The 72,089-nt window shown below is 41.1% G+C and overlaps 1 pseudogene across 1 annotated transcript; it reads right to left on the reverse strand.

Moving 5' to 3' along the window:
• Positions 1-1,327: 1,327 nt before the first annotated feature.
• Positions 1,328-45,237, reverse strand: LOC120108439 (uncharacterized; annotated as a pseudogene). The gene is made up of 12 exons (XR_016398364.1): positions 44,935-45,237; positions 41,892-42,034; positions 39,782-39,896; positions 38,889-39,025; positions 36,825-36,920; positions 36,622-36,735; positions 27,212-27,280; positions 15,534-15,604; positions 15,339-15,432; positions 14,875-15,000; positions 14,673-14,762; positions 1,328-1,685 (listed from the first exon to the last, which is right to left on the reverse strand). The product of XR_016398364.1 is annotated as an uncharacterized LOC120108439 (transcript).
• Between the last annotated feature and the right edge of the window lie 26,852 nt (positions 45,238-72,089).

The following is a 72,089-nucleotide window of genomic DNA, read 5'->3' on the forward strand; positions in this document are numbered from 1 at the left end:
AGAGGAGAGAGAATTGCTTTTTTGAAGAAGCGTAAAAATAAGCTCTTGCTCATGAAGCCCTTTCAGGTGCAGATGAATAAATATGCCGTTTAGCCTTTGGACTACTTGGCCTACGACCGAAAGATCCTATCCAATAGGCTGAGGAAAAATAAATAGAAACCCTTATCTTATGAGTGTACCGATGCCGTCAGGAGGATCAACGAAAAGGTAAAGAAAACCACTTTGTTCAATTCAGTAAAGTTGACCGTCTTCCATGCGTAGCTGTGCCCGGCCGATGCATTCCATTATTGTTGCATTTAACTGGAAGAGACGGATGATGAGGATTCATCGACGTCTCGGAGGAACTGGGATTAGATGACAGGCTATGATCAGATTTTTTTTGCCTGCATCTTGGATTGAAGGGGAGAATTTGATATATCTGATCCATGCATAATATCATGAAAAATGGATACAAATTTTTGACTGCTACTTAGTATCGGCAATGGGTGTCTTACCATATATTAATGGCATAAACAATCCTTTGACGAGCTTTCTCGTTAACAAAGAAAAACATCTTTCAAAGAGGAAGAGACTTCACCAATGGCTGTAATGGATTGCAAATCCCCATTTGCAGTATGAATTTGTATATTGCCATTATAGTGTTTGACATTAGAATGATTCTTGGAGGAATGGGTCATATGGTTTGAGGCTGCAGAATCAAAGAGCCAAAGGTTTGAAGGAGATTTACCATCACCAGTAAGTCTAAGAGCTGAAAAAATAGAGAAGATCATTTGTTGAACCATTTCAGGTGTTAGAAAACCAGAGGCAGCAACTGTAGTTGAAGAAGTTTGTGAAGACATCGTTGCATTAGAGAGAGAATCCAAAGAATCAGAAGCTGGAGAACTAACAATAGCTTGAAATGCTCTTTGATTGCGATTTTGTGGTCGCATCAGACATGTTGTGATGATGTGCTCTTTCTCCTTGCAGTAATTGCAAAATTTCTTCTGACAGTGAGTTGCAATATGGCCAATTCCTTACAACTGCAACATTTAACATTCCTCATATCTCGACCTTTCGCTTCCCATTTGCTGCATAGGCAATATTTTGAGAACCTGTGGAAGCCTTCTGTTGTTCCATAACTGCCTGTGTAAAGCAGCGCTGTTCCCCTCACAAAAGCTCACTCAAACAAGTATCCAAAGATGGTGTAGGAGATTGGCTCATTAAGTTAGAGTGAACAATTTCAAAATCTGGATGCAATTTCATCAGAAACTGATCTCTCTTGCCTATTTCATTGACCTTTTGAATAGCAAACAATGACTCCATAGGAACTTTGGCATACACAATATCAGAGTATTCAGTCCACAAATTAATAAAACCATAGTAGTATTCTTGAATAGACAAGCTCTCTTGATTGTAGTTTGCAATATCAAATTCCAATTAAAACCTTCTAGCATCATTCTCTTGGTTATAAACCCGTTTCAAATAATCCCACATACCTTTGGCTGTTTTATAGGGGCAGTGATTCAAAATTATGTGGGATTCTGTAGTTCCCAAAATTCAACTCCTAATGCGTGCATCCTTCATCTCCCACTCTGCTACTTTAGCACTGCCAGTAAGTCTAGAATCAGACCCATCAAGGTGTCCCTGTAGTTCTTTGCCTTCGAAAAATGTTTGGAATTGAAATTCCCAAGTAAAATAATTCTTTCCTGAAAAATAGATGCAAGAAGACTTAGATTTTTCAAAAGACATGTTGAACAAAGAAAGATTATGCAACAAAATTATGCCACTCTGAAGCTCGAAGAAATTACAGAACCAATTCTATAATGTCGAGTACCAAGAAGACAAGAGAATCACGAAAAAAATGGCTAGGCTCTAATACCATGTCATTATATAGAAAAGAGATTAATTACAACAATTAAGACTCCTTAATCTAAACATGCAATAAATATAATATAGCCTAACTATGGAAAATACATTTTAAAATCAAATCTCTATTTACAGCAATATATACTGGAGATAGGCTAGCTGGCTTTGACACAGACTTCTTTCCAAATATTTAAAGTATCATTGGGCAAATCTAGATTAACTAGTTAGCTTGATTGGCTTGGCTTAGTTTTGAGCAGATTAGCAGGCATTTTTGACTTGATGGGCTCAGGAAGATCTTAATTTCTTGACCCAATACATGACAACTTCAAATGATGGAATTCCTCTAATTATCTAATATTGTATCCAAACAAGCATATTCTCTAGCCGTAGTTCTCGAATCTAAAGGTGTTATCGTTCTGTGGAAATCTCTACTATTTTATTAGGAGAGGCTTCTGTTGTGGTTGAAATATGGCCTGAGGTGATCACGCCGGAGGAAGCCGAGAAGACGCCGGCCGAGATGGAAAAAAGGGGAGAAAGGGAGCCATGTCCTGCGCTCCAGGGTACCTACACAAAGTCTTGGCTGGAGATTCCGGCAAAGGCCCTCCGATGACTAAGTTAGCAGAGTATTTTGAAAAAAAAAAGTTCCCGAGTGTTTTTGATATGGTTTATTTATAGTCCTCACAAGGGTACCTAGGTGGTTAAGGTATGGTCTATCCTCATCGTAAGAGGAGATGGTCTTGGTCAGGTGGTGTGTAGCCAAGGCTAGGGCTCACTTGGGGCACACGGTTTGGGCGGTCCTTGTGCATGGTATGGTGTTGGCCGGTGTGGCAAAGTATGGCTCTTGGCAAGTGTGGCAGGATATGGCTCTTGGCAGCAAGCCATGGTCCTTGGTTGACATGTCATGGCGTGGTCAGCAAGTCAGGATGTTCGGTCATATGTGCGAGCGTGGGCGCACGCGCGGGTCGTCGGGCAGGCTTGGAGGCCGCGACATGTGTTTGGTGAGGTCGGCTCGGCTTTTGGCGGGGGCTGAGGTCGGCTGGGCCTCTGGCCGAGGTCGGCTCGGCCTTCGGCGGGGTCCGAAATCGGGCTGGCTCTTAGTGGGACTGAAGCCTGCTCGACTCTGAGGTTTGCTCGGCAGGAATTGGATGGTTCCACGCTAGAGCAGGACGATCCATTTTGCCTCTCATTAGCTTTCAATCATTTTCCTTTCCATACTTATAAGATTCTGGATGAGATTTACTTTCTAAACTAACAAGTTGATACAAGCTGCTCCTATCTGCATGTTGCAATTTTCACAATCATTCAAGTACGGCTACTCTCCCGCCGCCCCCCCAATTCTCTCTTCCTATCTCTCTATGTTTGTGTCGCTTTTGTCATATTGGTTCTCTTTCCCTCTGCTATCTTTCTTGGTCTTTCTCTCTCTCTCTCTCTCTCCAGCGCCATAAGTGAGACCACTTACACTAGCCCATCCCTATGTCTCTTCCTTTACAAAACCTCCCTCAAGACATCACCTAAACCCCAAGCCCTAACCTGTCTTTCTTTTTATTAGACCAGGAGAGGTTAATCCCCACTTGCTATCTATTCCCACCCTACACCATCTAGACTAGAGCCTAGGTCCAAGCAAACTAAGTCCGAGCTCGCGGAATCATGGCTTTGCCAATACAAGGTTGATGCGAGAGCCAATGCCGCTTCGAATCGAACCCAATTACCATTCGAGCGATCGTTTAGCAGTCTAAGCGCCTAACAAAAAATTTCCCGGTTCTGAAAGTTAACAAATAAAGGCTAATCTGCTTAACTTGGTGCTGGCCTTTGACTTTATTGCAAGGTTGGGCCTAAAGTTTCAAATATCAAGTCAAATCGAGGGTTGGTTGGGTTCAAAAAAGAACTGTGCGCCTTGGACTGGGATGTGGCTCAATTAAAAAGAACCCAATTATCCAAGCCTAGAAATATAGAGTTCTAATTTGGCATTCATATCCAACCACAAAAGGATCTAGAGAATATAGGAAGATGAGCAACTCTTTAACATTTGGAGCCAGGTTCTAGATGAGCATATGAATTTGTATGCTCTTAAGAAATTGAGAAGCAATTATACACCTACATACATATTCTTTGAACTCAAATTCATGGAAAGAACCCTACTTTATAAGGCAGAGGTCGTTGACATCAATCACTGCATCATCGTCCCTTAAGTTAGTTAAGAAAATCTTGGGCTCTCATTTCGCTCTTATAGCATCTAGAATTGTGCTCGTATCCTAAAAGCCTCCACCTTCTGGTTTTTTTAATATGAACTTTGATGGTAGCATTGAGCAGGGTGGATGCAGTAGTGGTGCTGGGTTTGTCATCAGAGATCAGGAGGCCAGATTAGTGACGGCCAGGGTTCGGCGGATTTTCGATTAGTCCATCGTCGGTGCCGAGATCAGAGCCGCTTGGGTGGGAGTCTCCTATGCTAGGCAGGTGCTTGGTGCGGACAGTATTATCCTTGAGAGAGATTTAGCCACGGTGATCGAGTAGATCCAGGATCTAGATTGTGCTGCCAGTGGGATGCGGCTGCTTCACGACATCTGTAGTTTTTGGGTGAGTACGCCTCCCATCAGGCTATTTATGTTTACAGAGAAGTAAATAGTATTGCGGATTGGGTGGCATTCTATATGGCTCATCACTCCGGCTATTTTATCTGGAAGAACCACGTCTCTAGTCCATATTCCTTACAATTTTTTCTCCTTTCTGACTTTATAGGCTATACCATACTCGTTGTACGTAAGTCGCCGATGTACCAATATATATATATATATATATATATATATATATATATATATATATATATATATATATATATATATATATATATATATATATATATATATATATATATATATATATATATATATATATATATATATATATATATATTCATCAATTAATATGGGGAATCGTTCTTTTGCGCGAAGTATACAACCCCGGTCCCCCTCTCTCGCATATTTTGTGTGCTTAAAAAGCAAAATAGTTGAGTTGAACTGGAAAAAAAATAGACAACGGGCTTCCCATGATGAACCACTCATTCTCACCTTCCGCCACCCAGACCCAGCCACGGCCTCCGCTATCCATAAACCACGCCCACCTCGCCGCCCTCCTCCAACTCTGCCAAACCCCCCGCGAGCTGAACCAAATCCACGCCGCCTCCATCAAAACCGGCCTCTTCCCCCACTCTCCCGCCTTCTCCTCCCGCCTCCTCGCCCTCCACTCCCGCCCCGTCCTCGCCACCCTCGACGAAGCCCGCTCCGTCCTCGCCCGAATCCCCCACCCCACCGCCTTCTCCTGGAACGCCCTCATCAAGCGCTGCGTCGAAGAACACCACTCCCACACCACCCTTGCCCTCTTCTCCGACATGCTTCGCCGGTCCTCCGCCGCCCCCGACAACTTCACCCTCCCCTGCGTGATCAAAGGGTGCGCTCGGTTGAATGCCGTCCAAGAAGGGAAGCAGATCCATGGGTTGATTCTGAAGCTGGGTTTCGGCCCGGATGGCTTCGTTCAAAGTAGTTTGGTCAGCTTCTACTGTAAATGTGGCGACTTGGTCTCTGCCAGGGAGGTGTTCGATAGAATTTCGTGTAGAGATTTGGTTACTTGGAATTCGATGGTTGACGGGTACGCGAGGAATGGCCAGATTGAGGTGGCGAGGGGGTTGTTTGATGAAATGCCGGAAAGGGATTTGTTCTCATGGGCATCATTGATCAATGGGTACTCGAAATGCGGGGAAACTACAATTGCTCGAGAGATTTTTGAACAGATGCCCGAGAAGAATGTGGTCTCTTGCAATGCGATGATTGATGGGTACATGAAAAATGGGGACTTTGAATCTGCTAGAGAGTTGTTTGATCGGATGCCCATGAAGAATGTCATCACTTGGAACACGATGATCACAGGGTTTGATAAGAATGGGCGTTTTAAAGAAGCTCTTTCTGTTTATGAGAGGATGCTTGCAGCAGGACTTGTTCCGAATATGGTGACATTGGTTAGCGTCCTTTCAGCTGTCTCTGGGTTAGCTCTGCTCGAAAGGGGCCAGTCAGTTCATAGTTACATTAGGCAGAATGGATTTAGGGTAGATGGTGTTCTTGGAACTTGTCTTATAGATATGTATTCGAAGTGTGGCAGCATTGAGAGTGCTCTCTCCGTTTTCGAGGAGATTCACAGAAGGAAGTTGGGGCATTGGACTGCGATGATCATGGGCTTAGGAATGCATGGTATGGCTAATGATGCTATACAGTTATTCATGGAGATGCAGAGAGTTGGAATAAGACCCCATTCTATAGCATTTGTTGGAGTGCTGAGTGCCTGTAGTCATGCGGGAATGGTGGATGAAGGGCGTCAGTATTTTGATCTCATGAGCAAGGAATATGGTATAAAGCCAACAGTCGAACACCATGGTTCTCTGGTGGACCTCCTCTGTCGAGTTGGGCGTCTAAAAGAGGCGAGAGATGTGATAGATCAGATGCCCATGAGACCAAACGAGATAATTTGGATGAGTTTACTTAGCGGATGCAGGAAATATGGAAAAGTTGAGCTTGGTGAATTTGCTGCTAAGCGTGCGATTGAACTGGCACCTGAGGCTTCTGGGTGCTATGTCCTTCTCTCCAACATATATGCTTCTGCTGGCCTCTGGGACAGTGTCTCGAAGATGAGGGGTCTGATGAAGGAAAGAGGAGTTAGAAAGGATCCAGGTTCTAGCATGGTAGAACATGGAGGTGTGGTTCATGAGTTTGCTGTGGGGGATACTTCTCACCCCCAGACTGAAGCAATCTATAATAAACTGAATGAGATGGGTAAAAGATTGAAATGTGCAGGATACATTCCTGACACCTCACAAGTTCTGTTGTGTATAGAAGAGAGAGATAAAGAAGCAGAGTTGGCTCTCCATAGTGAGAGATTGGCAATTGCTTTTGGTCTTATAAATGCGGAACAAGGGTCGCCGATCCGAGTTGTAAAAAACTTGCGAGTTTGTAATGATTGCCATAATGTGACAAAGCTACTTTCGGGTTTTTATGAACGTGAAATAATTGTTAGGGACAATAGCCGCTTCCACCATTTCAAAAAGGGAACATGCTCATGCATGGATTACTCTTGATTTTTCTACTGCTATGACTGTATTTAATCCTACATAAGGTGCAAGTGACATTGGGCTATCTTTAATAAAAGTTGGAGAATTTTTTGCAACGAATGTTGTAGCACCGACATCTGCTATCATATAAAGATCACTTGCTTTGATAATATAAATCAGGTAAGTGATAGAAGAATGGCAAGATTCGCTGACCTTAAAAGTAAGAAAGCGGATGAGTCAAAGGACCACAAAATAATGTGGATGTACATTTTTTGCAGTTTGGGGGCAAAAAACAGATTAAATACATAGGAGAATTTGATGAATCAGGGATGGTCTTTTACTAATGGTTGTGTGCTGTATAGTAACACTTCAGAAACATCTGCTTTATTTTCTTCTATACTGTCCCTTCTCCAAGAGAATTTGGTGCTGCATTAGATCCTCTGCGTTTCTGCGGTCAACCTGCTAGCCTCGCTTTTCTTTGGACTAAATGAAAAAATCATGGAGTTAAAAGGTTTCTTCAACCAGCTAGGCATCACTTAGTTCAACTGTCACTTGAGCATTTGGAAGAAGCATAATGCTCATATTTTCCTAAAGAAACACTCTTCCTGCCTATGTTTTAAGATTGGCTATGAGGCTTCTCAAGGATTTATCTGCGCGCTCTGCAATGAGAAGCAGATGAACAAGCTAACTATCAAGGTTCATGCAGAACCAAAGCCAGATTCACTACAGAGTAGCAAAGAGAATACTCAATACATTCACGGCATGAAAGAGTTCGGCATATGCTACAAACCCAACTGACAGTGATTTGGCTGGATCAATGAACGACATAAAAAGCACTTCAGGCTCTATGCTTACGCTAGGATCTGAAATTTTCTCATGGGCATCGAAGAAACATGACACAGTGGCATAGTCATCAGCTGAAGCAGAATATGTTGCAACAGTAAGCTCGACTTTTCAAGCAATGTGGCTTAGAAGAATACTTGCAGACATCGGAGAGCTATAGAAAGAGCTTACTGAGATATTCGGCAGCAACAATCAGCAATCACAATGGCAAAAACTCATGTGTTTCACAACAGGATGGAGCATATTGCAATCAAATATCACTTCTTGCAAGGATCAACTACAAACAGGGAGATTGTGCTAAAATACTGCAAGACAAAGGAGCAGGTTGCGGACATCTTTACAAAAGCATCGAGACAGCTAAAATTCAAGATTTTATGGGACATGCTTGGAGTATCGAAAAAGTAAATTAAGGAGGGTTAAAATATTAATATACTTTTTGCAGGATAAAATAAACAAAAAAAGTAAAAAAAAATCAAAAATATATCTGGATCTTACTCAAATGATCTTGATATTTATAGTAGTCTCTAAAAACTTGATAAAAAATTATTATATCTAGAAAGCATCAAAACGTGGTGCTATGTTTGGAGTCCTGTACGTAAACTCGCATGGAGCTTCAGTTACAAGTGTGTGACCAATTTACTTGTTTGGATGCTTGCAACTTAAATTACAAAGTTAAGTTGGATGGCTGCAACTTAAATTGTAGAGTAAGTTGAGTTTTGCTTGTCCTGCAATTTAGGGTTGTCTTGCAGTAGGTTGACTTGTGGTTAAAATGGTCATAAGACAAGTTACAGCAGCTCGACTATATATTTTAATTATTTTTTTTTCCTATTCCATTTCAATTAAAATCTTAGCACCACACTCTATGTCATCGCGTCCCTCTTGTCTAGTGCCCCATTTTGACCTTGTCCCATTAGACCTCACTGGTTGCGCCTAGCCATCTCCGTAATCTCTTCTTTTCCTTTCCCTTTCCTCTCCTGCCCCATTCTTGAGTCCTTCCCTGCCACCATCCTTAATGCCTCCTTAGGTCTCCCACCTTTAGACGCCCTACAGCTACCTCATCTATCTTGACCTTTATTGCAACAACTTCCTTTTTACCCGCTCCTCATCTTCTCCTAGGTCTCCTTTTTACCCGCTCCTCAACTTCCTCTTGGTTGCCTTCATTTGCTGTGCTGCCCTCCTCCTTCACCCCATCTCCTCATTCGTCATCACTATCCACATGTTCCACCACTACAGTGTTATGCACTATATTTGGCTCCTTGCCCCCATCTCCTTCACCTTCTCCGCCTTTCTCAAGGCCTGCACCATTGCATGCTCCTTACCAATGGGCGTCTAGGTCCATACCTATGCCCTTGACACTGATAATTTTGATACCAACCTCTTCATTCAAAATACCCTTTATCTCTATGTACATCAAGTGCTTCGACGTGATGTCCACTTGCAAGGTGTTTGAAGGAATGTCTGTTAGCAATACCATATCTTGGGCTTTGTTGATCCTTGCCTATATCAAGACATAGGACATAGACTCCATTGAGGGGCTTTTCAAGAGGGCCCTAGTGAAGGACATAGTGCCATGGACTACCATGGTCATAAGGTGAGGTAAGGCCACACCCTCTCTCCTCTCCATCTTTTTCGTTTCATCTTTATTTTGCCCAAACTCTTCTCTAAATACAAGAAGTGAACTTTCTTCTAAGTCAACTAATGCAATTTAAGTTGTAAAGCTACTTGAGCTGCAGTGCAACTTTAATTATAAAGCTCCAACGAAGCATAGAAAAACTAGTTGACCAATATCCGCCAACTAGAATGTAGTTAAGTGCCCCAACCACCAATCAAATAAAATCTTTTTTTGTCTTCATATACCAGCTCTTTTTACCTTGAAAACTATTTTATCTTGGTCCAACTACTCTTATTAATTAAAGTAGACCTTTTTCTCTTTGTAAATATGAAAAAGGAATAGCGCATCGTAGAGCAAGGTGAAATGATGGATGAAGTTTTTCCAGCAATTACCAGACAAAGAAAGATGTACTCTCACCAACAAAAGAAAAAGGAAAGATGTGCAACATCTACTTTACTCCAGTCAATCTCTGTATTCCCAATCATGTCCTACTGGGAGGCAAAATTTCAAGATCACACATGCTATGATCACAAGTGCAAGATGGGTCATGTTTCACGGGCTCAGCCCAACTAAAACATAGAAGCAGCCCCAACAGTCACAGCCACGAGTCTTGCATTCTCTTGCTTGAACAATTCACAACCCCAAATAAAAAACTAGTATGGTTAATCCAACTGATGAAGACAAACACACAAACTTTAAAACTACACAAGGCAATTTCTTGATTCAAAATAATCATAAAATTTCATGTCATCAATTAAGATATCTTTAGTTTTATCTACATGAGTATAATGTTACAACAAGATCAAGCTCTTACGCTAAATCTTGGCCAAAATATATACAAAATATTTACCATATCTCAATTCACGAACAGGGGGCCTGAGAAGAAAACTGGCAAGAAGCTATTAGAGAAATAAGCTTATCATATTTTTAGCAACCTGAAGCCACATGTTGTTGCCTCATTGGTGTGAGTGACCTTGCAAGTGGAAGGGGCACATGTGCTCTCACTACAGTCCCATTCTCCATGTATTCCTTCAATAATTAATATATATATATTTAGGAAATTAAACATGAATATTTTCTTTCTTTTGAGATAATAACATCTTCCAGTTATTTTGTCACAAACATCTTATCCACTTGAAAGAGCCACACAAAGATGTAAGCAACAGGAATATCGAGATATTAAATTTGGATAGTGAAGAAGCATATACAGAAATCATTTTAAATGGATAATGAGATGGGAAGCAATGTACAAAAAAGTATTATGCATAAATCACGGCTTTTGATTATATAAAGATGTGTGCATACATTGGTGGCTCGTTGCAGTTCCAAGCGTAGGCTAATTTCTGACAGCATAACAACATGACCTATCTGTCATTATGATCTGGAAGGACTTCAAATGCCATTCTTCTCATAGGCAAATTAATACAGGAGTACTTGTCATCGGGGCTTTGCATAAAGAAAGTTTACTAAGTGAATCATGTACTACTACTGATCTTAAATTCACCTTTCCCCTTTTCCCAAAAGATCATGCCATTTGTACAGAAGGTAACTTTAAATATCTCCTCGGCCCTTCATTTTTTTTTTTTTGTTGCATCTTTTCCCTTTTTGGTGCACGATAGGTTTAAAGAAAATGTTCAGCGATTGTAAGAGAATGGGGAAGTGTAATACCAACAGGGAAGGAATTTGCTCACTAGTCTGGTAGGTGTAGAAAGGAGACAGATTACACTTAGATAATGGTAACTTTATTTCAGTGGCAAATCCGATGAAAGATTGTAACTGTAAAATAGCAGTGACAATCACACAACTTTTACTCCAGACTGGTGGCATATTTCTACCTTGTTGGTGGATCTTAAACCATTAGAAAAAGATATCAAAATATTCTGGAAAGAACTCAAAGAAGAGTATGGGAAAAAGAAGAAAAATCTAAGCAGACTAGTGGAGTAGCTGACGCACTATTTTTTTTTAATAAATACCAAAGAAAACGAGTTAGATGATGGATGGGGGGTGAGACAGAAATACAATGTTTAAACTGGAGTTTGGCTAGTTGGATCATACTTTAGTGTGGCATTTATCATATATTTTCTTCCTGACAACTGAATGAAGTAAATTATAGTGAAACAAGCCGTAGTTCCTCCCAGTATAGGCCCTTTTAATGCTTGGGTTAACATTGGGATGGTTTCATAGTTTCATAAGTTTGAACCTGTGGCATATTAAGTAATGACAACACCTGCCTATGAGATCTCCAAATCACTATTAAAATCATGACCATCAGCATGTCAGTTCGAGATCCAAGGGGTAGTCTCAAGGCCCTTAGCTATTGTTCTTGAGAAATGGTTGAATCAGGTCAATTCCTTGAAAGACATTTATAGGATTTCTCTCTACGACAATTTTCACTTCTGGATCTGGCTAGCTCAGTAGGTTCTGTTCTGTAGCATGTCTTTTTATTACCTAAAGCTGCCAAACTGAGAATCCTGCAACAATTCAAAGGGTCAATATCAAGTTGAGAGTTGGTAGTAAAATATTCTCGAACATCAATCATATGATGATCAATGAAACCAATTCGATATGAGGGTGGGAAAACAATGCATGATGGTGAAGGTGAAGGCTGAAAAGAAATACTGATGGTCTAAGATCAACCAAGAAAGGTAAGCACTTTTAGGAAGAGCCACGTGCCATTGGCACAGAATAAAAGAGTCATCCTAGAAAGTTTCAGTACCAAACCTTGGAGAAGAAACATAGTAATTTATTGAGAATCATCTTGCAAAAATTGTCTGCTTTCGGTTTACTAACTGGGTGAAGTACCAAATAGAAAGCTTGACAGAATAACTGAATTTTGAGTATGCTCTTTGAGTGCTAACAGGATGCAGGAGAGTTGTTGATCACATGGTACGGTTCCAAACTATAAGATCTTAGTCATAAAAAACTCTATTGTATGTTAACTCATAAAAGATTATGGTGTCCAACTTGATTGGTGAAAGAGGTTAGTATGGTAAACAATTAGAGAACACTATAGCATTTGGCTAGGATGTCTAAGCAATTTGATATTCTTATTGAAAAGGCTTGGTGAATTATGAACCAAACTATTAATCAATTAACATGTAGAAAGAATGTAATGCAAAAGCTTCCCAAAGGTTGCAGAAGGCCTTGAGTTCTAATACCGAGCAACACTAAGTACATTCTTAAAGCGAGAGGGACAGAAGAAGAGGAAAAGGAAACAAAGGGTCTTGGAAGGATACATGACTCCTCAACCATAATGGACCTACCAATAGCTTCATGTTTCCCATTCAAATTAATATATAAAAATACTCTTATAAAGCCTATCATGTTTCTACATAAAGATTTAAGGCATATAAAATCAAACCCTAGACAATTCTAAACCCTTACAATGCAAACAAACCAAATACTATATCTCTTTAAAGTAACCAAAAATTAAACCAAAATTAATGCCAAATTTGTAATCGGTCCCTTGAAAGGAGTCATATCCAGCTACTTCAAGCTGAAAGAAACAGTTTTGATGTGCCTAAAATAGATATCCAATCAACATTGAAAAGCTCAGAACTTGATCCAAAATTCAACTCAATCAATTCAAAGAGTAACCAAGTTCTTATTGAATCTTAAATTTCAAGACTAGTCCAAGTGCTTACTGAATCTTAAATTTTGGACTTAATAATGACATGTACACTCTAGCATGAGGGGGAGTGTCAAACACCTAATATAGTAATTTCTTCTGTTAGATGTACTATAGGGACATGTTTGTCATCATCTACCCTTGTTTAGTGGTCACCCTAATTTAATAACATAGAAAATTATCCAGTCAAATTTGTGACTGAACAACTCATCTCTTTTCTGTTTCCACCAGCCCTTCTAGTTCCTATGTTCCCTGTTCTTTCTCATACCTTTTTCTTATTGTCTAATAAAAGATCAGCTGGATTTCTCCTGTTGCAAGAGATGACAGCGATTTAAGAACACGACAGCAGGCTGTTCTCTCTGGAGATTGGATCTAGATCTAATAAAGTGCAATAGATCCAGATCAAGTAAGAAATTTTCTTGGCATGTACACGTGATTATCTTCATGACATCCTTGGCACATGCAATGTATGTGAGAGGTAGTGTGGGTGTTTGTGATCCTCCAATATGATTGAAGAGTTTTTTTTTTGTTTCCATAGTTCAACATAAAATTGATAAACACAAAGTTTGAGCATTGCACTTCTCTTGTTTCTCTCCCTTAAGAGTAAGAATTGAAGCATTGAACTGTAATGTATATTTATTTAACAGTGGTTCAGCTGTAACTAAGTTAAGCCTCAGGAACATGGAGACACTCAGAATCGCTAGCATTTTAAAAAGCAGCCTATGCAGCCACATATGCATATGCAGCCTCCCAAGTTCCCCGCATAGAGTCTAGGCTGCCTTGATATGCAGACAAGTTGCATAATGGGTGCCCAGGTGGCCCGCATAAGCCCAAGCCTTAGATATGTAGCACCTTCATTAGTGACTCCTTCATAAGTTTTTCTTATTTTCATTGATTTTTATTGATCTGTTTCCACATTTTTCTTTTTTTATTATTATGAATTTATCTATCTTTTAAATATTTATAGATATGAATTTCATAGATGCCTACCTAAGAATGCTTAAGCACCATGTGGTACCTTGTTTGCCAACATCCTACAACTGTTTTTCTGAAACTTTGCTCAGAATTTCAGCAATTTTATTAGCATAGATAACTTGAAAGGTGTTCAAATTTTTAACAGTTGTTTAAACAAATGAAGTGCATTGAGATCGCTTGCCACTTTTTATTCAACACCAAGATCCAACTACACCACTCACACTAAGTCAGCTAGGAAGCTTGTGGAATTCTTCCAAAAGAGAGATTTTTATAGCATCCACTAAGAAATGCTTAACAAATGATCCTTCATAAGTTTTGGACGGAGGGAAGGAAGTAGGAGAGTTACAAGACATGTTAACCTACATACCCTTGTATCTTAATTGGCATGCTTGTTTCCAATGTGTTTTAGAATAGACAGCCCATTTTTGTGTATATATTGCCTTCTAAGAACATCCCTGGCCTTGCTTCTCAAAACCTCATACTCTCTCTCTCCCCCCCTCTATCTGTCTCTGTGCGCGCTTCAAATGAACCGAGTCTATTAAAGTCACCAAGTCATCCATGATTTGCCAATCAACATCAAGCCACATACAGATATGTTTTCAGTTTAGGTATTTATAATGTTTTGTAATTTGTACCAAATTATTAGCAAGTTTATAGGTCATTAACATGATACTTACTGTTTCCTCCACCATTCCAACTTGATGTATGGTATTCAGGAGCATCCCTTTGTCATATGGAACAAAAGCTTCAACTGGTACCAATGAATCCTATGAAAATAATTCCGAATGAAACTCAATGACTAGAATTAAGCCCTCCATATTGAGACTAAATAGATTATACACAAATCTTAGAAAAATAAGCAATGGAAGCAACTTATACCTTAAGTTTTGTTTGAATTGCATTGCAGAATTGCTCTAGACCATCACCATTTATTGCTGATATGCAAACTACACCTTGTTTTTCAGCTTGAGTTTTTACTCTTTGTGGATCATCAGTCTTGTCAACCTGCAGCAAGCATCACACAGTTATAACTACGCAACTGGATTCATGTAGCCAGCATTTCTTATTAGTGCATCTGCCAGCATTTAAGGTGATATCTCGCAATAAAATTAGATAGAGAAAATACCAGAAATTTGCCTTACTACAAAAGGAACCATCAAGAGTGTGACAGTTGATAGTGGAAAAAATTATCATCCCATATATGTTCCTTTTAAGAAAATAAGGTATTAACTCATACTACTTACCAAAATATTCTGAATATAGAATAAGCAAATAGTTTATTGCTATACATAAACTAATAATATTCACAAATATGAGAAAGAAGAAATTTAATATAGTCCTACCTTATTCCACACAACCAACTTTGGAATTGACGCCACATCTAATTCTTGTAGAACCTTATCGACAGCATCCATCTGTTGCTGAGCTAATGGATGGCTGAACTTGGTAGAATCAAAAAGAAAAAATTCACCATGCTTAGTAACTGGATGTGAATGCAATATAAAGCGCGGTTATTCATTCATGTGACAAGATGTTACCTGATATCCACAACATGAACTAGAAGCGATGACTCAGATATTTCCTCTAATGTTGCTCTGAATGCGGCAACCTGTACCAGAATATTATTAGTAGCGAAACAATTGGACTTTTAATCTTCATGCTCTCTAAGAAACATTCAGTTATTAACCAAGAATAATGCAACTTTCTCATCCACGTATCAGCAGAACTTCATGGCATTCATAAGTTCAGGGCTGGCCCGAGCCCTAGGCGACCGAGGTCGCCTAGGGCCTCGGGCCAATGGAAGGCCTCCGGGAGGCTGACCAAAAGGAAGCAAAGGCCCCATAGAAAACGGGAACAGGAGCTGGCTTCGCGTCTTCCCCCTTGATGGAAGGGAGGTGGAGAGTTTCCTGGCCTGCAGAGGGTTTGGGAAGTTGGGGACAGTAGTTTTGTTTTGGGTGGAGAGAGAGAGAGGAGGGATTTGGTCGGCTTGATCCACGTCTGAAGCCACTCTTATCTTTCATCCCTTCTCTTTTTTGGTTTTGGTCTTGGTTTTCCTTCCCTCACATTACTCCTGATCCAGCTGGGCCATCAGGAAGAAAGATAGGGGGATTGGAGATGGACTTCTTGGAGGGTAGAGAAAGAAAAGGAGGGAGGGGAGGTTGAATGGCTGCTGTGCGGTGATGTTGCAGTGGCTGCTTCGGTACTCACTTGAAGGGGAGATGGTGGGATGGGACTTTTATTAATTAGATAGAGTGAATTTTCCATAATGCCCCTACTTTCTCTCATGGAGAGGCTCCTTTCTGGACAAATTCTTTCCTTTACCTTGACCATGAAGTGCCATGGGATAACCTTTTCCTACTCTGCTCTTGCTTGACATGGTAAACAGTATTGCGAAGCATTATCTCAGTTATTTAATCAGTTTTATGAGCCCTTCCTTAAGCATATTTACTTTTCCGTGCTTTCATTCAAAAATTATATTAAACTGAAAAAACTTTTTATCTTGCATACATGCATTTTTGTTGAAATAATGTACTTGATGGCTATCTATTTTCATATCTTTTTTCTAAGTATTTTATACTTATTAAAAAAAATTATTTTTTAAAAAAAAGGCCTCATTCACTGAATCCGCCTTAGGCCTCCAAATGTATTGGGCCGCCCCTGCATAAGTTCCAGAACATTAACTAAATGTAAGTTTAAAGTTATCTAAAATACATCAAAGCACTAAGAAACAAACTGTGTGGATTATATTAGATGAAGCATAAGTGAAGCACTGCTACCAGGAAACATGATTTCCTTAACTATGGAACTTCCTCCTCTGCTTTCTGTAAAATGGGGAAACATTAATAAAATTGTATGGATTATACACATCTAGACAATGGAAAAACCATCTTTGTTTTGGGACGCACTGGCTATTGCTCATCAAAATCTGGGAGGAACGGACAAAAATTTGACAATATTTTGGAATTTAAGGTATTTCAATTTGCTTTCCTTTCTGGGCCCTCTACTCCCAGATGCAGCAAAACAGCTAGTGCATCTCCCCTGGCCTAATCTCCTTCATACAGGAATTCTAGCAAACAGACTGGTGTTGGAAGGAGGAAATATCTGCTGACTAACTGCTTGAGGGAGACAGAAAACATCACAGTTGCTTGAAGCCATGGAGTCAAAATGACTAATGTGACGAGCAAATTGATGGTCAATACCATTCATTGTAAACTATGACATCTAAAATGTCTAAAAATACAGTTTCAATCAAGGTACGCTGAACCGGTACTGGTAGGCGTACCGGTCGCCTATTGGTCCGGTTCGAGATGGTTCATACCGAAACCGGTCTGGTACGAGCTAGTTTTTTTCTTTTTTCCTCTTCGGTTCTCGTCCGTGCATCCGCGCGCAGACGCGGGTAAAAAAAAAGGGCCACAGGGCGGGTAAAAAAAAGGGCAAAAGGCCATTCTATGGCATTTATGACCCGCGTGTTGCCCCGCGCGGATAAACTGGCCCACGCCTGCACAGGCACGCTGCCCTGTGCAAGCTGGAAAAATGCTCGCAGGGCGATTCCCAGCGCGGGGAATCGCGTCTGCGTGCCGTGGAAATGCGCCGCGTGCGGAAACGCACGGGGCAGAACCGCGCCCACGCGGGGTGCTATGCCTCGAGGGAGCTCGTGGCCCTTTCGGGCCACGCACTCTGCACCACAGTGCGCACGCTGTGGTTAAAAAAAAAAAAAAATCGATATCGGTGCGAACCGGCCTTTAAAGGCCAAATCGACCCAAACCATATGGTTCGGATAGTACCAACCGAACTGGTCAAAAAACGGAATGGTTCAAGCAATCTAGTCGATTCGGCTCCTCTCTTCCTCCTCTGAGCCTTTAAAGCCTCTTGAGCCCCCCATGCCCACCCTTCTGAGTCCTCTCTATTCCCCCTCCCCTCCCTTGATGCTCTCCAAGGTCCTCCCTTTCCCTCTCCCTCTCCCTCTCTCTCTTAAACAAAACCTTGCCATCGATCTTTGCCCGCGTTCACGCAGACCCATCCCCTGTCCCTACGGTCGCCCTCTACTATGACCTCTCACCCTATCCCCACGTCACCACCTCTCTCCACGTCTACGCCACCCTCGGCCTCCTCAGCACTACTTGGAGGGTCAACCAGCATCGGCACTTATGTAAGCCCCGATACTAGTTCGGCGAACCTTAGGTTGATCCCTGTAAGTCTGAGAGTCCCCTTATCAATAGCAGAACACTAACACTAGGACAAGACCTCCAACCAACCATAGAAGAAACCATTCAATACCTTGAGGGGTAAAGAGGAAGCTTCAATATTTCATCAGTCAAGTCAAATTTGGATCAAAACACAATTCATTGACATGCCTAGGAAAAGGATTAGAATCCCATGCCACATGGGCCATGCGTATGATGTAATTAATCAATGATTGGATGCGTTAATCTATGGTAGCAACGCAGTCATCATGACATATATGTTTGCAAAAGAATGACCTATACAATCATTGTGTTGGATCAATTATAACAACACATGCTATTGTCTAAAGGGTCTATCAAGTCTAAAAATCCCCAACATGACATGCATATAGAAGTGCTAAAATGATGAACACTTAAAAATATAATAAGGGAACGAGAGCCTATTCGAGTGCAAAACTAGGGTTCAGTACACTTGTTTAGCCAAGTGGAAACATATGAGACGGGTTATGTAATTACCCAGTATCTTAGCATCCTATTCAAGGTCAAAAAACTTGGTCTCTATTTCCATTTCAGCTAGGTTTGTGGAGTTTTTGTTTTGGCAACTTCAGCGATTTTGAAAGTTCCACTCCAAGTTTTTGAGTTTTGGTTAAAAAAAATAAGCCAAGAAATTTTACCACAAGATTACAAAGTGTTCTTGTATTATATAGGTTCTTTGTGTAGTTTTGACAATTTTACGCCCTAGTTAATATCAGGTATAAGTGAAATTATTAAATATGCTCGTATTTTATAATGTGAATATATATTATTTACTCTTTGAACTTGAATTGTTCAAAAATCAACTACATTTAGAAATTATGAAGCATTTTGGTGGCTCATGCATTCAAATATTTTCTTCAACTTTTCATAGAATTTATGAATATATTAAGCCTTTTAGCATGATTAAGCATCTCTAATATACTTGACATCAAGTGACTATGTTAGTCCTATGAAATGTCATGTTTCTAGTTGTTCTTTGTCCTTATAAAGTACTGTAATAACTAACAAGGGCCTTTCTGGAGGTCTTAGCTCATTGAGTATCATGTTTAATGCACATCTCTATTTTCAGTTCAAAAGAAAGATAGAAAAATCACCTAAATTTCACATCTTAATAGTCCATCAACTTAAATAAGTTAAAAATTATCATAATAATTGTTGAGAATAAAAGAAATCTAAAACTCAACTGGCTAAAAGCACCGAAATTAAACTAGAACAAAACAAGTTTGTTTCAGCTGAAACCGACTGAAATGTGAAATTAGGGGGCAGTTTTGGTTCCATGTCAACCAACTGGATCGGTTTCAAAATGAAACTTCAAAAGCTTGGTCTTATTTATGATTTATTGATAATTTGAACATACTTTACAGCATTAATCAATGTGTCCACATAGAATCCCTTGGAAATAAATTATTCCTACAGGATTAGTTTAGGAATACAAATCCAAGGGATTAGAGAGGGTGTCCTAGTGCACAAGCCTCCCACCATTATCTTGGGAGGATTAGATATATGCAACCAAGGTATGTTGAAACAACACGTACTAGTTTCAGCACAAAAAAAAAAACATGTACCGAAACGGTACCGACACCGATCGGTCCGGTTCGGCTATACAAAACGGTTCTGGCCCCTAAGGGGTTGGAACCAGCCGGTACAAGGCCGAACCGGACGGAACCGGACCGGTTCCGTCCGGTTCGGCCAGGACTTGGCACCGAGTCCGGTTTGATCTGGGGCTAGGCTGTGGCTAATGTCACAGCTTATTGGTTGCAGGGTCTGCTGAACCGACCTGTACCGGTCGGTTCAGCCCAAACCGGACCGGTACCGACTGGCACCGGTCCGGTTCCGAGGTATAAAACGGTTCCGACCCATATTGGGTCGGAACCGTTCGGTTTGATGGTTAAACCGGTGTGAACCGAGCCGGTTCGCACCGGTATATACTCGAACCGATGCGAACCGTTCGCACCGGTATGAGATTGAACCGGTGCGAACCGAGCCGGTTCGCACCGGTTCGGGTATTTTTGGTGGGCCAGAGGCACTTTCAAAGTGCCACAGTGTGGCACTTTCAAAGTGCCGCTTTGTGCGGCACTTCAATCGAAAGTGCCGCTTTGTGCGGCACTTCAATCGAAAGTGCCGGTGCGGCACTTCGTGCGGCACTTCGAAAGTGCCGTGCTGTGGCTCACAGTGGCACTTTTCAAAGTGCCACAGTGCCTCAAACCCTCAAAGGTTGGCTATAAAAGCCGACCGAATGCTGAAGCGAAATCCATCAGCTTAGGTGAAGTATTTTGCAGAGAGAAAGGAGGAGGAAAAGAAGAGAAAGGCAAAGACAGGCATGAAAAAAAATTAGAAAGGTCGGAGAGCGTCGTTTTTCTTGAAGAAAAATCCAGTAAAAACTAAATAAGGTAAAATTTTCAAAAAAATTAAGTCAAAAATTGCCAAAAAATAGGAAATGATTCAATGATTCCATTTCGTCTTGAATTTTTTATATGTTGTCGATATATGGACGATGTTAATGGTGACATTAACTTTTGTTTTTACAGAATTTATATAATTTAAAATTTAATTAAAAAATTTAAACATTAATTTTTAATTGCAAAAAAATAGAAATTGAAAAATTTAATGTGGTTGTAGGAATGGAGCCGTCAAGGAGAGGGCAACCCCAAGAGCGTAATATTGGCTGGGAGCATGGGAAGATGCTCAGTGAACGGCACCAGTTTCAGTGCAATTATTGCCACAAGTGCTTCAAAGGAGGAGTAACCAGATTAAAGCAGCACTTAGCCGGTAATTCTCGTGAGATATCTGCATGCTCGGAATGCCCACCGAGCATCCGTTAGCTGATGAGGAAAAACCTCGCTGAGATCAAAGCAGCCAAGGAGAGAGCTGCCAAGCAGAAAGCGGAGGTGGAACGCCAAGCTGCAGAAGCACCTTCCTATCACTTGATGGAGTCACAGGAGGTCGAGGGTCCAGATGAGGAGGCACAAATCCAGGCTGCCATGCGGGCGAGTCTGGATGATCGGTGGCAGCAGGAGGAGGTGGCAAGGCATCGGGCTCGATTTGGGCCCTCGTTTTTTGACTCGGGCGCCGGTTCTGGTGGAAGCAGACAAGATCCAGAGTTTCAAAGGACAACCTCAGTCAGGGAGGGCGAGGGCAGAGGACGTAGCCGGATTGCATCTATCCTGGGTGGTTTTGGTGGCCGAAAGAAGTCTTCCGGAGGGATTCCACCAGGTGCGTCAATCCATGATGTAGATCCGCATGCCTTCCTCAGGAGAGATTCGAAGCAGCAAAGGGTAGACACAATGTGGAAGAAGGAGAAGAAGGATATGTAGCGAGCTATTGGATCCTGGTTCCACTTCAGCCACATTCCAGCGAATGCTGCAGACAATACATACTACAAGTCTGCCATTTCTGCCATACAGTCTGCCGGTCTCGGTGTCGATCCTCCAGGCCCGAGGGACATCTACGGTGAGCTTCTTGACAACAATAAGGAGCTAGAGAATTGGATTGGCTCATATAAGAGCAAGTGGCCCACATATGGGCTCACTCTGATGTGTGATGGTTGGACCGGTCCGACAAAGCGGGCCATCATCAACTTTCTGACATACTGTGATACGAAGACCTTCTTCCACAAGTCAGTTGATGCTAGGGCTATCAACGAGCCAAGCCGAGCCCGAGCCACCGCAGGCTCGGCTTGGCTCGTTCCATAAAAATCTAGGCTCGAGCTCGGGCTCGGGCTCGGTACCGAGCCCTGTACTGGGCTCGGGCTCGGGCTCGCCTGGCACAGCTCCGGCTCGGGCTCGGGCTCGTGAGGCTCGTTTGCCTGAGCCCGAGCCTGCCCCGGCGGCCGGCGCCCCATCCCCATAATTCGTCGGAGGACGGGAGGAGAGAAGAACGAAGGAAATAAAGAAAAAAAGAAAGAAGAGAAGAAAGAAGGGGGCGGCTGCGAGCACCACCGGCACGGGCGTCGGCCGCGGGTCGACTGCAGGCGCCGCGGGGGAGGGAGTGAAACTTTCACTATGAAAGGAAGGGGGTAGGGGGGACCTCGACGCAGGAACGGCCGGATGGGGCGGCGGCGCTTCACGCTTGTTGCCTTCCCCGCCGGGGGCGACGGCATCGGGGACGGAGAAGGGAGAGGAGGTTGCGGCGAAGCTTCTCGGAGAGCTGGGATCGGGTGTACGGTGTCGTCATCGTCGTCAGAGGGGAGGGGGCATCGGCTTCGGGCTTGGGGGCGAGCCGGCGAGGAGAACGGAGAAGAAACCGAGAACGGCGAGAAGAAAGGAGGGCCAGAGGCGGAGGGGATTAGGGAATGTTCTGGAGAAACCGAGAAGAACGGAGAGTGGGAGACTAGGGCATCGTATTCGGGCTGTTTGCCGTTTGGTTTCCTTTGGGCGTTTGAGGCTTTGAGCGTGGGAGTCCCAATCACCCAAGTGGCTAACAGTAACAGGCTAAGTCGCGAATCGGGAGGGGCTCAGGGGGCTAAGCGGCTGGGCCTGGGCGTGGGCCCGCCGGCTGGGCCTGGGAGTCTCACACAGTCACATACTCACTAGGGCTCGTTTGGGCTCGTGAGCTGCTCGGGCTCGAGCCCGGGCTCGAGCTCGAGTGTAAACGAGCCTCATGTTGGGCTCGGGCTCGGGCTCGTTTCACTAACGAGCCGAGCCCGAGCCGGGCTTTTACCGAGCCGAGCCCGAGCCGGGCTTTTACCGAGCCGAGCCCGAGCAGCTCGGCTCATTAACAGGCCTAGTTGATGCTTCAGATAAGGTGCACAACGCCTCATACATCCTCAGACTTATGGAGGAGGTGATTGATCAGATTGGAGAGGAGAATATCGTGCAGGTCGTCACTGATAACGGGCCGCAATATAAGTTGGCCGGCAGGTCTTGATGGAGCGGCGACCACAAATTTTCTGGACCCCATGTGCTGCACATTGCATCGACCTCATCCTGATGGACATTGGAAAGATCCGTAGGGTGCAACATACGGTGGAGATAGCCCAACGCATCACCAGGTATATTTATAGCCATACTTAGGTTCTTTCATTAATAAGAAAGTATGCAGGGGGAGAAATTCTTAGACCAGGAGTCACACGGTTTGCTACGAATTATATTGCACTTGATAGCCTTATCGAGAAGAAAGGAGCCCTACGTCAGATGTTTGTCAGTCCCGAGTGGCAGGAAAGTAGATATGCCCAGGCCGGCACTGAAGGAAGCAGAATGGAAGACTTGGTAAACAGGCAGTCATTCTGGCAGCGGACCAATGCGATAGTCAAGGCTATCAAACCATTATATCAAGTGCTGCGGGCCGTGGATAGCGAGAGGTACCCCCAGATGGGCTTTTTGTATCACATGATGGAGAAGGCAAAGGCTCAGATCATGGAGGCAGATGTAGCCCATGCCTAGGAGTACATCGACATCATTGAGCAGCGGTGGGGAGCCCAAATAGGTAGAAAATTGCATCTAGCAGGTAAGCGATAATATTGATAATTATACTGATTGATATATTTGTATAATTATACTAAGATGGTGTCATCTATGTGCAGCATACTATCTGAATCTCCGGTTTCAGTACGAGAGTGGAATTGGTATGGATGATGAACTTCTTCATGCTCTGCGTAATGTTATTTATAAGATGGAGCCTGATCCAGAAGTCGCCGCGTCATGTATAGAAGAGGTAACTATGATTTAGTAACATATGTAAATATATCGGATCTTATATTATTGACATACTACAACAAACTTCTTTCCACAGACCAAATTATTTAGAGAGGGCAGCCATAGCTTTGGACAGCGACCAGCTGTCGTGAGCAAAACAACTATGAATCCAGGTACAATACAAATCTGCAAGACACCTCTGCATCTGAATTATCTTCAACTATGAGGCCATCATATATGTAAAATGTAATTATCTTCAATATTTTTGCAGCTGAATGGTGGATTCATTTTGGCGGATCCGCAAAAAATCTTAAGCGGATAGCTATCCGGATCCTCTCCCAAACGGTCTCCTCGAGTGGCTGTGAGCGCAACTGGTCCACCTTCGGCCTCATCCACAGCAAACAGAGGAACCGTTTGACACAAAAGCGCCTCAACGACCTAGTTTATGTGCACTACAATCTGCGGTTGAGGCTAAAATGCATTCAGGAGGAAGTGGAGCTCAAGTAAGCAGATCCCATCTATAGAACTTTTACAGATGATGATGATAATCCTATGCTCGACTGGCTTGCGGCCCAGCAGCACGAGCCCGAGCTTGATGAGCCAGGATCGCCTCGACGACCAACCAGCATCATAGCCACCGAGGCTATGGTCGATCCACAGCAATGGGCTGAGCGCAACATTCCACGCACTCCTACAGTTGATATGACGTGGCTAGAGGGGAGCCAGTCACCGCATGACTGGTACGATGCTTCCGTTCAGAGAGATGATCCTCTCATGCGAGGACGAGGACGCTCTAGTACCCAGTCGACTCGATCAGGAGGGCATCAATCCCAGCAAAGAAGAAAAGAAAAGGAAAGGGCCCCAATGGAGAGTGTCGAGGAGGAGACTTGGACCAGCAGCGATGAAGGTTCTGGTGGTGATGGATCTACTAGCCACGGAGGAAATAGAGGACAGTATGGTACTACTTATGAGACACAGCCGGAGGAAGATTTTCGATACACCGGTGAGTCTCAGTTTACGCATGCTACACAAGATACGGACCACGGTAGGCCGTCTGATATAGGCCGGTCGGATACCATTGCATATCAAAGAAGAGCTCCTCGAGGTCGTTCAAGAGGCCAGAATGCAGCTGCAGATGACCTCCCATGTGGAGTCGGATCCATTGATGTATCAAGTTCCGAGTCTTCCTATTATCCGCGGCCTCAGCCAGCCTATGGATATGGTGCATCGGAGTCATCTTCCGGTGGCTACTATCCTGCGCAGCCCGGAGGGTCTTACGGATCGGATTTTGGTGCCGGCATATTCGGATGGGCCCCTTATCAAGACACCTCTCAGAGCCAGAGCTTCAGCGAGAGATCCGAGAGTTCTTATGACCCGACGCGCATTCCTCGAGGATTGAGCATACAAGACTACAATGCCGCTTGGTTAGAGGGATGGATTGATCTGCCTCCATATTATGCTGATGATCCAGATATTGACGAGAAGCATCGCCACTCAACCCGATTTTAGATATCCGAGAGTGCTTTAAATGTATGTAATTGATTGTATCTTAATTTGAAAATATTTTATGTTCTTCATCTCATTATTTGAATCATTTGGAAGTAATAAGTTGCATCATCTAGTTTTAACCTTAAACCTAAACATAAAAACATCAAAAAAAATCCAAAAGTGAAAGAACTCCAAAAAAAATGACGATGGGGTCGAAACCAGGTCGAATGTGCCCTATCGGTACGGTACCGGTTCGGCTCGGTTTGGCACCGGTACCGTACCGTTACCGGAGCCGACCGTTACGTCGGTACCATCGGTACCGCGAACCTTGATTGGTTGTATCATTTGAATGCCAAGGCTGTGGCATTCAATGCCACAGCCTATGGGCCACGGCGCGCTGTGGCCTTTTTGTCCACATCGCGCTGCGCAAGCACTTTTTTGCTGGTTCTGACCGGTTCGAATCGGTCCGAACTAGTACCGGTGCCGACTGGTACCAGTTCGGCGATCCTTGTATGCAACCTTACCTCCATATGTGGAGAGGCTATTTTCATGGTTTGAACCTATGACCTAGGTCACAATATAGCGACCTTATCGTTGTTCTAAGGCTAAATAAGAAAATTTTGAGGATTAAGTTGCAAATATCGAAGACTTAGGATATTTCATGCTTGCTATATTATGCTTATCCATTGAACTGCCACATTGTGTGTGTTTTCCACCTTATACTTATTCACTGAAGTGCCTCCTCGTGCTTCCCAACATATCCATTGAAGTGTCACCTCATACTTTTCAGCTTATTCTTCTTGATTGAACTACCAGCTCATGCTTGGCGGTGCATACTACAATGCTTACTGTACACACCCTAGTCAATATGGGTTTGATAATCAATATTTGAAGCCTGGCAGAATTTAGTTCCATGAATGTAGTTGCTAGATCAAATAGAAAAATTTTGTTTGTTCTTGTTAGCTTGATGATGTAATGTATATTTTGCTTCTGGCAGATTCTGAATAATTAAGTGCGAAATACCATATCTTCCATCCATTAAAGAATATTTGCTTAAAATTCTATATGGGTAAATTCTTGAGAGTCCACAAACCTTCCTTCTTTTACCCCTAGATTAAAAGAAAATTTTAATTATAACTTTGAAGCAAGGTCCGCCGAACCGACCGTACCGACGTACCAGTAGGCATCGGTACCGGTATGGTACCGATTGGAACTGGTACCGAACTGGATATGCGCCAGGGAAAGAAAAAAAAAGCGCGTCCGCGTGCGCGCGGATGCAAAAAAAAAAAGAAAAACAATGCGTCTGCGCGCGTCCGCGCGCGAATGCATTAATGCCACAGTGGCATTAAATGGCCCACGCAGGCTGCCAGCTTGCGTGGGCGCGTTGGCCTGCTTGGGGAACCGCGCGCAGGCGCGATTCCCTGCTGGGGAGTGCAGTTCCCTGTACGGCGAATCGCGCGCGAGCGCGCGATTCTCTGCTCGCGCGTCCGCGTGCAATTTCCACAAAAAAAAAGCTATGCATCCGCGCGCGTTCTCTTTCCCGCGCGCGGGCGCACGAAAAAAATAAGCTTGGGCTGGTGCGAACCGGGCCGGTTCGCACCGGTACAAGTAGAGAACCAATCGATTCCGGCTCAGTTTGGGCTGGAACCAAATTTATATGCTGTACCGGACTGGTGCCTGTCGGCATCAGTTCGGTACGGGCTAAACCGATCAATTCCGGTCGGTTCAGCATACCTTGCTTTGAAGTATCCCTCATTTTCTACTTATAGTTTCTAGTATACACCTACGTACTATAGCCATGTTACCGAAACTGTCAACAAAAAGAAACAAAAAATTTCATGTAAAAGAATGATTACATAATCAGCAAGTACGTACCAGCATAGTGGGTAGCTTTTGAATAAATCCTACGGTATCAGTCAGAAGGAATTCATTCCCATTTTTCATCTATTAATTACATATAAAAATATGTCAGAACATACACTTCCTTAAACAAAAGAAACTATCAGATTCAGATATCTCAACTGTACAGAAACTATCACCGTATGAGTGTGGATCTTTAGGGGAAAAAATAAATTAACTTATAATAAAACTTATAGGAGCCACTAAATTGGAAATTAAATGGCTTGTATAAACACACTTCTTTATCGTGCATGAAAATAGATACATTAAAATGACATTTATATTAAATAACCATGTTGGACAATGCTAGGTAGCATGGTCTGCCGAACCGGGCCGAATCACTCGGTTCGGGCTGTACCAAGCCAACCCGGCATGGGATCAGGTTGGTTCGGCTAGTCCTCCCTCCTTTCCTCTCTTTTAAGCCTTGAGAAGGCCTGAGAAGGCTTCTTAAGCCTTCTTAGGCATTCGTTCAAGTTTTCTTCAACCCCCCCCCCCCTTCGGCCAAAAAATGCGATGATTCAAAGAGGATCCAACCCAAAATAAGATATGCTTTCCTTCTCCTACCTCATTTCCTCTTTTTTTTCAACACCAGAAAATACCTCAAAATTTTCAAAATAAGGAGAAATCATGCCAAAATTTCGAATTGGCCTCTCCACAGTCGTATTATTAGCCAGAGGACACCTTTCAAAGCCAGAGCTTCAGTGAGAGATCCGAGAGTAGTTATAACCTAGAGCGCATTCTTTATGGGATGAGCGTACATGACAACGCCGCCGCTTGATTAGATAGATAGGTTGATATGCTTCCTGATTATGCTAATGATCTGAATATCTACGAGAGGTATCGCCACTCGACGAGAGTGGCGAGAATTTAGATATTGGCATGTAATTGTACTTTAAATATATATAATTGAATGTATCATTTTATATTTTGTAACTCACTAATTAATTTTAGGGTATTTCATGTTGCTTCTTATAGCATGCAACATCTCACTAATCATTTTATATTTTTCATCATTTTAAAATAACAAGATGCATCATTTAAGTTGTATTAAGATGATAGAAACATTAAAAAAATCAAGAAACATCAAATTACACTTAAAATCATTGAAAAAGTTGAAAACAATTGATTACCAATAAATCAAACCTAAAAAATATTTAAAAAAATAGTGTGCTGGTTTGGAATCGGCACGCCTCTACGTATCGTGCATCGGTATGGTACCGAACCGGCCGCCAACCAGTACGAGTCCTGGTACCGGTTCGGCAGACCTTGCTGGGTAGTGCTTCTAGATACACATTTGTAGTGGTTCTTACCATGTAGAAATTATATTCAATACCATCAGTACAATGACTCACAATGTTCATATCTACACCAAATAGGAATTAGGAGAAATAATCTTCAATTTCAATGCAAGTTATGTGGAATGGTTACAATATTATTTAAGTTAAAGAACCAAAATGCAGATAAAAGAGTGTGAAAAATGAATTTCGTTGATACATTTGTCTATGAAGTATAAATTATTGACGTATCTTGACCTTGAAAAATGTTAGAATAAATTGTATGACAGAGAAGATCTTGAAAGCAAACATGTTCACCAATTGTAAGAATCATGAAGTATTGTCCACAAACAACTTACATTTTCTTGAAGACATGCTAATTAGATCCAAGGTACGCCATACCATACTGAACCAGATAGTACGGAGCATACCGTACCGTACTAGTTTGGTAAGGTACATACGGTACACCGGGCATATCGACACTCGATATGCTGAACCGGCCCCCGTATCGGAAGTACTGATACAGTTACGGTAGCACCAGTACAAGGGGCCCGGTACCGAGATGGCATATCTTGATTTTTAGATCTCTAGGTCCTTAGTCATATTGTTCATGAAACTATAGAAGGTTTTGGAAGAGTTTCAATGTTCAAGATAAAATGAAGTTTCCTTTGGTTGTGCAAAATACAAGAAAATGCATCGGACTTTCAGGTTCCATAAGCACAATACTCTCTCGAAAACAACATTTCGCTTTTGATATTGGAAAACCGATCAATAACAATTTTAAGAGGTTTGGTGTGCTAAAAGCAGGGTAGTTGGGTGATTTGGTGCAAAATGCGCGACCATTGAAGTAGTGATAACTTGAAATACCATAGTTCTAAGTTTCTAACTATTGGTTCTCACTATTTATGCCATAGCATTTACTTTCACAATTTGAAGCTCTTAAACATTATGATCTCATCTAGTAATGCTTAACTTTTAGACATAATGTTCAGGTCACCAGATTCAAATGATGATTAGGGAAACAGCTCCAGAGAGCATAACTAAAACTAGGGATTCTGAATAATTCTGATTTAACAAAAGACACAAGCAATAGATAACGAATATCGAGCAACTGCTCTAAATAGCTTCCAAGATGGGACAAGGAATAACTATGTAACCATTCCTTAAAGATGACTCCAATAAATGCAAATAAGCATTTTATTGATTATATGATTGTCAAACAATGTGATGCATTATCACAACCATAGATAGATAACGAGATGGATGATAATCGACAGCTATAGTAAATAGAAAATTAGTAATCATAACCCAAAAAAGTAAAACGACTATCCATGATGCATATTATACTTTCTATGGGTTGTGTAAGGATTGTGCATACTATTAACCATTAAGTATAAGAATATTCATCATAATTGTTGCTTTGCTTTACCTCTTAAAATCACTCAGCATGCCATGGGATTTAACCTATTATTCCAACCTGTCCTTTGGCAAGGACCTCTATTTCATGCATATTTTAGTTGCATCCCATATTCCGACCTATCCTCCCTTTGATTTCCACACTTATCATTTCCACCTTCCAGCATATTCACTGTCTACAAGTTCATTTCCACAAATTCTGTGCATTAGTGCAGTGTTTGCTCTCTGGCTCCCTACTGTTTCATGCTTCCATCTAAACGATAAGTGAAAATCTCTTGCATGTTTAACATAGTTTTCCCCACTCTACATGTGTAACATAAAATCATACCTGATATCCATTTGTTGCACCCACCACCAACATCGTTAACCTCAAAGAAGATCACATCCTCCACCATCCCGCCCTTCATTCTATATCATGTGCATGCATGTACTGTTAGTTTCCCTTGATTTATTTCAAATCAAGGTTCTAAAACTCGGTTTTGGTTTCGGTTCCTGGATAGAATTTTGTTTTCAGTGATAGTTTCGATTTCACAGTTTCGTCAAAAAAGGTTGGAAAAAACCAAAAAAGAAAAATAAGAATAAAAGAAATCAATGCAAGATGCTTCATATCATTTTATTGTGTTTTGAATCATATAAGATCACAATTGGTGTAGTGAGGGTAATTTCTCTGAAACTGAACTATGTTGAAGCTTAATGAATAAAGTAGATCACAATAATGTATTAATATATTGACTACAAGTACCAAACATCGCTTAATCATGCATAAACATAAGTTAGTTGATGCCTCGGATTAAGTGCATAATGCCCACTACATCCTCATATTGATAGAGGAGGCTACAGATCAGGTAGAGGAGCAGAATGTCATGCAATGATGACCATAGTATCAAGATGACCATAGGGAGATTATGATGGACAAATGACTACATATGTCGTACATTAAATACATTAAATCAACTCCATTTATACTATTGTTTGTATATTCACTTATAAATACTTTAATTATTCTTCAATTCCATTTCATGATCAAAAAGATATCAAAACAACGTCAAAATTACAATTAAATAACTAAAATTATCAAAATCATTGGTGAAAAAAAAGAGGAAACAATAATTGAAAAAACAAACAATAAAAAAATAGCATACCAGCTAGATGATCGGTATGCGAGCACATACATGTGTCGGTACGGTACCTAATCTGTACTATAGTGTATCGGTAGCCGACCTATACAGGTCACCGGACTAGTGCGACGAACCTTATGTTAAAGTTTTACTATCAGGATGGGATATCTAGATTCTTGGTCATTGTATGACTGCTTTTCTTGATTGAAAAGAGTGACTGCAAGACTAAACAAACATAGTGAAACTTTTGTAAACACTTAAACAAGGTTCTAAGTTTTGTTCAAAACTGGATGGAAATGCTTGTTTCTTTTTTCTTAAATAAATAGACGTGTTTAATGTGTCTTTTGATTCACTTTTTTCTTGAATTTTTTAATCATTTTTTACTGAGTAGAAAGCATTATGTGTTCATATAATTCTTTTTTTTATCTTAGATGCTCTTCCTCTTTTCTAGAAATAAAATGAAATATTAAAATGAAACAATGATATAGATCCATTCTTTTATTTACATGGATTTTTCTTGCTTAGGTATGAAGATATACATCATGAATGGTGGCCCCTGCTAGCATCTCTTTGGACTTTCTTCTCTTTCTTGCTAGCAAAGACCCCTAATATAGATATAGTAGGTGCCTTTGCCGATGACCTCCTAGACCGAAGAGGCCCTCCTACAACCTAGATCTACCTAGTAGATCTAGAACTAGAGCTTGACTCGTAGTATAAGGGCCAAAACTGATCTTTGTGCTTAGCAATCTCCTCCCTCTGCTACTAGTCATTTAGGCTCTCCTGGATAACAGATTGAATACGCACCTCCTCTTCATCTAGAATGGATGCTTCATAGCCCTCCAGATCCCTCGAATGGTATGACGTGGCTCTGCTGGCCAACGTTCGACCTCCGCTTTCTTAGCACTTCTTTGATTGGCTACCTTGAAATTGGTAAAGGGCTTCTTCATAAGCTGCAGGACCTTTTGAAGGCATTCTAGCAGGGAGACATGTCGGGGCCACCACCGACTAGATACTGCTTCAACCTACTCATCCCTCCTCTTAAACTATGTGACACCACTTGCACCTCTAGTAGTGCCATCCTGAGAGCATGACCCTATAATTCCAATCAATGCCACACTCTGGCTCTTTCTTCCTTACTGGATCCATTACAGCAAATTTACCAAACACATGTCAAACATTTTAAATCAATTGATATTATATAATTAATTATTTAAAAATAGTGAAATTACATTGTAATTAAAAATCACTAAATTAGTCTAGAAAAAACTTCTAATTTTCTATATATAATAATTTTTTTAATAACTTTTAGACTTCATTAAATATCTTTTAGGTTAATTTTTATTTATTAAATTTATATTTAACTACAAAATATCTAAAAAAATTATTTTAATTCAGAATAATGTAGAACTCTACATAAAATGCTACATATATTATTAGTTAATTAATTATTTAAAAATAGTTGCATTTCTACTATAATGCAAAAAATCAGTTTCTACTTTAGAAAACTGATTGTTTGCATTATTTTCATATTTCTAAATTGTTTTTAATCAAAAAATTTAAATATAAAATATTCAAAAAATTAATTTTAGTTCGACTCGATGTAGCACCCTACCAAGGATGTCACATATATTTTTTTCAGCCTATGGGTTTTCACAAAAGACCACTTATTTTTCAAATTTATTCATATTTTGGCCTAGATCTCTATGAGCACGATCATGCACAAACTTAAATAAATTGATACTAAATTTATATACAGGGTAGCACGCATACCCTCAAACATGCTACCACTTTTACATAAATATTTTGATAATTACTTTATTTTTTATTATTTTTAATCCAAAAATATATTTTTAATTTAAACATTCATAAACTTAATGAAAAATCAAGATTTTGGCTGAATTGCGTGGAACATCCATTGATCTACAGCATATCACAAAATTATGCCAAAATTAAAAACTTTGGAATGACCTCATATTTTCTCCATTTATTGCCAACTTTCAGCATGAAAAAGAGAAAAAAAAAAAGAAGAAAGGGAGAAGGCTAGTTACTAGTTTTTGGCTTCGATTTGGGCTGAAATCCATGAAATTTAGTACTCTTTTTTAATTTTTTGGAGTGCAGAAAAAAATAGAGGAGGCCTTCTTTGCCTTCCCCTGATTTATTAAAGGGGAAAGAAGGCTAAATAGTCTTGAACCTAGGTTCAGAGCTGTACTGCTTGGTTCAGGTTTGAACCAAGTGGTTTGGTCGTTGTTCCAAGTCGAGGCCTTTTAGCATCCCATTTCAAGAGCAGTACAATTTCATACGCCCTGAACTGGACAGTTGAGGGTGGTATGCGATCACTGATTCAATACTTCAACTAATAATATGGACCTCACTGCACTTAAATAAGAATGGTTACTATAGCTGAAAGTCGGTCTATGAAATCAAGGCTCAAATTTGTACGCAAAGGTCTTGTCGCATAAAGGTTGAAAATTCACTCATGATTTAACGATGGAATACTATTTTGATGATAATTTACCCTTTGTACATGACCACAGCACACTTTTTAATAGTTTTATGTAACTAGAACTATCAAATGGATGTGGAAGGTGTATGTACTAATGTTTATGTCTCGATTAGGGCTAGAAGTGGGCCGGGCTCCGCCCCCACCCGAACCTAGCCCGAAATATTTTTTGAGCTTTGGGCTGAGCTTAGGCCCAAAATTTTTTGGATAATCTAGGCTCAAGCCCAACACGATCCTGACTCAAGCTCGACCGAGCTCTACCAGAACCTATTCGGGCTCCCAAATTACCCATTGGACCAAAAATGGGTTGGCCTGAACCCAATTGAAGTTTAATATTTCATACTGTTGCTTCACAAGTAAATAGGCTAGCCAAAAACTAGGCTCTCTTATAACACAAATAAATGATACATGATACATTATTTTTAGCTAAATCTATTCTAATTTATCCTTTCCTCATCATTCTCTTCGAATAACTGTATACAAAAACAAATAAATCCAAGCCTAGAATTGGGCTTGAATTCAGGCTCTGTTTCGGACCTTGTTAGGGTTGAGCCAATGACATACCCAAGCTCGGCCCGAAAAATAAATGGAATCTACGTTTAAGCCCAAACCTAGTTTGAACTCTTTCGGGCCTAGCCCATAGCCCAAACTGAAGTCGGCCTAGCCCGAGATGCCTCGAGCAGGGCCGAGCCCATTTCTAACTCTAATCTCGATATTAGGCCCCATACTGACGATACATTGCAACATTTGGCATACTATGGTTTTAATCCTTGCTAGATGGGGGTTGTCCTGGCTGTCATCCCATTCCTTTGAGAAAATAGGAATTGGGATGGAGGCGGGACTGAAAACCCACCTACATAGTGCAAAACAATCCTGAGGTTGGGAGGAAGAGAGAAAGAAAGCGAGGAGAGAGAAAGAAAGAAATAGAGAAAGAAAGGAAAAAAAGAAGATGAAGAAAAAAAAGAGAAAAGAAAGAAGAAGAATAGGAAAGAAGGGAAGGAAATAAGGAAAGCGAGAAGAAGAAAAAGGAAAGAAAGGAATGAAGAAGAAAAGGAAAAAAAGAAAAGAAAGAAGAAAGGAAAGAAAAAAAGGGAAAGAGATAGAGGAAGGAAGGAAGAAGAAAAGAAAGAAAGGAACGAAGGAAGAAATGAAAGAAAGAAGCAGCCAAGATAAAAACAAAGGAAGAACGGAAAAAAAAAGGAAGCAAAGTAGGAAGAAAGGAAAGAAAGAAGAAAAAGAAACAAAGAAAGAAAGGAAAAAAAGAGAGCAAAGAAGGGAAGAGAGACAAAGGGTAGCTAATTGGATGCTCGATTGGGACAGCTGCCGAGATGGGACGGGACATGGGAGTCCTGTTCCATGAAGAAACCAAGATAGCCCTATCCTACGGAATTTAAAACCTTGGGCACAATACCCATATCATGTGTTAGTATGGTGGCAACCATGCCAGTACCTTATTGCATCCATAAAGTACAACCTATGCAGATCAATATGGGTCCGTACATGAAACCTTTATAAAATGGTGATTCCATCAACGTGTGCAGATATAGCCCTCATCCTTTCACATACTCCGCACCATGGTAAGCAGAATTGGACCGTACTGGCCGATTTCGCCCATCCCGAACCGTACCGGTGGCTTACCGGTACGGTTCCACCTTACTAGTACGGTTTGGCCTTACAAACCGGTTTGGTTGAAGCCGAAAAAGAAGAAGAGAAGGAGAGAGCGAGCGGGGCAGGGAGGGAGAAAAAGAGGCCTCCGCTGCCCGCGGAGGGCCGCGGCCATGATCTCGGCCTCCGCTGCGCCTTCGCGGGCTCCGCCGCCTCCCCCCACCCCCGGCGGCCTCCCGCGGCCCTCCACGGGCAGCGGAGGCCTCTCCTTCTCCCTCCCTCCCCCGCTCACTCTCCTCTTCTTCTTCTCCGGTTCCGGCTGGGTTCTCTCGGTACAAGCCTGGTACCGAAACGATACTGAACACGCTGAACCAGTATCATACCAATCTAGTAGGTGACCAATATGCCTACTAATACCGGTACGATATACCTTGCTCCACACAATCTTTATCACCAACATCAAGTCAAATGGGTATAAGAGAGAAAAATGAAAATATAAAGGAGATCATGAATAAAAAGGTGACATGCATAAAGGAGGAAAGGAGTAGGAGGGCAGAGATGTACTGGATGTTAGAGGCATGGTTGAGAAGGAATATGAAAAATAGAGGAGAAGAATAGAGGTAGAGAGACTAAGAGGCAGGCTTCAACAAATATGCACAATTTCTTTTTGAGGAAAAGAACTGGGTGTTAGCCCTGCTCACTAAAAATGGTAAATAGGTGAGCCAAGTCTAACCAGCAGACAGAAATAAAATTGAGATCCTTTCCCTTTTTTCTTTTTTTTTTTTTTTTTTTTTTGCTTTATCAGCTAATCCACCCATGGAAGAAGTCTTCGTAAAGCTAGTGTCTATACTGAAGTTCAAGTCTATTATTTTGACTAGTTGCTATTATTTATTTATACTAGGCTTCTATTGAGCATATGGTAAGTATGAACACCCAATATGATCTAGAGAAACAAGTACAATAACTCAGCCACAAATACTTAGGAAATACTTGCCCAAAGCTTTCCCCTGATAATTTTTCTCCCACACTTCTCATTTTTTATCGAAGCTCTTCTCCTTTACCTTACTTTCTTGGTAAGCAAACAAAGACTCAAGAGAAAAACAGACAACATCCAAGAAAAACATCCTAGTTGAGTTGTGACAATAGCCTTATCTAATTCACTCAAGAGTCAAGACAGTAACCTTATCTAAATGGAGTTCTGGCCGTTTTTTTTGCTAATTAGATGAGTGCTTGAGAGTTCCCTGAGAAAACAGGAATAGAGATGAAAACTTAACACTTAACCTCAAAGAGCATAGCAAAGGCTATTAATTACAATTCAGTGAATGTGCTATAAGTTTCTGGAAATAAATGCTTGGTGCTGACTTACCATGATGTATCAGATACACAATATACTTAATGCTTAAAGCTACTCCTAGTTGTATTTTCAACTAGATGTTTGGATAAGTAGTCTGCTCAAATTTACTCAATCCTTACCTGGACCCTTCTTGTAGTTGGATCTAAGGTTGCAAATAACTGATCCTCTGCAAGAACTTCAGCTCCAGTCAAGTGATTCAAAAGTGTACTCTTTCCAGCATTTGTGTATCCAACCTGAAATTTTGCAATTCAATTTAAACCAAAGAAAATGAGTTACAAAATAAAGTGTTTTTATAACTGAATAATCATCTGTATGTTCTTACCAAAGACATGATAGGAACTGGCACAGATAAGCGACGATATCGATATTGCTTCCGATGCTTCCGGACAGATTCTAACTCTTTTCTCAACTCACCAATCTGTCAATAACAAAACTGGAAAAGTAGAATCTAATAGACCTAATATACCCAAGTAGACAAATAAGAACCTGAAGTTTATTTCAGGTACGTAAATGCGTGATCGGTGGAAAGGTAGCATCTATATTAGGATCAATCTAACTTTTAGTTGAATGTCTGCATAAATAGCAGCATTAGCTACTTTCTTATCTCTTAAACTTCTATTCCAGTGTTCTTTACATTCAATCTAAATCTCAATGATGCACGCCATCAATGAGGAATGGAATCCACAATGATTGGAGCACTCTAGATCATGAACCAATAATTTCAACTGCAAAAGATGCATCTCGAAGTTTTTTCACACCACTCTTGATGCCTTAAATCTCAAATGGAACTAGTTATGTGTTAACTGGATAGATTCTATCCTACATAATAACTTCCACAAGGCCCTAGCTTCATTCCATAATTTCTGCTTCGGTGCTACCCCACAACTACTTAGAAATTTTTGTTTCTCATGTATATGTATAGTCAACCAGGGTGCCCAAACATAAGCATCAATTACCTAGCGATTGTTATTCCTTATTTCAAAACATTGACGTATGATTTGTTTACCTTATTATAAGCCTATTTTAGGCCTCAATAACAAAATCCACATGTGAGAAGATCATCTAACACTTATATCAGCATCTATCACTTCATATCTTACTATATCAGCCAAGGTTCGTTGTACCGGTACTATATCGGGCACTATTGTATCATACTGGTACTAAACGAAGACTTGGTATAGGGAGGCAAACCAAGTCTCAATATGCTGAACCAACCCCCATATCAATATGTAACTACACTATATCAACATGATACCATTATGGGGTCCGTTATCGAGATTGCAAACTTTACCATAAGCTACTGACTAGTATGCTACAACACAATAAGTACAAGTCTTTCAGAAAAAGTACATTTTTCAAACCTAGGCTTTTGAAGATGTATATATCAAGGTCGGTGGAACCATCCCGAATCAGATGGTGCCGGTCGTACCGCGCCGTCCCGGCAGTGGATCGGGATGGTTCCGACAACGGAAACAAAACTCGTTGCCGAAGAGAGAGGAGAAGGAAAGAGATGAAAAGAGAGAGCGAACGGGGGAGGAAGGGAGAGGGAGAGGAAGGAAGAGAGAGAGAGGTGGAGGCCGGCCAGCGGAGGACGCTCCTTCGGGCTCCACGGCCGAAAAATAGGCTCGGGCCTCCTTTTAATTTTGCAATTTTTAAGTGAAGTTAGCAAGCGATTCGCCGACTTTACTTAAAAATCGCGAAATAAAAAAAGGGGTCGGACCCCTATTTTGAACGAAACAGGTGACCTGGCCTGTTTCTTGGGCTCAGAGCCTTCCTCCGCCTTCTGCCTAGGTCACCAACCTCTGCCACCCTCCTCTCTCCCTCCCTCTCTCCTCCTTCTCTCTCTTTTTCTCTCCCATTCGCCCTCTTCCCCGCTTCCTCTACTGTGTCATACAAGCCCGACATGGCACGGCACAAGCCCGTACCAATCTATGCCGTTAGGCAACCAGTTTGGGGACTAGTACCGGCACAGCAGACCATGGTATATATGCTTTGTCAAATTTGCATACCTAAATAACATAGCTTTAAAGTTAGTTTGTTTCCTTCTACTTGTCAAACATAGAAGATTTATAGTACCTTATGTGATTTAGGGGGGGCAGGGCGTTAGCATAAGAATAAAAGGTTCATATTCACATCAGGATGCATGTGATTGCATGAATCCAATAGCACTAAAATACTTATGTACTTGATCAAGAGCATCGGAGTAATGAGTTTCATATAAGCAAGAAAAACAAAGCCTTAAACCCCTAATTGTTAAGTTATTCAGGATGCCAATCAAATGCCTATAACATGGTTCCCAACTTTCCATAACATAATCGAGCTGAATGAACAAGTTTCATGGTTTATGTAACAAAAGAGAGTTTTTGCACCCAGGAGCATGACTTACTTGAGTGCGTAATATACGCTTGTCCACTTCAATTTGTTTCTCACCCATTCCCTTAACTTGCCTCCCGCCTGACGTTCAAGGTGAGCCCACATTTTTGTTAGCCTCAGAAGTTGATATTCCATTTGTGCCAAAGAAACCTAAAAAAAAAAAAAATTAACAAGAAATTCCAAATCCCCAAATATTGCTTTCGCCATGCAGATATTATAAGGTTGTAATGCATATGACAGTGAACAAAATGCAAATATTGTCCAAACTAAGGTACGCCATACCGGCCTGAATCGGATAATATACGGCATACCGTACCATACCAGTTTGGTACCGATATCTGGTATGGATGGTGTACCGACACTCAGTATGCCAAAAAAATTTCATACCGTACCATACCGACACTCTGCTAGTGTGGCACTGGTATAGAGTTCGGTACCGAGACGGTGAATCTTGGTCCAAACTATTGTAGTTCAATGATAAATGTAAAAGAACATGAGTTCTTGAAACATTTTCGACAAAAAACAACTAAATAATATATGAGAATAATTAGTTGTACAATTGTTCCTTATTATTGAAAAGCATAACTATAAAGGAACCTAATTCATCACAAAAGGAACACATTGTGCAAAATCATTTCAAGTCAAAACAAAGAACAAACACTAAGAAGCAGAGGAAATGAACTATACATATAAATTTGAAGAATTTGTTAAAAAGGGTCTAGCAAAAATAAACATCTACATTTGAAAGATGTTCTAATAACCTCCATTTAGCAAGTGAAACCTGGATTTACCTATATGTTTTCATTTCTAACAACAATAGTTTTCATGACAAAAGCTTAAATCCCTGGCTCAGGTTAGTGTTGGGTAAACAAGCTCAAATTCTAAATAGTAAGGCAATAGAGTTGCCTGTAAAGCAGCTTCATGTGTTGCAGCCCTTTGATTGAAAATGTCCAGGATGAGAGCAGTTCGATCACATACCCGTACATCCCCACCAAATACCTTCTCCAAGTTATGCAGTTGTCTGCATGTCAACATTCCAAATGTAACCAGGATTAAAGCTCTAATTCAATTTCACATACATCAAAACCCACTTCTGTGAAAAGGATGATAAAAGGAATATATATATGAAAGTAAGAGAAATTAATATGAGCATATTTATTGTAGAAATATAGTTAGTGGAGATTTCTAGACATACTTGCAGAACTTTCTTCAGCATCACTTTAAGAATAATAAAGAATGCATGAACCATGCAAAATATATCGTCTTAAATCAACAAAATTGACAAAAACAAGCAGCATTAGGGATCCAAGCACATGGAAATTAAGTGGGAACAAAACTTGATACAACATATATGCTAGTTGGCGAAGATCTTTTAAATCATAATAAAAAGTGCAAATTAGTTTCATTAGTATGTAAATTGTAAATATATTATATGAAATGTGAAAGTAAATTGTAAATATATTATATGAAATGTGTATGTAAATTGTAAATATATTATATGAAATGTGTACGTAAATTGTAAATATATTATATCAAATGTGACTTGGTGGAGATCAAAATAGAAGAAAAGAGATATAGGGAAATGGGAAATCCCATGGTTAAACCGTAGGGATGTAGAACAGAGTTTCAATTGATTATGCATGCTTTCCCTCGAGTTTCTCTGCTCCCAAACAGAGGTCTGGATCTAAGATTGCTTTACATCTATAAAATTGGCCCACACCTTTCATATAAACAGATAAGCCAAACTATAGATTTAATGCAACCAAACTTCCTTAAGGCGACCTTACATTTTTACATGCTTAATTATTCAAAGAAAAATGTCTCAAAAGATTTGTACTGTATGAAAGTAGGATCTTTCCTTATTTATCCTATAGCCAATGCTTTTCCTTTAAATCCAAATTTTTCACCCATTGGCATTGTTTGGATAAAAATCACAAGGCCATTAGGCCACCAATTTAATATTTCCCACCTGGCCTACAGCCTGATTTAGAGTTTATGGTCCCATAATCTGATCGTGATTCGCAAGCACACTTACAATTTTCCCTATGCTAAGGTAAGGGGATGATAGGGTGAGCCCTAGTGATTAATGAAACAAGAAATGAAGACAACACAATAAATCAAGACATTCAAAAAAAAAAAAAAGTGATTATATGGAAGCAATCAATTTAGCATCTCTTTCCATCATATGGATATTCCATGCTTTAATATTTCAGTAGCAGCCTTCAGATATTTTTATGCATATCACAAGCACCAATGTGGCTAACTTACATCTCCAGTTTGGCCAGCAAAAAAGAAACAAATTAAGAATCTCAAAAGGAATGTTAGATTCCTAATGTTCCAGATTATGCAACAGATTTTGTAAGAAACTAAAATCTGGTATGCCCAAGGGCAGCCAGAAGTCCTATTTGATGCAGTGCAGCTAAGTTAGAATCAGATTCTATCCAAATGACGCAGGATGGATGGCCTAGTGCAAGCTTCAGAATTACCTAGCAGAAGACTAAAGCAAGCTTCACAACAAAAGTAAATCTAAACCTAACTTTTGAAGCAACTATCAATTTAGAAACTAAAGGTTACAGATCTAGATTCTAAGAAAGAAACTGCAAGAAGGGATACCTAGTAGCTTTCTTGTCCTGCTACCAAGACAGCCTTATTGTTGCCAACGATTATTGCAAATGTTGTTTAGAAAAGTGACAATTTATGGATGACTGATTAGTGGAATTTCCACATAATATTGCATGTTTTTTCACAAAATAGCAATGTTTTCTGCAAATGGCTGATATGTTAGAACTTAGAAGTGCTCAATGTAATACTTAGAATTCAAAAGCTGAGGGATTCATTGTATTACTGAATTATTATAGCAATGAAAAGTGAAGGGGCCATTACTAGTATCAGCTAGTATCAGCTAAGTCAATGACATATACCTCTAGGTTGTGAAACTTATCATTGAAATGCAAGGCAAGCTTAGAGCAAGCATATCGATAGCCAAAAGGAACAATGTTTACTGGAGAGAACTTACTTTTGGTAAGTAGAACCAACAACTAGAAGTCCAGCAGTATCAGCTAATTGTGCAAGCTCCTCAAGTGATTCTTCAATACCAAAGGTATCCCCTTTACTACCTTTACATTCAACTCCAACAAGGTATGCTTTTTCTTCAAAGACCTAGAATTTGAACATGTTTTTTATTACATTCAATATTACTGAGAGAGAGAGAGAGAGACAATCGTATACAATAAGATGTTTCAAGAAATGATATATAATCGGAAATGTTGATTCAGTCTCTACTTCAGAAAAACATTTCAAATATGAAAAAACAATTTTAAGATATCCAATAATATTCAAGGAAACTCTTATTATTAATAAAATGAAATATGAGAAGCAAGTTCATAATAGCAACTCGAGCTCATGGCAGCATTTTTTTTTCAACTTACTTTAATTAGACCATAGTGTTAAGAAGAGAAACTCAAATATAATAGAGCATCTAGAGATATTTCAAATGTTTGCATATCTAATAGCACAAGGATGATGATCCAACAACAGCATTGCTTTTGCATGAGGCTTGCCTCTCACCTTTTTTAAGTTATTCAAGATTCCCATTAAGACTGAACTTTCCCTGTGATAGAACCCTCCAAGGGTTCGATCCAAGCTTCCAAACAGAAAGAGAATTGAGATTGAATGCCTCAGCAGGGAGCAGGCTCTCTCATCTTATACAGATAAACCTTGCAGCTAGCCCTTAGGGATAAACCTTCAAGTTTATGTATACAACTTGGTATTCTAGGTAAGTTTCCTTCTTCCAAGGTCCGTTTTTCACCATTCATTGTTCCTAATATAGTATGCAATAATCATTAGAAAGCTCTAGTCCCCATAAGCCACTCTGAGATGCATGAAGAATTGTCAAAGCCTGTTTGGAGTACGTGCATGGCAGTTGGAAGGAAGTTCCACCCAATACTGGTTGAAGGGAATAAGTTTGGAGTGATACATAGACATACATGAACAAGAATCATCACATATGGACAGCCAAGCCTGTTCCAACAATGAGCAAGGTCTTGCTACTTTAAAAGAAGGATTAGCTTGAGGTAACATTTGGACAGATATCTCCATGGACTTTATCGACAGATGGCCCAAATCATATGAAAAGAGCTGATTTACATTGTGGTGGATCGCTTATCCAAGTATACGCATGTTATAACCTTATCTCACCCCGACATAGCATCATAATTTTTTTATTGATCATGTCCTTAAGTTGCATAGGAAGTCTTCATCAATTTTATGCAACAGCGATGTTGTTTTTACTAGCAGATTTGTGGAAGGAGTTTTTCCATCTAAGGCACCCACCTCAACATGAGCTTAGTATACCACCCACAAATCAGTGGCCAATCAAAGGCGGCGAACCATTGCTTAGAAACATATCTTTGCTGCTTTGTTAGTTTACAACCCAAACAATAGGTTAAATGGCTTTGATGGGCTGAATGGTGGTATAAGACCAGAATTCATACTTCAACCAAAATGACGAATTATGAAGCAGTTTATGGTAAACCTCCATCTATAGTTATTCCTTATATACCAGGAGCTACTAATATTTGTCTTGTATATGATAATTAAAGAAGCAAGAATCCTATTCTTGCCTTGTTTAAGGAGAACCATTTGGCTGCTCAAAATCTAACAAAAGGACAAGACAATGAGCATCACAATGAACGACAATTTGAAGCAGGAGACATGGTCTAGCTAGGGTTACAACCATATCATCAATAACCAGTTGCAGTAAGACCATCAATGAAGCTATCTCCCTGCTTCCATTGACCCTATCATATTTTTGAGAGAATTGATCTAGTGACTTACAAGTTAGAGCTACCTCCAGAGTGTAAGATACACTCCGTTTTCCACATCTCCAAACTCAAGAAAAAGAATTAGGGCTCGTTTGGTTCGCAGGAAAGGGAGGGGGGAAAGTGTGGTCAACGGGAAAGTAATGAAATGCCTCTTGTTTGGTTGGAGTTTTCAAAGGAGAGAGATAGGAAAGTTGTATTCCCATGGGAATATGATTCCCACATTTTATGGGAAAGTCTTTCCCATGAGGAACATGGGAAAGTTACTTTTCCATGAGGTGGGAATCACTCTTTTTTTATTTTTTCCCAAAAAGACCCTTCAGCATTAAAGAAGCATTAAAGAGGCATTAAAGACCTAATTTTTATTAAGGGCATAATAGGAATTATACATAACTTTCCTAGGAAAGTGGATGGTCAACCAAACATAAGCACTTTGGAAATTTGTCACTTTCCCATGGTTAACCAAACATGCCAAAAGTGCTTTCCTAGGTATCCTCTTCCTAGGAATCTGATTCCCAGGAATCATATTCCTAGAAGGAAAAATACTTCCCGCGAACCAAACGAGCCCTTAGTGGAAAACATCATGGCCACTGTTGATTTGCCAAGTATGAATCATAGAGGAAGGGTTATAAGTGCAATTTTGGACAGGATGGTGAAAAACACTAATTCTAAGTAAGCACTAAAATCTTCGATTTTCCCTAAGTATCATTTTTCCACAAAATAGCACATAAGTCCTAGCCAGTTAATCATATTGATAACCTCTAGTAAGAAGTTAATAAATGATGGAAAGCCATACGACACTTTCTAATAATGCAAGCTTTCTTTTGTTCTCTTTTTCATCCACTTCCAAGGGAAATACGAAGCAAGGACCCTAGGCAAACATCAAAGCGTTCTTCCTCTCTCATGCAGACATAATCTCCTCGTTTGCTAATCTATCATACAGGATTCAGCGCAGATCCCCTATATGCATGAATTTCAGTATTCCATTATACATGTTAGTGAATTTTTTTGAATCATTAAACAAGAAAAAGAAGTTCCAGAAAATTATGCAAGAAACCTGGAAACATTTAGCGGACTTTTAATTAATTAACTAACCAGATACCAGTACTATGACGCTGAGGCGTATGGCAAAAAAACAATCAGAAGGACCACCATTGCTTTTAATCGCAATCAAGAAATCATAGAAATTGATATGGCAACCAGAATTCCGATAAGAATAGTTCCAGTGACCGAACCCACCTCCCTGCCATTGCGCAGCTTGTACCTATCGTATCGGCTGTCACTTTCCTCGGGCCTCTTCTTCTTTTTCCTGCTAGAAACCTTTGGCGGCGAATCTAAACCGTCCTCTTTGGTCTCCAGAGGAAATCCATTAACCCCGAGCTCGCTGCCTCCTTCTGTGACTTCCTCCGTAGCGCCGTTCTCCACCTCCACCTCTTTGGATTCGGCTCGTCCATCGGGCCAAGGATATCTTAATCCGAGGAAGGTAGAGATGAGAGAGGGGTTTGACCGGGTGGTGGAGTGGTCTGAGAGGAGGCGAAGCGGTTACGGGAGGGAGGACAGAGACGAAGAAGGCTCTCATGGCTGCAGTTTTTGCCCGAGGGTTTCGTTAGAAAGATAGGCGTCCATGTAAGAGTACAACGGATTCCTAGCACCTTTCGGCCATCCCATTCTCACCGCTATTTTCTTTTATATTTTAAAATAAAATCTCCACATAACAAGCATAATATCCGGGCATCCACGCAATGCACAGAAGCAAGGTAACAGAGAATCTTATCTGAATTATAAATATCATTAATGAATATTTGACTAAAAACAAAAAACCTTTTACATTTTGTATAAATTTGCAAATATTCACTATATGCCTAAATGTTGTAATATTAATCTTATAATTTTTGGATTGTTGCAATATTGCCCATTCTCCTTCCAAACTCGATGATGCTTGCTTGTCAGCTAAGTGAATGTAGTTCACTAGAAATGCCTACTTGTTAGCTAACATAGAGAAAAGTATTTACTTATCAGTTAATATGGAGATAATTAGGTAATGATTGGATCTATCATCATCATCACCTCCATGAACAAAATGTATCTTTAAAATATAACCCTAACTTTGTCCTCTCCCCCCAACCCTCCTCCCTAAGACAGCCACACAGCCTTTATCGGCGACCCCTCAGCTAGCACCACTATCACCCTATCCTCCCATCCTTTTTCTCACTCTTCCTCTTCTTTTCCTCACCCTCTCTTTCCTCATCTTCTCTTTCTCCCTCTCCCTTCACAAATCCCAGTCATGAGAAACAAAAATTAGACAGGCAAGTGCTAGAGAAAGAAAGAGACGTTATCAAACATGAGACCTTGCAAATGGACTTTTGTTCTGTCACAAAATCCCCCTCCCTCTATCCACCCACTTAGAGCGGCCATCTTCTTATGAAGGCCACCACCAAAGCCGATATATTGGAACCCCAAGAGCCCTAAAATAGATCCCATTGGAACAAAAAAAAGAGAGTGAGAGAGGAGAGGAAGGTCTGGAGCTCACAAGATCCTTAATAGCGGATGCCTACATGGTACGAATATTTCACTCCCCCCCCCCTTCTATTATCTCCTATAATGGTGGGTTAATACAGTGAGGTTTGTTTTAGTTCGATGTATTTTGGTGAAAATGGATAGGAGAGTAGGTCTGATATCTTCTAGCTATATTTTTATATAATATAAAGCATGTTCCTTTCTAAAATTGGGCCAATGAGCAAACTATCTTTTGTTTGTTTATCACTCACTAATCATGAGAGATGAGATGTATGCTAATTGTCTCTTCTCATTTTAAATGTCTATCACTCATTAGATCTTTATAAAGCTATGCCTGAAGGACTAGTTCCCTTGGTTCTTGAGGACTAATAAGTAGTTACAAAACCTCACAACTAGGAGTAATTACGATGGAGCCATTTGGTCCGTGTATATAATGTTCATCCTCCATGCCTATTTTAGCCTGTGAAAACTATTCTGGAGGAACTGAGACAATCTAAGCACAAATAGATGAAGGCTTTAGAACTTTAATATTATCTCATCTATAGGATAAATCAATAGAAGTATTGTACTTAAGTAGTCGCATAATATAAAAGGTGGTAGTGATCTGCTTGCTAATTTGTATCTACCTATTGCAACCAAATGTGAAGACCAGGAAACAAAAAAAAAAGGGATTGATGGGCTGGCCCGAAGAAGCCGGGCCCATCTTCATTTACGATCGTGCCTGGGGCACGATCGTGGAAGAGGGAGCATCACAGGGGGGGACGGGATTCGCCGGAGGAGACCGAGCGTCGGGGAGGCGACGGTTCCGCGAGCCGGCCGGTCATGGAGGATGCCATAAAGCCTCCTTCCTTCAGTGAAGATCTTCCCCACAAATCTGGTGAAGAGGTCTTGGATCCGTACGTGTAGATCCGAGTTTGCTCAAGGATTTTTCCTTCGATTTCTCGCCGGAAAGGTTGCCGGAGCACCCCATCGGACTGAGGTAAGCATGGCTCACTTCCTTGTGTTTCATTTGCTAGGTTTAGGGTTGGGTTGGTTGGGATTTGGCCGGTGAGATCATCGGAGAAGGATCCGAAATAGGGTACCCTTGTTTTGGCTTCTCTCTTCCGGATCTTGCCGCCGCCAGCCGCCAGCCGCCGGGTTGGCCAGGATCCATGGCCTTTGGGGGTTGAATCGGGACTGTGGGAAGATTTGGGAGGGATTTCTAGGTTTGATTGGTGTGGGAGTAGTGGATCCGAGGTCTTCTTCCTCGTGATCCCATCCCCTTCTCCTCTTCCTCTCGTCGGTTGGCTACCGGCGGCGCCGACGGTGAGTCGTGGGCCACCGTGGCTGCCGTCGGGTGGGGGGGGGCTGAGCCACCATCATGGTGGCCTTCTGTTGATGATGAAGGAGGGGGGGGGAACCTTTCCGGTTCTTGGGGGAAGAAGAAGAAGAAACCTCTTCTTCCCTTCCTCTCTTGGCCGGCCACCATCGCTGGCGACTGCAACAGTGGCGGCCAGTGATGGTTCCGCCAGTGGTGGCCGAGGATTGGGAAGGTGGTGGCCGAGGGTTGGGAAGGTGGTGACTGTTGCCCTTGGACCAAAGAAATGGAGGAAGGGGAGATGTACTCCCATCCGTGAAGAGAGAAGGGTCTTCTTCCCTTCTCTCTCATTCATCCTTCTTTTGGTCTTTTCACCGAGACCGACCATCGTCGCCGGCATGGCGGCGGCCACGACTGGCGACGACATAGGCCAGTGGTACAAGGATGGGAGTTGGGCCACCCCGACTGCCCCTAGATCTGGAGGAATTAAGATATTTGGGGATCTGGTGATAGGCCCCATAGTAGATGTAGATTATGGTTTAGAATATTTAAATATTAAATGATTTAGTTTGTGATTCATAATTGATATTGTAGGGGAAGAATCAGCAGTGCCGGAAGATTTTGATCAGGGGACTCAGCATTCCAGCTCGTAGGTTGTGATTTGGATCCGTGTTTGAGTCAGTCTATAAATTCATGTAAGAATCCTTACTTCTGAACACCTCTATTTATGCATGTATTGGATTTATCGTTGGATATATTTTATCTGTATGTTGTTATTAATTTTATGAACTTGTATGACATATGTGAGGTGTGCATTTTGTTTATTATGAAAATATTGAAATAATTAAATTGGAAAGAATTATCATCTTTTTGAGAATACATGAAAATATGTGATGTGATGGAAATTTGATTAAACATGTAAAATTAGACATGTAAAATGGATTGGACTAGCCTTGTCATGAGATAGCCTCTACGAGCTGATGCGTAGGATAGCTGCCACGAGCTGATGCGTAGGATAGCCTCCACGGGCTTACGCGTGGGATAGCCTCTACGAGCTTATGCGTAGGATAGCCTCCACGGGCTTACGCGTGGGATAGCTGCCACGAGCTTATGCGTGGGATTTGTGCAGTTTTGGACTGGGTCATGATCTTGGTTGGTCCAAAGCCAGAAGTGAAAAATCTTAAAATTTGGGAATCAGAGTAATACGAAAGTGGATCACATAATGTGTAAAAAGGATTTATGTATATGTACTGGTTATATATACTTGTTGTTTGTTGAACTTTTTGAATGATGAAATAACATTTATTTATTGCTTAGATTATTTTATTATTATTACTGTGTCTGTTGGAATTCTTACTGGGCTGGAAAAGCTTATACTATACTTACTTTCTTTTTCCGAGGCACTGAATTTGTAGAGTCCATTGGGTGGGACGAAAAGTGAGATCGATATGGAGTCAGACTGCTAGATAGTTAAAAGTTAATTTATCTTTTACTTATGGACATTTGTAATATGTAATCAATCAGTACATTTTAGTTGATTTGATTTAAATATATTAATCATTAATTTTGGCATTTTTGTGAATATTATATCTTTTTAGGCCTTACATGATCTCTAGGGTTTTACTTTATGGATTATGTGGTTGTGTCACGTGGTCGACCTGAGTGGTGGGTTTGGGGCGTGACAGATTTGGTTTCAGAGCCTAGGTTTAGGAATCCTAGAGTTTAGGCTCGAGTAAGCATGAGTGGGGAAAATCACTAAACACGTAAGATAGTAAAATGGTGTGTTTCGCACACTAAGGATACAAAATTTGTCTTAATCGGATAATCTTGATGCTGAAAAAATTGTGTAGGTTGATATGGCACGAGGGCGTGGTCGGGGGCGTGCCAGAAGGCCAACCCGAATTGCGGACGGCTCCACGGCTTGGGCACCCTCTGAACAGCAGGAAGGAACCTCATCCGTGCCGACTCGAGGTGTGCAACAGCAAGAGCACACTATCGACCCTACTGGCAGTACTCCAGAGATGGGAGCTCTGGGGATCGGGACATCCGAAGGACCAAATATTCAGCTTGGGGAGATGATAAGTGCTTCACAGTTGATGCAAATGATGGTGCAACAGCAAGCTGCTGCCAGGGCAGACATGATGAGGATGGTAGAGGTATAGCAACAGTTGCAGTAGCAGCAAGCAATGTATCAACAACAGCAGCAGCAGCAACAGTTTCAAGGCACTACAGCCTAGCCGGGCACCGAGTCAGTCTGTTGGATTTTCAGAGATATGCACCCCCAGCTTTTAAAGGTACGGCTGACCCAATGGAGGCTGAGAGCTGGCTGAAATAAATTAAGAAAGTCTTTCAGGCCTTGAGGTGCCCTGATGAGGAGAAAGTCCTTTTTGCCACCTTCATGTTCCAGGGTGAGGCAGCTGATTGGTGGAAGATGGAGAAAGGAAAGCTTGGTCCGAATGATGCCCCCTTCATTTGGGAAGAATTTAAAAAGGTTTTCTATGAGAAGTATTTTTCCCGGGGTATCCGATTCCAGAAATACAGGGAGTTTGACCGACTGGAGCAGGGCGATATGACAGTTGCCCAGTATGCAGCAAAGTTTGAAGAGATGTCTATGCTCCGACCTTGATATCAGAGGATAGTGACCGAGCAAGAAAATTTGAAAATGGACTCAGGGGACGGATTCAGCAACAAGTCACTGCTTTTGAACTGTCTACCTATAAAGATGTGGTTAACAAAGCCTTGGTGATAGAAAAAGGGCTTGATAATGCCCAAGCTGCCAGAGAAAAGAATTTGAAGAAAAGGTTTTGACCCAATGATCCTCCGAGCCAAAACAGTAGACCCTTCAAGCCAAGGAATTAGAGACTAAATCAAGTTGTCACCAGAGACAGAGCTCAAGCCCGAGGTGCTATTAGGTGCTACAGCTGTGGAGGACCTCATCTCAAGCGAGATTGCACTTGGGTTGGAGGGACATGTTTTTCTTGTGGTCAAGAAGGGCATAAGGCTATTGTTTGTCCTAATGGAAAAGAACCGTAGAGGCGACAGGCACCTCAGTCCTCTCAGAGAGCCCCTGCAAACCGAGCACCTCAGGAAGGACAGCAGCATGAGGGGGGGCAACAGAGGCCTAGAACCCAAGGGCGGGTCTATGCACTCATGGAGCAGGATGCCAAGGCTTCTAATTCAGTGGTGACAGGTAATAAATCCATTCCTAATACTCTCTCTTGTTTAGCATGTCATAAATTTTGTTAGGTTATATATTTTTGTGCATGTATGGTTAAAGATTGTGATTAGGTGCCTTATGACTATGTTTACAGAAATGATTAGGTTATTGTCTTATGATGTGAATGTTTTATTTGACTCTGGTGCTACCCACTCCTTTATATCGGCCAATTTTGTTAGAAAGAATAATGAAATATCACCTGTGCTATTAGAAGTTGATCTCTGTGTCTCAACGCCAAGTGGAGATGTTATATTAGTTAATTCAGTTTGCAAGAACTGTATTTTGGGCATCGAGGATAGGAAAATGAATGTAGACTTGCTGGTCTTGGAGATGAATGATTTTGATTTGATACTTGGAATGGACTGGTTGGCAGCATACCATGCTACTGTTGATTGTTTTGAGAAAACGATCAAGTTTCAGATCCCTGGTCAGCTAGTGTTTGGTTTGCTGGGTAGCAAGTCACCTAATCAAATGAAGTTCATCTCGGCTCTACAGGCTAGGAAGCTTCTTGTAAAAGATTGTGAAGGATTCTTAGCTGCTGTGTTAGACACCCAGAAAAAAGAGCCCAAGTTAGAGGATATCTCTGTGGTGATAGAATTTCCAGATGTGTTTCTAGATGAATTGCCAGAATTACCCCCTGATAGGGATATTGAGTTCTCCATCGACTTGATTCCTAGCACTGATCTAATTTCAAAAGCTCCATATCGAATGGCTCCAGTTGAATTAAAAGAGCTGAAGGCACAACTACAGAAGTTACTGGATAAGGGTTTTATCAGGCCTAGTGTTTCTCCCTGGGGCGCTCCTGTATTATTTGTGAAAAAGAAAGACGGTAGTCTCCGGCTCTATATAGACTATCGGAAATTAAACAGGATGACAGTATGGAATAAATACCCACTACCAAGAATTGATGACTTGTTTGATCAGCTGCAAGGGGCTCAGGTTTTCTCGAAGATTGATCTTCGTTCTGGTTATCATCAATTGAAAATAAAGGCGGAGGATGTGCGCAAGACAGCTTTCAGGACTAGATACGGGCATTATGAATTTTTGGTCATGCCTTTTGGTTTGACAAATGCACCGGCTGCCTTCATGGATCTTATGAATCGGATATTCAAACCTTATCTGGATCAGTTTGTGGTAGTATTCATTGATGACATTTTGGTGTATTTAAAGAGCTCACAGGAACATGAAGAACATCTAAGAGTAGTATTGCAAACTCTTAGAGAAAAGAAGTTGTATGCTAAGCTATCAAAGTGTGAGTTCTAGTTAAAAGTATTTCCTTTTTTGGGCACGTAATCTCCAAGGAAAGTATCTCTGTTGACCCAATGAAAGTGGAGGCAGTAGTTGGGTGGAGTAGACCTACCAATGTAACTGAAGTGCGCAGCTTCTTAGGATTGGCTGGATATTACAGAAGATTTGTTGAGGAATTCTCCCGTATTGCTATGCCTTTAAGTCGCTTGACTCAAAAGCGAGTAAAGTTTGAATGGACAGATGACTATGAACAGAGTTTCCAAGAGCTGAAAAAGCGTATGGTGATAGCCCCAGTGCTAGTTATTCCATCTGGAACAGAAAGTTTCACCATCTACAGTGATGGGATTTGGGTGTGTTCTGATGCAGAATGGGAAGGCGATAGCTTATGCCTCTAGATAATTAAAGTCATATGAACAGAATTACCCTATACATGATTTGGAGTTGGCAGCAATAGTTTTTGCTCTGAAGATATGGAGGCATTACTTGTATGGAGAACACTGTGAGGTTTTCATAGACCATAAGAGTTTGAAATATATCTTCACACAGAAGGAGTTGAATTTGAGGCAAAGAAGATGGCTAGAACTACTAAAGGATTATGACCTGACTATTAGTTACCATCCGGAAAAGCAAATGTAGTGGCTGATGCTTTGAGCAGAAAATCCTCAAGTGGGCTGGCAGCATTGATCACTACACAGAAGCATATTTTATTAGATTTGGAGAGATCAGGGATTGAGATACGACTACATGATCCTAAGGTACAATTGGCTACCCTCACAGTGCAACCTGCTCTGATTGAAAAGATCAAGATGTCTGAGAGAGAGAATCTAGAGTTATAGAAAATCAGAGAAAAAGTAGAGTCAGGTGTGCAGTCAAAATTCCGAGTGCATGAAGATGGCTCTTTAAGATTTGGGAACAGGGTATGTGTGCCGAAAGTATGATGCGATCCGATAGAATTTGAACTGTATCCCAAGATTCTTGACTCTTCTTGATTTCTGGGAGGGTGGTTCTGACCTGATTGCAGGTGCAATTTTTGAAGATCCGTCCATCAAATCGATCTCAATTTTGGATATGTTGTAGGTCTCCGCGTTAGCTTTCCAGCGGTAGGTCGTGGGTCTATAGAGGATATCGGAATCTCGAGATATCAGCCTCCGACTGACGACTATGCAGGGGAGGACAGGCTGATAATCCGACGGGATGGAGTTGTTTGTAGAGGCTGGTAGGGATCAAGGAGGAGAGGAAGAAGAGGGAGAAGGTGGCTGGCCTCTCGGAATAGAGATGGTGCAGCCGGACGAAGGAGGGGGCGGCGGCCTTGGACGGCGACCTAGGGAGAGGGGGAAGGCGTCGCAAGAAGAGAGGAGAGAAGGGAAGAGAGCTAGGGCAAAAGCCTTTCAATTAATTTTTGCATGCTGAAATAGGTGCTCACCACATCTATTTATAGGTGGCTACCTGATCCCTTAACTTGACTTGATCTAATTGAATTCAAGAAACAACTAAACCCAAAGCGACTCTAATAAAGGCCAAGTCGGCTAGCCCGAGCAAGGCTATGCTGAAATAAAATTAACATCAAGGACTCAAAAGCAAAAATAACCAAATGATTCAGTCTGAGGCGGTCTAGTGGACCCAACCGCATCACTCCACCACGCTTCCCTTAACCTTGTCCTCAAGATCGGAAGTCAGGAAAACGATCAAGTATCTCAGTCTCAAACTCCCATGTGGCCTGGTCTGCTGCTCTCCCCAGCCACTCCACTAGTATCTGGATTTTCAGTCATCCTTCTACTCGTATTCTGCGCTTCGCCAACACTCGAACCGGGTCCACTACCTCGTCCTCCGGTGGCTCATGTATGATTGGGCCGATAGATGTCTTGGGTCCAAGCCGGACCCTCAGAAGCGACACGTGGAATACCGGGTGAACTCTCGATATAGTCGGTAAGTCCAAGCGATACGCCACGGGTCCAATGCGCTCCAAGATCTGAAAGGGCCCGTAGAAGCGATGAGAGAGCTTCTGGTTCGCCATAGGCCGTAGTGTCAACTGTTAATAAGGCTGCACCTTGACGTATACCCAGTCGCCTGTCGGGTTACCCCCGCACGCATTGCGACGATCGTAGGGGAAAGACACGCGCGGGGTTGTTCATCTTATCAACGTCCTTAGGAACGTAGATTTCAAAAATTCGGAGTTCTTTAACTCAGAAGATTATAAAATCTAAAGGATAGATTAAAATTAATTACTTGATTAATTTTCAGATCTACAAAAATAATTGTAAAGATTAAATCTTTACCTTTGAGCGGGTAGATCTTCACCGCTATCTGATGACCGTGGAAATTGGGTTCATTTGAAGCCGCACAAGCATCCGGTCTCTATGGATATCCACATGAAGATCTGGATCGATCAAGGTCATGATCTCAGCGGGGTGCTAGCTCCCTTGCAGAGATCCCTCTTTGATGGTTGGAACTTCTCCAAGCAATCAACTCTTGATTGCTTCCAAGAGAAGGAAGAAGGAGAAGGAGAAACGCTTTCTCCTTTTCTTTACCATGGAAGAATAAGGAGGGAAGAGAGGAACACCTGCCTCTCTATGTTTTCTTCCATGTGGCTGATGAAGAGTAGGAAGAAGGAGAACCATGCTCGCTGCCCCTTTCTGTGGAGTGATTGATTATACCCCTATTTGATTTTGATGAGCTCAAAGCATTTGAGTATATTTCATGTTGTACTAATGAATTCAATCTAGTGTTTTAGGTGAATATATGTGAATTTATGTTTAAATGCATCGAGCCTTGGTTCAAAGTAATTTGGCTAAGTGATTGAACTCAATTGAACCAAAGTCTGAAGCTCGAGTCAACTCTGGAAGATTGCGAGTCGACTCTAAGTGTTTCAGAGGTTCTGGCACAAGCTCAAGTCGACTCCGGTATACTACGAGTGGACTCCAACTGAGAACAGAAGAAGGACAGAAAGATGAATTTCAGACCCTGTCACCGAGTCGACTCCGAAGATTTCGAGTCGACTCCGATGCTTGCCGAGTCGACTCCCGACGGTTCCGAGTCGACTCCAAAGGGTAACAGACAGAAAGACAGAATGATGGTTTTTAGACCCTGTTACCGAGTCGACTCCAGAAGGTTATGAGTCGACTTCGATGTTTGGCGAGTCGACTCCCAGTTATGTCCGAGTCGACTCCCAGAGGAAAGCAAGTCCAAAAGGCAGAGAACCATTTTCGGAGACCCTGTGAACGAGTCGACTCCAAGTGTTCCAGAGTCGACTTCCAAGTCAGTCGAGTCGACTCCCAAGTCAGCCGAGTCGACTCCCAAGTCAGCCGAGTCGACTCCAACAAGGTGCGAGTCGACTCCGAGGCAGTTCAGATCAACAAACAGAGGATCGGCTTTTCGGACTCTGAGAGCCGAGTCGACTCCAAGAGAATCCGAGTCGATTCGAGAGAGAAAAGCAGAGAAATGAATTTCTGGAACCCTGAGAACGAGCCGTCTCCAAAAGTGCCGAATCATCTCCAGATATTGGCGAGTCGACTTCAGGACGGAACAACACTTTAATTCAAATTCTGAACAGTGGGCGAGTTGTCTCCAGTGAAGCATGAGTCGACTCCAACAACAGCCGAGTCGACTCCAGATCGAGCGAGTCGACTCCGACCCCAACGAATACATTGTCAGGATGTGCAGACTGTACAGAACGGCTACAAATTAGTGTCTAACGACTATTTTCCATAGGAAACAGTTTAAATAGCCAGAGTAAACAATAGTAGACAAGGATTGAGCTATTCCATGTGTGCATTAAAGCTTTTCAACCACCAAGATCCTTTAGAGAGAAAATACAAGCAAAAGAAGGAAGAAGCGCATTCAACTCAACCCAACAAGTACTTCCTTCGCAATTAAGGCTCTACTACTGTCATTCAATCTTCTGTGCATTCAAGAGGAGACTCAGAAATCGAGAAGCCCCTACTTCCCCTTTCGATATTTTTTTGAGGGCTTCTAACCTTTCTCTATTAATATTGTTCACATTTGCTTTATAGAAGCTTTCCTTGTGATTTTCTCAAACTGTTTTTCTTACTTGATTCAATCAGGGGATTGAATCAAGGGTGGTAAGGTTTGTTGGTAAGCCAAAGTTAAAACCAATGGTGTAAGGGTTTGATTGTGATCCCGGAAAAACAATCGGATGGTTCTAGTCGGTGAGCCTGTGAAAACCGATCGAGTTCGTTATGATCTCGCGAAAACAACAAGTTGGGTTGTGAACTTGTAAAACAACCGGCTGTAATCCTAGGGATTATAGTGAACTCCCAAGTGTGGCTTGGGGAGTGGACGTAGGAGCAAGAGTTGACTCCGAACCACTATAAAGTCTCTTATGTTTGTATTGATTAATTGTCTCTTCCACTCTCTCCATTCACTACATCTAGTAATCTATTTAACCTGCTTGCAATAGATTTAATTAATTACTCATTAAGTTTTAATTTATCAATAATTAATTAAAACCCAATTCATCCTCTCCTCTTGGGTTGTCTCCTTGGGCAATAAGTGGTATCAGAGCAGATGCTCTTATATCGATTGGTGTTCCAATCCCTAAAAGAGTAAAAGATTAAAATGACAACCCCTTTTGGATCTTTCCTTAGTGAGGGGCAATCCACCAATAGGCCTCCATTGTTCAATGGAACTAACTACACCTATTGGAAGGCTAGGATGAGGATATTTATTCAAGCCCAAGACTATGATGTTTGGAGCATCATAGTTAATGGACCATATACTCCTTCTATCTATGTAGATAACATCGCCATACCCAAGCTTGAAAAAGATTAGGATGATAACGATAGAAGGTATGCACAACTAAAATGCCAAAGCAATGAATGTACTTTATTGTGCCTTGGATCCTAATAAATTTAATAGAATCTCTACTTGCAATTCTGCAAAAGAGATATAGGATAGACTTGAAGTGACCCACGAGGGCACAAATCAAGTTAAGAAATCTAAAATAAACATGCTAGTTCATAAATATGAACTATTTAAAATGGAGTCTAATGAAACCATCTCTTGCATGTTTACTCGATTTACTGATATTGTTAACGACCTAAAAAGCCTTGGCAAAAGTTATACTAACAGTGATCTTGTCAGAAAAATTCTTCGCTCTTTACCAAGATCATAGGAAGCCAAAGTCACGGCAATCCAAGAAGCAAGGGACTTGAACAAGCTGCCACTCGAGGAGCTTCTTGGATCCCTAATGACGCATGAGCTCACAATGAAACAACACAGCGAAGAAGAATCCTCTCATAAGAAAAATGTAATGGCCCTCAAATCTACTTCTTCTAACAAGGATCTATCTTGCAGTAGCAGCAGCGAAGAAGAAGACAATGAGGGAGATAAAAAAGAGGCTCTTCTCGTGCGAAAGTTCAGAAGATTCATCAACCGGAAGAAGTCCTTTCATCAGAAGAGAGGTTCCTCAAGTTCCTACAACAAGGATAAAGGTAAAAAAAGGGAAAGTGAGGGAATCAGATGCTATGAATGCAAGAAGCCGGGATATTTCAGAGTCGACTATCCCTTGCTAAAGAAGGGCAGCAAATACAAGAAGAATAAAGCTCTTGTCTCCACTTTGACAGACTCCGATCAATCATCATCATCATCGGATGAGGAATAAGAGAAAAAGGCCAATCTTTGCTTTATGGCAAATGAAAATGAGGTAACATCTGAAACTCATTTAGATTTTACTTTTGAAGAATTGTATGATGCCTTTAATGAGCTAATGGATGAATATAAATCAATAAATCTTAAAAACAAAAATTTGAGGCTAACTAATCAATCCTACAGTCATAAAAATGACAATCTGATTATGGAAAAGGATTCCATTGTTAAGGAGAACTTAGAACTTAAAACAAGCAACCAATTGCTAACTCAAAAGAACTGTACCCTAATTAAAGACAAAGAAAGACTAACTAAAGAAATTTCAGAACTTAAAAATAATAATCAAACTCTAAAAGATAACCTTACAAAAGATTTAAGCTTACTAAAAACAGAAAAACTGAACTTAACAAAAGAACTTGAAAAATATAAACCTATTATTAAGAAGTTTACCTATAGTTCTGAAAAATTAGAAATGATTCTTAATAATCAAAGAGCTGTGTTTAATAGAGCTGGTTTAGGGTATAAGCCAAAGAATAAGCAAAAATTTCTTAAAAACTTTTTTGTAAAAGTCGGAGAAAGTAAAACTAAAAATGTAACTTATTTCTGTTGTGGAAAAGTAGGACATAAAGCTAATGTGTGTAACCATAGAAAAATAAAAGCTAAAAGAAAAATTAAAAAGGTTTGGATTCCAAAAGGAACCAACAAGGCTAACCTTGAAGGACCCAAGAAAATTTGGGTACCTAAGATTATATGATTTCCTTATGTAGGAGTATCTTGCAGCCAAGCTCAATAAAAACTGTTGATACTTGGATAGTGGCTGCTTAAGACATATGACGGGTGACAAGGAGCAATTCTTCACCCTAGAACCTAAGAAAGGAGGTGTGGTGACTTTTGGAGATGATAACCAAGATCACATCATGGGTATTGGTAAGATACAAATCACATCTTCAACCTTTATTGATAATGTTCGGTTTGTAGATGGTCTTAAGCATAATTTACTTAGCATTAGTCAACTATGAGATAAAGATTTTGACGTATTGTTTAAGCCATCTATGTGCATCATAACCAACTCAACTAACAATAATTTAGTTTTCAAAGGACTAAGACGTGGCAATGTTTATGTAGTAGATCTTGATGATCTTGCTAAAAACAGCTACTGCTTAGTAGCTAATGATACTAAGCTTAGTGAGGCAAGTTGGTTATGGCATCGTAAATTAGGTCATGCAAGCATGGACACATTATCTAAATTAGTTAAAAGAGATTCGGTGATTGGTTTGCCAAATCTAAAATTTGAGAAAAACAAAATCTGTAAAGCATGTCAATTTGGCAAACAATCTAGAAGCTCTTTTAAGTCCATAAATTGTGTCTCTACAACTAGACCCCTTGAGCTACTTCACATGGATCTTTTTGGACCAACTAGGACCACAAGCCTTGGTGGAAACAAGTATGGACTTGTCATAGTTGATGATTTTTCTAGATACACATGGGTCATGTTTTTTGCTCATAAGGATGAAGCATTTTCAGTGTTTAAGAAATTCCACAAGGAGGTAACAAATACAAAAAATAGTTCAATTATAGTAATTAGGAGTGATCATGGAACGGAATTTGAAAATCATCTATTTGAAGAATTCTGTAGTAAAAAGGGAATAACTCATAATTTCTCTGCACCTAGGACACCACAACAAAATGGAGTTGTGGAAAGAAAGAATAAAACTCTAGAGGAAATGGCTAGGACCATGTTGTGTGAAAGTGACCTCCCAAAGTATTTTTGGGGAGAAGCCATTAACACATCATGTCATATAATAAATAGAGTTCTATTAAGACCAATTATAAAGAAAACACCTTACGAACTTTGGAGAGATAGAAAGCCCAAAGTAAACTACTTTCATGTGTTTGGCTGTAGGTGTTTCATTCATAATAATGGCAAAGATAACTTAGAAAAATTTGACTCCAAATCTGATGAAGGTATCTTTTTGGGATATTCTACATCGAGTAAGGCTTATAGAGTCTTCAACAAAAGAACTCTTGTTATTGAAGAATCCATTCATGTTGTTTTTGATGAGTCTAATGATGCTTCCTCCAGCAAGAGAGTAGTATTTGATGATGATGCAGGAATAATTGAAGAAAAGATGGATCACATGACTCTACAAGAGGATGAACCCAAGCAAGTTGAAGAAACTTCAACAAGCCAAGAGGTAATTACCGAACATGGGCTTACAAAGGCTTGGAGGTATGCTCACGATCATTCTAGAGAGTTAATCTTAGATGATCCATCTCAATCTGTTAGAACTAGAGCCTTTCTTAGAAACTTAAATAATCATCTTGCATTTGTTTCACATTTAGAACCTAAAAATATTGAAGAAGCTGAAAGGGATATAAATTGGATAAATGCTATGCAAGAGAAACTTAACTAATTTACAAGAAATAAAGTATGGAACTTAGTTGAAAGACCCGCTGAATACTCAATAATAGAAACTAAATGGATATACAAAAATAAACTTGATAAAAATGGAGTTGTGGTTAGGAACAAGGCTAGACTAGTAGCAAAGGGCTATAATTAAGAAGAAGATATAGACTTTGATGAGACTTTTGCTCCTGTGGCTAGACTTTAGGTAATTAGATTGTTACTAGCATTTGCATGTTATAAAGATTTTAAATTATTCCAAATGGATGTAAAAAGTACCTTCTTGAATGGGTATATTAATGAGGAGGTTTATGTAGAACAACCTCCTGGTTTTGAGAATCATCAATATTCCGATCATGTTTATAAACTAAATAAAGCACTTTATGGTCTAAAACAAGCCCCTAGAGCATGGTATGAAAGACTTAGCAAATTTCTATTAGATCATGAATTTTCTAGAGAAAATGTTGATACAACCCTATTTTTGAAAAAGAAAAACAAAAATATGTTAGTAGTGCAGATTTATGTAGATGATATTATTTTCGGTGCTACTAACAATCGCCTTTGTGAAGAGTTTGCTGAATTAATGCAGAGTGAATTTGAGATGAGCATGATGGAAGAATTGAACTACTTCCTCGAACTTCAAATCAAACAATCCAAGAAAGAAATTTTCATCAATCAAGCTAAATACATCAAGAAAATGCTAAAGAAGTTTGATATGGGTGGAAACAAGTCTATTGGCACTCCCATGAGCTCATCATGCAAACTAGACAAAGATGAACCAGGTAAATCAGTAGATCAAAAGCTGTATAGAGGTATGATAGGATCATTATTATATCTTACAGCAAGTAGACCTGATATCATGTTTAGTATATGCATGTGTGCTAGATATCAATCTAATTCTAAGGAATCACACCTAATTGCAGCTAAGAGAATTTTTAAATATCTAATAGGAACAAAAAACATAGGTCTATGGTACTCTAAAGAATCAAGCATAAACTTAATAGGGTACACTGATTCTGACTTCGCTGGTTGTAACTTGATAGAAAAAGCACCAGCGGGTCATGTCAATTCTTAGGGGAGAACTTAATCTCATGATTTAGCAAGAAACAAAACTCGGTTGCACTATCTACGGCGGAAGCCGAATATGTTGCTGCCGGGAGTTGTTGTGCTCAAATTTTATGGATCAAGCAACAAATTGAAGATTATGGCATTAAACAAGATAAGATTTTCATAAATTGTGATAATACAAGTGCCATAAATCTAACTAAAAATCCAATTCAACACTCAAGAGCTAAACATATTGAGATAAGACATCACTTCATAAGAGATCATGTGTTAAATGGTGATGTGATGCTTGAATTTGTTTGTACGGATGATCAACTTGCTGATATCTTCACAAAACCCTTGAGTGAAGATCGATTTTGTATCCTTAGAAGAGGGTTAGGAGTGATTGATCCATTTTTGTGATACTCTCTTATGATTCATTGATTTTGATGATTAGCTTATGTTGGATATAAGATTTCTTGTCTATGGTCATCAAATCATTCCTTAAGCTCTAAAGATTACCATATCTCTCTCCTTTGGCACGGAATTAACTGAGTTTTTTGGTTATGTACCAGAGTTCGAGTCGACTCAAATAGATTTTAGAGTCGGCTCGTGGGCGAGTCGACTCGCACATGTTTAGAAGTCGCCTCGAGGTTGAGTCGACTCGCGCGTGCTTAGGAGTCGACTCGAGGTCGGAAATCCGACTTTTAACCCTAAGCGAAATATTTTTTCTCCACTTCTATTTTCAGCCGCCACTATTCAAAAAGCCCTAGAGTCGTCTTCTACATCATCCCCGACCTATTTTTGGCCCTTTCTCTCGTGTTTTCTCCCATTTTTCTTGTCCTTCCCTCGGTTTTTAGGTCAAAATGCCTAGAAAAGCCGTTGTCCCGAACCGAAAGAGACCTCTCACCGCGAGCGGCGCCGAGAGACGGTCCAAGGCACAGAACGAACCTATGAGGCCACTACCTCCGGTTCCTTCTTCGCCTAGGCCGGTTTTCTCGCGTCCGTGCGCCGGGAGGGTTGTCTCTACCGGAAGGAAAGTCAACTTTGACTTCCTCTTCCGGGAAGGGTTCACCCTAGGGCATCATCTTAGGGCCCAGGGCTTAGAGTATTTTTGTTCACTTGACCTCCCTACATACCCAGGGTTAGTTAGAAAATTTTACGGGACCATCACACGGGATGGCGGTGGTATCCAAGGGACTGTAGCAGGTGTCCCTATTTTCATTTCGGAGGACTTCATTGCTCGAGTCCTCCATCTCTCCCAAGAGGGGATAGCTCCCACACATCCATCTGATAGGATTGAGGCCCTTACGGCCATCTTAGGGAGCCCACCTCAATCCCCCATAGAGGAGGTGTTTGCAAATCAGCTTTCAGCTGAAATGCGACTCCTCCTAAGTATCATCTCTAGGACTCTCTTTCCTAAGACCGGGAGGTTTTACTTCATTTTTGAGAGAGACCTAGGCTTGATGTTCCACATTCTACAGGACATCCTCCTGAACTTCCCCAAACTCATCTATAGATATATCTGTGAACCCCTAGACAAACCTAGGTTGAGTCTCCCGTATGGCATGTTTTTCACACTCATCTTTAGAGAGTTAGAAGTCCCTATCCCTGAGGGAGAACCCTCTCGCTCCCTTAGATACACTGACCGCATGGGTGAGGGGATTCTCCACCGAATGGATTTCCACAAGGTGGAGGATGTCTGGGTTAGGAAAACATCCACATCCACACCATCTGACCCCACTACTCATCATTCACCTAGCTCTGATCATGACCAGGACCACTCCACAGATCCTTCTACCTTCCCATCCACATCTGGTCCTTCAGTCCCTGCTGAGCCATCTACTTCAGCTGGACCCTCTACCGTACCACCACCTCAGCAGCTCCTAGAAGTCAGAATCAGCACTGAGCAGCTCCGGGAGCTGAGAGATGAGATAGTGAGGGAGCTGAGAGATGACATAGTGAGGGAGCTGAGAGGTTCACACAGTGCACCCTCCACTGACGTCATTTCCTCCACAGCAGCGGTGTCCATGATGATAGCAGATCTTAGGGAGGAGATGTCAAATATGAGGAGCCTAGTCCAGGGTCAATACTTGAGCCTTATAGCCATAAAGGAAGATACGAGGCAGATACGAGATAGCATCAGAGAAGAGATGGAAAGGCAGAGTAAAGGAGCGGAAAGGCTTGCAAATGCCGTGATCTTCAAACTCGACTCCATTCAAGAAAGTGTGACCCAACTAGCGGAGACACAGGCTAAGGCAGCCTCAGAGATCATCACGCAACTAGCAAATGTATCTGAGGGGATGAGCCTGGTCCTCCGATCTAGCCGACTAAATTTGGGAGCCTAATCCTCCTCCTCTACTAGACGACCCTAGTTGCATTTCTATTTTTAATGATGTACAGTCCTTTGTGGACTTTCTGAAATGTACTCAATCTTGAATTTAAATACAATGAATAGAGATTTCCTTTCAAAAAACTGTGCAATTTGACATGTTATCTCTTTCTGTATTATGTGCCTTTTGTTATGATGACAAAAAGGGGGAGAAAATATGATGTATTGAATGTAAAGGGAATCACTAACTAAACAATAGAAAATTCTTAAAGCAAAATGTAATTTGTTCTTAGTGAATTCGATACCTCGAGGCTCATTATCTCTCTGTTGGAGCTCTTCAAGGAGTAATCTCCAGAATCTATTTAAGGAATATTCGGAGATTAGTTGAATCATACTCAAGAACAAATTATCAGATTTTCCCTCTGAAAGTAAGAATTTAAGCTCAAAAGTTTCAAAACATTAAAATAAAATTCAGAAAACTTGAACTAGACTTAAACAAAATTAAGTGCACATGTTGAGGGAGAGAATCTGAAATCTTAAGAAAGCAAATTCATTAAACACATATAAGCCAAACAATTGATTGCATAATTTGAAGGCTTATATAATTCCAAATGAAAGGGGGAGCTTTAATTTCAGGATTTACTGATTCATACCTTTCAATTTTGGATAAATTAAATAACTAGACATTTGAATTCTTTTCAAAACTTTACTATAAATCACCTCTTGGTTGAGCAATTCACTTTACAAATACTCAATATTTTGTCATCATCAAAAAGGAAGAGATTGTGGAGTGATTGATTATACCCCTATTTGATTTTGATGAGCTCAAAACATTTGAGTATATTTCATGTTGTACTAATAAATTCATCTAGTGTTTCAGGCGAATATATGTGAATTTATGTTTAAGTGCATCGAGCCTTCGTTCAAAGTAGTTTGGCTAAATGATTGAACTCAATTGAACCAAAGTCTGAAGCTCGAGTCGACTCCGAAAGATTGCGAGTCGACTCTAAGTGTTTCAGAGGTTCTGGCACAAGCTCGAGTCGACTCCGGTACACTACGAGTCGATTCTGACTGAGAACAGATAGAAGGACAGAAAGATGAATTTCAGACCCTATCACCGAGTCGACTCCGAAGATTTCGAGTCGACTCCGATGCTTGCCGAGTCGACTCCCGACGGTTCCGAGTCGACTCCAAAGGGTAACAGATAGAAAGACAGAACAATGGTTTTTAGACCCTGTTACCGAGTCGACTCGAGAAGGTTACAAGTCGACTCCGATGTTTGGCGAGAATCGACTCCGATGTTATGTCCGAGTCGACTCCCAGAGGAAAGCAAGTCCAAAAGGCAGAGAACCATTTTTGGAGACCCTGTGAACGAGTCGACTCCAAGTGTTCCAGAGTCGACTCCCAAGTCAGCCGAGTCGACTCCAACAAGATGCGAGTCGACTCCGAGGCAGTTCAGATCAACAGACAGAGGATGGCTTTTCGGACTCTGAGAGCCGAGTCGACTCCAAGAGAACCCTAGTCGACTCGAGAGAGAAGCAGAAAAATGGATTTCTGGAACCCTGAGAATGAGCCGTCTCCAAAAGTGCCTAGTCATCTCCAGATATTGGCGAGTCGACTCCAAGTTTGGTCCGAGTCGACTCCAGGACGGGACAACACTTTAATTCAAATCCTGAACAGTGGGCGAGTCATCTCCAGTGAAGTATGAATCGACTCCAACAACAGCCGAGTCGACTCCAGATCGAGCGAGTCGACTCCGACCCCAACGGATACATTGTCAGGATGTGCAGACTGTACAGAACGGCTACAAATCAGTATCTAACGGCTATTTTCCGTAGGGAACAGTTTAAATAGCCAGAGTAAACAGTAGTAGACAAGGATTGAGCTATTCTATTGTGTGCATTAAAACTTTTCAACCACCAAGACCCTCTAGAGAGAAAATACAAGCAAAAAAAGGAAGAAGCGCATTCAACTCAACCCAACAAGTACTTCCTTCGCAATTAAGGCTCTACTACTGTCATTCAATCTTCTGTGCATTCAAGAGAAGACTCAGAAATCGAGAAGCTCCTACTTCCCCTTCCGAAATCTATTTGAGGGCTTCTAATCTTTCTCTATTAATATTGTTCACATTTGCTTTATAAAAGCTTTCCTTGTGATTTTCCCAAATTGTTTTTCTTACTTGATTCAATCAGAGGATTGAATCAAGGGTGGTAAGTGTTGCCCAGATAGACAACCCAAGAGGGGGGGTGAATTGGATTTTAAAATAATTATTACAATTAAATGGTTTGTGAAATACTAATTAATACTTTTTGCAAGTTGATTAATTAGATGCTATGTGCAGTGAATAAAATGAAAGTAAAGTACGACAAGGCAATCACAAACACAATGATTTTATAGTGGTTCGGAGCTAACCCTTGCTCCTACGTCCACTCCCCAAGCCTCACTTGGGAATTCACTATAACCCCTTGGATTACAGCCGGTTGTTTTACAAGCTCATAACCTAACTTGTTGTTTTACGAGATCACAACGAACTCGGTCGATTTTTCCAGGCTCACCGACTAAAACCAACTGATTGTTTTCCCGGGATCACAATCGAACCCTTACACCGTTGGTTTCAACCTAGGCTCACCAACAAACCTTAACACCCTTGATTCAATCCCCTGATTGAATCAAGTAAGGAACAAAAGGTTTAGAAACAAACAGAAAAGGAAGTAGCTTCTTAACAAGCAGATATTCAGCAATATAAATAAGAGAGAAGTTAAGAGCCCTCAAACAAATTTATGAAGTTGTAAAGGAGGGCTTCTCGAACTCGGGGTCTCCTCTTGAATGTCACGAAGACTTGAAGACAGATGGAGACTTCTTGAATGCTGGGAAGAGTTGGTTGGTTGGAGTTTAATGCCCCTCTTCCTTCTTTCACTTGTATTTACTTGAAATCCTTTGGTAGGTGGAGATTACTTGTTTTCTTTGAATGGAATATCACTTCTCTACCTTGCTACAGTTCTCTGTGGCTATTTAAGCCATTCCCCACGGAAACTAGCCGTTAGACACACTTTACTAGCCGTTCTGCACATTCTGCAAATCCTGACAATGTTTCCGTTGGGATCGGAGTCGACTCGCGCGATCTGGAGTCGACTCGGCTGCAGCAGGAGTCGACTCATGCTTTTCTGGAGTTGGCTTGGCAACTGTTCCGGATTTGAATTAAAGTGCTCTTCTTGACTGGGAGTCGACTCGACTTAACCCGGAGTCGACTCCCCAAAGTCTGGAGCTGACCTGGCACTTTTGGAGTCGGCTCATCCCAAGAAATCCATGGATGCATTTTTCAAGTTTGCTCACTCGAGTCGACTCGTGAATTCTGGGAGTCGACTCGGCACTCAGAGTCCGAACTTCCGAGCTTCTGTCTTTTGGCTCGTGCTGTCTTGGAGTCGACTCGGACTGTTCTGGAGTCGACTCGGCTCTCAGTATCCAAAGAAACAGTCTTCTGTCTTTTTGGGGTAGCGCTGCCTTGGAGTCGACTCGAACTGTGCGGGAGTCGACTCGACTCTCAGTGTCCGAAAGTTGCTCTCTGACTTTTGCCTTGTATCACACTGGGAGTCGACTCTCGCTTCCTTTGGAGTCGACCTGCCAACCATCGGAGTCGACTCGAGTTTCTTCGAAGTCGGCTCGGCTCTCAGGGTCCAAAATAACTTCTCTGTCTTTCTGTCTGTAACTCCCTGAAGTCGACTCGTACTACCCTGGAGTCGACTCGGCAAATATCGGAGTCGACTCGCGCTCTTCAGGAGTCGACTCGGCAAATATCGGAGTCGACTCGCGCTCTTCAGGAGTCGACTCGTTGACAGGTTCTAAGATGGATCTTTCTGTCTGTCTGTCTGTTCTCAGTCGGAGTCGGCTCGTAATGTACAGGAGTCGACTCGAGCCTGTGCCAGTGCTTCTGATACGCTTGGAGTCGACTCGTAATATCCCGGAGTCGACTCGAGTCTCAGACTTTGGTTCATATTGACTTCTTAACTTATCCAAAATGTCTTGAACCAAATCTAGAGACACTTAACCATAAATTTAAAAGGATTACACTGAAACACTAGATTGAATTCATTAGTAAACATTATAAGATATACTCAAATGCTTTGAGCTCATCAAAATCAAATAGGATTATAATCAATCACTCCACAATCTCCCACTTTTTGATGATGACAAAACATTGAGTATATGTAAAGTGAATTGCTCAACCAAAAAGAAAATTTACAGTAAAATTTCAAAATGAATTCAAGTGTCTAGTTATTTGATTTATCCAAAACTGAAAGGTGTGAAACAGTAAATTTTGAAGTTAAAGCTCCCCCTTTCATTTGGAATTATATAAGCCTTTAAGTCATGCAATCAATTGTTTGGCTTATATATATTTAATAAGTTTGCTTTCTTAAAATTTCAGATTCTCCCCCTCAACACATGCATTCAACTTTGTTTAGATTTTCTGAATTTTCTTTTAATGTGTTGAAGCTCTTGAACTTAAATTTTTAGTTTTTAGAGGGAAAATCTGCCAATTTGTTCTTGAGTATGATTCAACTAATCTCCGAATATCCCTCGAATAGATTCTGGAGATTACTCCATTAGGAGCCCCAACAGAGAGATAATGAGCCTCGAGGTATCGAATCCACTAAGAACAAATTATTGTGTGTTTTAAAAGTTTTCTCTTTACATGTCTATTCAATATATTTCTCCCCCTTTTTGTCATCATAGCAAAAAGGAAGAAAGCACATCACACAAGCAATTAGAGATTAATTTGCACATTTTTTGAAGAAAATTGTCTACTCATTGTATTGATGTATATGTAGGTACACTTGTGAATACAAAGAGCAAAGCAATAAATACATGTCAAAATGAAAAACTAAGCTAGGGCTTCTTTGAGGAGGATGTGGCTCCCTTGCTCAGTCTGGATTGTTCCATCAGTAGAGTGACCCCATTTGTGACGTTCTCCAGCTGAGTGATGATCGCCGAGGTGGCTCTACTGTGGATCGAGGAGAGCTCATCCAGACTCTCCTGAAGTTTGTCCAACTTGGCGATCAACACATTCGCCAAGCGCTCGGCCCCCTGACTCTGTGTGCCCATCTCGTGTCGGATGCTATCTCGCAACTTTCGTGTGTTGCTTGTGATATCGCTCATGTTTGAGAATTGGGCTTGTACCAGGCTTCTGACATTGAAGATCTCCTCCCTCACATGAGCCGTCATCTCGGTCATGGCTGAGAATGAGGGAACTAATGCAGAAGATGGGGCACTGGCTGGACCTCGGAGCTCCCTCAGTAGGTCGTCCCGAAGATCCCTGACGATCTCCTGTCGCAACTCCCGGAGCTGCTCAGGTGATATCTGGACCTCTAATGGCTGAGTAGGTGGAGCAGTGGAGGGTACGGTAGAGGTGGATGGTGCTGAGGTGGAGGGAAAGGTGGGAATGTCTGAATCAGGGTCAGGACTGGGGGAGTGTCTGGTAGTATGTGTGGAGGTAGATGGTTTCCTGACCCAGGTTCCCTCTACCTTATCAAATCCCATCCTGTGAAAGGTTCCCTCACTCATGCGATCTGTCCATCGCAGTGCGCGAGAGGGTTCTCCCTCAGGAATAGGGATCCCGGACTCCCTAAAGATAAGAGTGTATAGCATACCATAGGGAAGGGTGAGCCTAGGCCTGTCTAGTGGCTCACAAAGGTACTTGTATATCATCTTGGGGAAGTTGATTGGGGTGTCCTGAAGGATGTAGAACATGAGGGCTAGGTCCCTCTCAGAGACAAAATCGAAGCGGCCGGTCTTCGGAAAAAGGGTCCTAGAGATGATACTCAAGAGGAGCCACATCTCAACTGACAGTAAGCTGGCGGACACCTCATCAAGTGGGGACTGGGGTGGACTCCCTAAAATGGCCGTAAGGGCCTCAGTCCTATCCTCTGGGTGTGTAGGAAATACCCCAACTTGGGGAAGATGGAGGATTTGAGCAATGATATCCTCCGAAATAAATAGTGGGACACCCGCTACGGTCCCCTCTATCCCACCATTGCCCCTATGCACTGTTCCATAGAACTCCCTAATTAGACCGGGGTAAGTAGGGAGATCCAAGGAACAAAAGAACTCTAAACCTTGGGCCTTCAACCTATCTCCTATGGTGAAGCCCTCCCGGATGAGATAGTCGAAGTTGACGTATCTCCCGGTGGAGACCGCCTTCCCGGCGCACGGACGCGAGGGAACCGGCCTCGGCGGGGAACGAGCCGGAGGTTGTGGCCTCACGGGATCGTTCCGAGCTTTGGACCGTCGCTCGGTGCCGCTCGCGGGTTGGGGCCTCTTCCGGCTTGGGACAACGGCTTTATGAGGCATGGTCGACCTAGAAATGGGGTAAAACCCTAATGGACGGAAGAGGATCGACGGAAAGACTCTAACCGGGGTCGGAGACGACGTAGGAGACGGCTCTAGGGTTTTGTGAACAGTGGAGGCGATGAATAGAAGTGTTGATTAAACGCTTGGATTAGGGTTAAAAACTCGGATCCCGACCGCGAGTCGACTCCAGTAAGTCGCGAGTCGACTCCAAAATATGCGCGAGTCGACTCCCCTTATGCGGCCATCGACTTCGAGTCGACTCCCGTCTATGTGCGAGTCGACTCCCCTCATGCGGCCATCGACCTCGAGTCGACTCCCATCTATGTGCGAGTCGACTCCCCCTCATGAGCCGACTCTGAAACGTATCCGAGTCGACTCGAACTCTGGCACGCACCTAAAAATCATGCTATTTTCGTACCAACCAAGGGACAATCACTAATTTATGATCTGATTTGATGATCATAGATGAGAAACTCCATATTTAACATAAGCTAATCATCATAATCAATAATCTAGAAGAGAACATCACTAGGATGGATCAATCACTCCTAATCCTCTCCTAAGCACACTAAATCGCTCTTCACTCAAGGGTTTTGTGAAGATATCAGCTAATTGATCATCAGTGCAAACAAATTGAAGTGTCACATCACCATTCAGTACATGATCTCTTATGAAGTGATGTCTTATCTCAATATGTTTAGTTCTTGAGTGCTGAATTGGATTTTTAGTTAGATTAATGGCACTTGTATTATCACAACTAATGGGAATTTTATCGTGTTTGATGCCATAATCTTCAAGTTGTTGTTTAATCCACAAGATTTGAGCACAACAACTCCCGGCAGCAACATATTCAGCTTCAGCAGTAGATAATGCAACCGAGTTTTGTTTCTTGCAAAACCATGAGATTAAATTTTCTCCTAAGAATTGACATGACCCGCTGGTGCTTTTTCTATCAAGTTTACAACCAGCGAAATCTGAATCTGTGTATCCTATTAAGTTCAGGCTAGATTCTTTAGAATACCATAAACCTATATTTTTTGTTCCTATTAGGTATTTAAAGATTCTTTTGACTGCAATTAAATGAGATTCCTTAGGATTAGATTAATATCTAGCACACATGCATACACTAAACATGATATCAGGTCTACTTGTAGTGAGATACAATAAAGATCCTATCATACCTCTATACATCTTTTGATCTACAGATTTACCTGATTCATCTTGGTCTAGTTTGCATGATGAGCTCATGGGTGTGCTGATTGACTTGTTTCCCTCCATATCAAACTTCTTAAGCATCTCCTTGATGTATTTAGTTTGATTGATGAAGATCCCTTCTTCAGATTGTTTGATTTGAAGCCCGAGGAAATAGTTCAGCTCTCCCATCATGCTCATTTCAAACTCACTCTGCATCAAGTCAGCAAATTCTTCGCAGAGGCGATTGTTAGTAGCATCGAAAATAATATCATCAACATAAATCTGCACTACTAACATTTCTTTGTTTTTCTTCTTTAAAAACAGTGTTGTATCCACATTTCCTCTAGAGAACTCATGATCTAGCAGAAATTTGCTAAGTCTTTCATACCATGCTCTAGGTGCTTGTTTCAAACCATAAAGTGCTTTGTTTAATTTATACACATGATTAGGGTGTTGATGATTTTCAAAACCAGGAGGTTGTTCTACATACACCTCCTCATTAATATACCCATTCAAAAATGCACTTTTTACATCCATTTGAAATAATTTGAAATCCTTAGAGCATGCGAATGCTAGTAATAATCTAATTGCCTCAAATCTAGCTACAGGAGCAAAGGTTTCATCAAAATCTATACCTTCTTCTTGATTATAGCCCTTTGCTACTAGTCTAGCCTTATTCCTAATTACCAATCCATTTTCATCAAGTTTATTTTTATATATCCATTTGGTACCTATAATTGAATATTCAAAGGGTCGTTCAACTAGGTTCCATACCTTGTTTCTAGTAAATTGGTTTAGTTCTTCTTGCATTGCATTTATCCAATTTACATCTTTTTCGGCTTCTTCTATGTGTTTGGGTTCAAAATGTGAGACAAAAGCTAGATGATTATTTAAGTTTCTAAGAGATGCTCTAGTCCTAATAGGTTGAGATGGATCATCTAAAATTAATTCCTTAGGATGCCCATGAGCATACCTCCAAGCCTTAGTCAGACCATGATCCACAATATCCTCTTGGCTTGATGATGCATTTCCAATTAATTTTTGTTCATTTTCTTGTAATGTCATCTCATCAATCTTTTCTTCAAGAATTTCAGCATCATCATCAAGATCAACTCTCTTGCTAGAAGAGATATCACTAGAATCATCAAAAACAACATGTATAGATTCTTCAATAACAAGGGTTCTTTTATTG

The sequence above is a fragment of the Phoenix dactylifera genome, chromosome 14, assembly GCF_051530095.1.
Source record: "Phoenix dactylifera cultivar Ajwa chromosome 14, Ajwa_hap1_PhDact_Kaust_v1.1, whole genome shotgun sequence".
In the NCBI taxonomy this organism is placed as follows: domain Eukaryota; kingdom Viridiplantae; phylum Streptophyta; class Magnoliopsida; order Arecales; family Arecaceae; genus Phoenix; species Phoenix dactylifera.